The sequence below is a fragment of the Entelurus aequoreus genome, linkage group LG24 (genome assembly GCF_033978785.1).
Source record: "Entelurus aequoreus isolate RoL-2023_Sb linkage group LG24, RoL_Eaeq_v1.1, whole genome shotgun sequence".
Taxonomy (NCBI): Eukaryota; Metazoa; Chordata; class Actinopteri; order Syngnathiformes; family Syngnathidae; genus Entelurus; species Entelurus aequoreus.
Genome location: NC_084754.1, coordinates 17,458,537 through 17,530,625, shown reverse-complemented (window position 1 = coordinate 17,530,625; position 72,089 = coordinate 17,458,537). Strand labels below are relative to the sequence as shown.

General features: G+C 39.6%; 3 protein-coding genes across 8 annotated transcripts in view; 1 reads left to right on the top strand and 2 right to left on the bottom strand.

The window, feature by feature from the left end:
- The window catches only part of LOC133641477 (interferon regulatory factor 3-like), an 18,536-nt gene extending 6,921 nt beyond the window's left edge, over positions 1-11,615 (top strand). The window contains exons 3-9 of the mRNA XM_062035224.1: positions 1,230-1,395; positions 1,482-1,546; positions 1,633-1,684; positions 3,618-3,814; positions 10,873-11,074; positions 11,155-11,270; positions 11,365-11,615. Coding sequence (XP_061891208.1) covers positions 1,230-1,395; positions 1,482-1,546; positions 1,633-1,684; positions 3,618-3,814; positions 10,873-11,074; positions 11,155-11,270; positions 11,365-11,523 — 957 coding nt within the window. The 3' untranslated portion in view covers positions 11,524-11,615. The remainder of the gene's footprint in view (positions 1-1,229; positions 1,396-1,481; positions 1,547-1,632; positions 1,685-3,617; positions 3,815-10,872; positions 11,075-11,154; positions 11,271-11,364) is intronic.
- Positions 11,616-14,795: 3,180 nt separating this feature from the next.
- On the bottom strand, positions 14,796-46,716 carry LOC133641884 (PHD and RING finger domain-containing protein 1-like). Of its 4 annotated transcripts, none has more exons than XM_062035983.1 (20): positions 46,628-46,716; positions 46,008-46,082; positions 45,800-45,925; positions 45,594-45,704; positions 42,167-42,244; positions 41,534-41,730; positions 35,562-35,645; positions 35,345-35,478; positions 34,735-34,826; positions 32,273-32,439; positions 31,924-32,056; positions 26,795-26,898; positions 26,513-26,706; positions 26,294-26,416; positions 25,157-25,311; positions 22,270-24,019; positions 18,734-20,139; positions 18,581-18,657; positions 15,897-16,085; positions 14,796-15,819 (listed from the first exon to the last, which is right to left on the bottom strand). In XM_062035983.1, the coding sequence occupies exons 3-20, from the start codon at positions 45,879-45,881 to the stop codon at positions 15,688-15,690; spliced, it is 5,208 nt and encodes a 1,735-aa protein (XP_061891967.1). In that variant the 5' UTR covers positions 45,882-45,925; positions 46,008-46,082; positions 46,628-46,716; the 3' UTR covers positions 14,796-15,687. The 4 variants fall into 4 exon arrangements, 3 of the variants coding, with proteins under 3 accessions (XP_061891967.1, XP_061891968.1, XP_061891969.1); XM_062035984.1 differs by having other exon boundaries at positions 32,288-32,439; XR_009824347.1 differs by having other exon boundaries at positions 15,672-15,819; positions 15,897-16,123.
- Positions 46,717-66,624: 19,908 nt separating this feature from the next.
- LOC133641529 (ras association domain-containing protein 8-like) overlaps positions 66,625-72,089 on the bottom strand; it is a 72,432-nt gene continuing 66,967 nt past the window's right edge. For all 3 annotated transcript variants that reach the window (XM_062035325.1, XM_062035323.1, XM_062035324.1), the window contains 2 exons: positions 71,314-71,421; positions 66,625-66,887 (listed from right to left, as the gene is read on the bottom strand). In XM_062035325.1, the coding sequence (XP_061891309.1) occupies positions 66,856-66,887; positions 71,314-71,421 (140 nt within the window). In that variant the 3' untranslated portion in view covers positions 66,625-66,855. The remainder of the gene's footprint in view (positions 66,888-71,313; positions 71,422-72,089) is intronic.

Below are 72,089 nucleotides of genomic sequence, written 5' to 3'. Positions count from 1 at the left end.
AAACTTGGAGTACTGTAGCCTTTATTTGATTTAAGTGACAGTATTATTGTTGTGTTTTGATGGTGGGTTTTATACTTGAGTACTTGGTACTATAATTTTATTTTTCCCGGTAGGCTGCTTTATTTAAAAAGTTTATTTATTTTTAGTATTGGTATTTTATTTGACAATTGTTGCACTACTGCCTTGTTGAGGCCTTGTTGATCTCTTGTCTTTTGATAGCCTACCTCTTGTTGATCTCTTGTTTTTTTGTTTGTATGTAATAATAATAATAATAATACATTTTATTTTTAAAAAGCACTTTACGTTGAGCAAACAACCTCAAAGTGCCAGTTTTATATTTTGAATAAAATACAAAACCAGAAACAGCCCAACAGCTGGAACCAGCATGCATATCCATAAAAATCTATAAAAAGGCTTTTTTTAAAAGATGGGTTTTTAAGCCTTTTTTAAAAGCATCCACAGTCTGAGGTGCCCTCGGGTGGTCAGGGAGTTTACAATAGCTTTTACATTTAAAGTTTTTTGTACGAAAAAAAAATACTGGACATTAACCATTACCAAATAATGGCCTGGTGCAGGCTGGTGCAAAAATAAATAAAAGCCTTGTGCAAATAACCGCCTGCTTCTTTTAAACGCCTGTCTCCAAAATCGATTTTGTGAAATAAACGCCCGGGCTACTATTTGGTAATATACGGTTATTATAGTTGCGTGTTACTTACAGATACAAAGTATTAGTATTAGTATTAAAAGTCACCACCAACAAACATATCTGGGTCATTCAATTTACTGCGTCATGTGTTTAACTTAATGAATTATTTACATGCCTACCATTACTCAAGCTTCTCCAAAAATACACTACAAAGTGATAAAAGTATGGACTAGAATTTGTGCTGGTATTGTATTGGGTTAATATTGGTATAAGGCTCCAATATCGGTATTGTATCGGAAGTGACACCCCTACTAAAACAAAAGTCCACTGCAGCAGATGCTGGTTCTCATGTATTTTTAGTATTACTGTTTTTGCCAGCATTCTTATGTCATTTCCTGCTAAATCATAGCCATTCAACAAACACAAATCCAATGGAACTCAAAGTGTGAAAATGGGTTTGAATCATTTTGGGGGCGGTAACTGCATGCAATATTTTCACTTTATACAAGCAAAGCCGCACAGCACAAGAACTGTTCAAACAAGTGCATTTCACCCTGACGAGGTCTAATTGTATGATTGACAGGCCTGGGCAGTGGTCAGCGGTAAAATCTATGAGTTCCCTAACGATAAGGCCAGATGGAAAACCAACTTCCGCTGTAACCTCAACAACATTCCATGTTTCAAAATGATTGAAGATAACTCCAAGTCTACCAGTCCTCATAAAATCTATGAGATAATCAACACTAAAGGTAAGACACTTCTTACTACTTGATTCTGATATTCTGTCGTCAATGAAATTTGACAAGGTGGTTTTATTTATTTCCATGTGACCAAGAAAACACATTAACTCAAGACCCAAGTGAGGACCTTGACTGTGACCTGTACACGGCTGCCCCGCAGGTGCATTTCCACCTCTAATAAAAGTGTTTTTACTCTTTAATTTCATCAGAATAGAGTGCTAATGCTTGGATTCTCTCTCCAAACAGGAACACGTTGTCAATAATTCTATGGTTGTAGAATTTGGCAGCCATCTGACAGGTACAGCATATTTACATATAGTAGAGTATAAACAAAGAAACTCTTCTTCTTTAACTGTCTTTCATGCATTTATTTCTTTTTGATGGGTGTGCTAGAGAAGACAGTATGTCCAACACAAATCCAACTATAGAGGGAAACTATTCTGTTGCTGCAATAGTTAACATAAAAATTGGTGAAATTTGATATAGAATACTTTGAGTGAATTAGAGATGGGCGATATCGCATGAAATCTAAATTGTGATAATTGTTGCAGCCTCCTGCGATAACAATATGCACTATATTGCCAAAAGTATTTGGCCACCCGTCCAAATGATCATAATCAGGCCATACATCACCAAGCCCAATGCAAAGCGTCGGATGCAGTGGTTTAAAGCACATCGCCACTGGACTCTAGAGTGCGTTTTCTGGAGTGATGAATCACGCTTTTCCATCTGGCATTTTGATGGACGAGTCTGGGTTTGGAGGTTGCCAGGAGAACGGCACAGTTCGGACTGCATTGTGCCGAGTGTGAAATTTGGTGGAGGAGGAATTATGGTGTGGGATTGTTTTTCAGGAGTTGGGCTTGGTCCCTTAGTTCCAGTGAAAGGAACTTTGAATGCTCCAGGATACCGAAACATTTTGGACAATTCCATGCTCCCAACCTTGTGGGAACAGTTTGGAGCGGGCCCCTTCCTCTTCCAACATGACTGTACTCCAATGCACAAAAAAAGGTCCATAAAGACATGGATGACAGAGTCTGGTGTGGATGAACTTGACTAGCCTGCACAGAGTCCTGACCTGAACCCTCTAGAACATCTTTGGGATGAATTAGAACGAAGACTGAGAGCCAGGCCTTCTTGACCAACATCAGTGTGTAACCTCACCAATGCGCTTTTGGAAGAATGGTCGAAAATTCCTATAAACACACTCCGTAACTTTGTGGACAGCCTTCCCAGAAGAGTTGAAGCTGTAATAGCTGCCAAAGGTGGACCAACATCATATTGAACCCTATGGGTTAGGAATGGGATGGCACTTCAAGTTCATATGTGAGTCAAGGCAGGTGGCCAAATATTTTTGACAATATAGTGTATATAACAATATTTTATTTGGTATATACTGTAATCTATCATTATCAACACTGGTCACCAATGCTTCTAATTTGGCTGCTGATGCAGAAGGTAACATATTACGTCATTTCTGTTTGTATCTTATTGTTTAATTACAATGAATCTCTTGTTAAAGGGGCTGTTTGCAACATTTACAGATGCCTTTAGGGTGCTAACTTTCCAAAGTATTTTACACAGTATATCCCGCCCTCTTACGGGATCTGTACCGTAATGATGTACTGCAACTACGTATGTACCTAACATGCACGCACGCACATTAGCTTTGGGTGTTATTATATGGAAGTTTTATTGTAGTAAAATTATTTGCAAACGCGTGTCTCAATCTGTGCAAGTGTAATCCAATTTGCGGGTATGTGTACTAATTTGTATGTCTGTATATCAATCCGAGTGTGTGTTTTAGATCTGCGTACGTGTGTTCAAAGTTGTCTGTCCCTAGTCAAAGGAACCCTCGATAGGCTGTCTACTTACATGTGACTTTTGCGACACTTCTGCCGTGTACAATTTGAGCGAGCGCATCCAGATTTGTGAGCGTGTATTACAACGTGTACACATATATTCAGAAATGCGTGCGTCTAGTACAATGAGTAACTAAGGTTGGCCTCCATTTCACAAACCACAGAAGACACCACACAATTTAAACCAATCAGAAATAACGTACAGCTGAGGTGTGTGAAAGAGAGACGCCAAGACCCGCCTTACGTTGTTTTGATTGGTTTAAATTGCATAGTCTCTTCCATGGTTGGTTAATGTAGGTACAGTGGATTGATAGCTTGGTCTGAGATGCGACATAGTGCTTGATGTTTCCTTCTGTTTCTTTTTTCCCCAAGGATATCAAAATCCAGATTGGCCTCCATCTATTACTGAACTGGAAGTGTCCATCTACTACAGAAATAAACAAATGCTTAAGACCAAAGTGAACCAAACCTGTCTACAACTCCACTACCTCCACGAGGCCCCTGAAACTACTACACTAAACTATTCACTCCGTTTCCCCACTACTGAAGGCCTCCTTGACAAAAAACAGGTAACTTCACAATCGATTGGGAAACTAACAGTGTTGTGTTAGTTACTGAAAACCAGTAACTAGTTACTTTATTTCAAAAGTAACTCAGTTACTAACACCTAAAAGTAATGCGTTACTGTGAATAGTAACTATTTAGTTACTTTTTTTTTCTTTCTTTTTTTAAGTCTTCCATTAATGCCCTTTTAGCCTTCATTTCAGTACTGTTATTGCACTGGAGAATAATACAATCTGTTGATAAACTTGACATCATCACTGAACTCTGCTAAGCAATGTGGTCTAAATACAACACACACAGACAAAGATATGTTTCAAAGGACCAATTTATTTTGGGCCAGAACAAACTGACAAAACTATTTTAAAAAGCTGCAACATAAACATAAGTAACAAACCGCATAATAACAACATAGCTGTAAACCTGACTTCACCCAAGGAAGGCACACATGACATGATTATATGTCATGTCACTATAGACAGCACACATACTGCTATACACAAGCCTAACCAGGCGTTTTTTTCTCTCAAGGAATTGTGAAATAAAATCATGTCTTCAGTGAAGCCCAGAACACTACACATTTCCCAAGTTTTAGTTTAGAGAAAAGGAAAGATTGGCCTGGCCCACTAGGATCCCTCTTTATGTTTGTGAACTTTATAGTCTATACATTTAGAGTGATGTGATAATCAAACACTCTAGAAGTCTAGAATGAAATAATATATAAGATAATTGACAAAGAGTGTGTACCTTCAGTGCTGAAAGATGAGCAGAGGCAGAGTTTGGAGTGTCTTCATTAGCTCGCTTTCCATGTTTATGTCCTCACTGTCCACTGTGTCCAGTTACTTGGAAAATGTTTTTCCTGCCATTTGCCGTTTGACGCCCGGTATCATGCTAATTAGCTGCCTGAAAGCGGGTGACTCCACTGTAGAAATAGCCTGCATGTCATCTACCACATACGCTGCAATGGCTCTACCAATGTTGTCCTGGCTAGCAGTCCCTCCGTTAAAATCCTTAGGTGGAGGTGGAGGTGAAGTGTGTCTCTCTTTACTAGCTTCGTCCAAGCATGTTGCTTTTGTAGGTGTTTCAGCAGATTTTAATTGCTGTTTTGGGCAGTATATGGGATCTTTGATCCAAGACACAACTTACATTTAACTAAAATGTTCTTTTCTTTGTGCTCGACAAAAGAAAAGTAGTGAGAATATCTCCATGTTAAGAAACTCGACTGCGGCTCCGCCACGATGTCTTGTTAGTAAACACAGACGCCCCCCGCCCCACACACACACACACCCACACACACACACAGCGCGTCTCTTGTGACACAGGAAGAATCAGAAGGACGACACCGCAGCTCTCCAATAAAACACACTCAGATCTTCTCAGTTTCTAGCCGATACTATATAAAAAATAACGTAAAATAACGCAGTAACGCATCATGTAGTAACCGTAACTGAGTTACTGAATATAAAAAATAACGCGGTAGACTACTAGTTACCGCCGAAAATAACGGCGTTACAGTAACGCGTTAGTCCCAACACTGGAAACGAATGACAAAACATAAAGCCATGCCTTAAAAGGGACAGATGATGATTTTGTCTTATAAATGTTAAAAATAGGGTAGTGCCAATTGATCAGCCACCAATCAGTACCGGCCGATTTACGTAAAAAAGGAGATGATCGGCCGTTACCGATTAATGCCTTTTAATGCCGATCACAAACGCAGATCGTTTCTAGCTGACAAGCATTGAGCAGCTAATTGTGTGTCTCCATAGGCATGCTAATAGCAAAGCTAACCTCGCTTGAAACAACACCAAAAAATAAATGCTTAGTAAACTTTAAAGGGGCATTGCACTTTTTTGGGGAATTTTGCCTATCGTTTACAATCTTTACGTAAGACAAGAACACAGTTTTTTTTTGGTTTTTATCGCTTTCTAAATTGTAATAATCTGCTCATTTTAGCCCCTTCAGCTCATCAATCATTTGTATGCGTGTGGATTTATGATTACTTCTTCATCTAAACGGAGATATAAGAAGCCTATCAGTTGGGATGCCAGTGAGAGCAGACATTGTACAGTTAGTAATCGTTTTATTATGTTGGTACTTTGTATTTATTGTTTAGCACTTAGCAAAACTTCAGCTTGATGCTTGTTTCACTAAAGCTGGATCCGTTTAGCACACAGTTTCTAAAAGGTGTTGCTCTTCCTCCTAATATTTAGGCTAAAAAATACACGGTTCTGGATCATTGCTTGTCACAAAATACTCTTTGTTGTCTGCCATGATGAGCAGTAGTGTTGTTGAAGGGAAAAGCCAACATTGGAAGATACGGCTTCCATGTACAGCATCGCTTCCCACTTGTTCCATGGAGACTTTGTTTCTTAAGCAGTGCAGATGTAAGTGAATAACTGCCCTGCCCAAAAATGCTGGAAGGACAAAATAAAATATATATATATATATATTTATTAAATGCGTCATTAATTGATTATAACTGGAATCAAATCCATAAATTATTTTATTTGATGTAAATTGACATGTAATTATTTAATCATTTAATTATTGATTCCATTAGTTAATTAATAAATACACAATTAAATTAAATAATTATTTAATTTAATTTTTAAAAAATAATAATAATGATTTAATTATTTTAGGATTACATTTTGCAGATGATGTGGTCCTGGTGGCTTCATCTGGCCAGGGTCTTCAGCTCTCACTGGATCGGTTTGCAGCCGAGTGTGAAGCGACCGGGATGAGAATCAGCACCTTCAAGTCCGAGTCCGTGGTTCTCGCCCGGAAAAGGGTGGAGTGCCATCTCCGGGTTAGGGAGGAGACCCTGCCCCAAGTGGAGGAGTTCAAGTACCTAGCAGTCTTGTTCACGAGTGAAGGAAGAGTGGATCGTGAGATCGACAGGCGGATCGGTGCGGCGTCTTCAGTAATGCGGACGCTGTATCGATCCGTTGTGGTGAAGAAGGAGCTGAGCCGGAAGGCAAAGCTCTCAACTTACCGGTCGATCTACGTTCCCATCCTCACCTATGGTCATGAGCTTTGGGTTATGACCAAAAGGACAAGATCACGGGTACAAGCGGCCGAAATTAGTTTCCTCCGCCGGGTGGCGGGGCTCTCCCTTAGAGATAGGGTGAGAAGCTCTGCCATCCGGGAGGAGCTCAGAGTAAAGCCGCTGCTCCTCCACATCGAGAGGAGCCAGATGAGGTGGTTTGGGCATCTGGTCAGGATGCCACCCGAACGCCTCCCTAGGGAGGTGTTTAGGGCACGTCCAACCGGTAGGAGGCCACGGGGAAGACCCAGGACACGTTGGGAAGACTATGTCTCCCGGCTGGCCTGGGAACGCCTCGGAATCCCCCGGGAAGAGGTGGACGAAGTGGCTGGGGAGAGGAAAGTCTGGGCTTCCCGGCTTAGGCTGCTGGCCCCGCGACCCGACCTCGGATAAGCGGAAGAAGATGGATGGATGGATGGATTACATTAATGAGTTCATTTTTGCATTATTATTTCACAATTTGATTCAAATTGATTTCATTTCATGATTTAATCAATTCAAGAAATCAAGAAAACAAATGACCAAAATCTGTAAATATTACATGTTATTATGAATGTGCCTGTTACTACATTAAATATATACTTACAGCATGTACAGAACACCTTAATGGAGGTGTTTGAATGTTTTTTTAAGGGCTTAATAGGAATAATACAGAGACTCCGACTCTATTGTAAGAGGACTTTAGATCCCATTTATTTACTATTTAGAATGCATAAAAAAGACAATTATATTGATTCTTCTGTTAATAAGGTTTGTGAATGATAGGCAAAATACCAAAAAAGTGCAGTTCCCCTTTAAGAAATGTAGACAGAAGCATGTTACATCTGAAAGTAAGCTGTTATTCACAGGAAATTAACAAGTAGATTAACAATCTGTTATGAACCTGCTCAGTGGCCTTGTGGTTAGAATGTCCGCCCTGAGATTGGTAGGTCGTGAGTTAAAACCCCGGGCGAGTCATACCAAAGACTACAAAAATAGGACCGATCACCTTGGCACTCAGCATCAATGGTTGGAATTGGGGATTAAATCACCAAAAGGATTTCTGAGCGCGGCCACCGCCACTGCTCACTGCTCCCCTCACCTCCCAGGGGGTGGAACAAGGGGATGGGTCAAATGCAGAGGGGTCATTTCACCACACCTAGTGTGTGTGTGACTATCAGTGGTACTTTAACTTTAACAAGAGTCTACATCAGTCGTTAGTGGTTACCAACCTTTGAGGCCAAGGTCTCTGGTCTCAGCCAAAAACCAAAGCAAGATCTAAGCCTGTTGTCAACTATGTTTTATATATATATATATATATATATATATATATATATATATATATATATATATATATATATATATATATATATATATATATATATATACATACACATACAGGTAAAAGCCAGTAAATTAGAATATTTTGAAAAACTTGATTTATTTCAGTAATTGCATTCAAAAGGTGTAACTTGTACATTATATTTATTCATTGCACACAGACTGATGCATTCAAATGTGTATTTCATTTAATTTCGATGATTTGAAGTGGCAACAAATGAAAATCCAAAATTCCGTGTGTCACAAAATTAGAATATTGTGTAAGGGTTAAATTTTGAAGACACCTGGTGCCACAAACTAATCAGCTGATTAACTCAAAACACCTGCAAAGGGCTTTAAATGGTCTCTCAGTCCAGTTCTGAAGCCTACACAAACATGGGGAAGACTTCAGATTTGACAGCTGTCCAAAAGGCAACCATCGACACATTGCACAAGGAGGGAAAGACACAAAAGGTTATTGCTGAAGAGGCTGGCTGTTCTCAAAACTCTGTGTCCAAACACATTAATGGAGAGGCAAAGGGAAGGAAAAACTGTGGTCAGAAAAAGTGTACAAGCGATAGGGATCACCGCGCCCTGGTCAAGATTGTGAAAAAAAACCCATTCAAAAATGTGGGGGAGATTCAGAAGGAGTGGACAGCTGCTGTAGTCAGTGCTTCAAGATCCACCACCAAGAGACGCTTGAAAGACATGGGTTTCAACTGCCGCATACCTCGTGTCAAGCCACTGTTGACCAAGAAACAGCGCGAAAAGCGTCTCACCTGGGCTAAGGAAAAAAAGAGCTGGACTGCTGCTGAGTGGTCCAAAGTCATGTTTTCTGACGAAAGCAAATTTTGCATTTCCTTTGGAAATCGAGGTCCCAGAGTCTGGAGGGAGACAGGAGAGGCACAGGATCCACGTTGCCTGAAGTCTAGTGTAAAGTTTCCACCATCAGTGATGGTTTGGGGTGCCATGTCATCTGCTGGTGTCGGTCCACTCTGTTTCCTGAGATCCAGGGTCAACGCAGCCGTCTACCAGCAAGTTTTAGAGCACTTCATGCTTCCTGCTGCTGACCTGCTCTATGGAGATGGAGATTTCAAGTTCCAACAGGACTTGGCGCCTGCACACAACGCAAAATCTACCCGTGCCTGGTTTACGGACCATGGTATTTCTGTTCTAAATTGGCCCGCCAACTCCCCTGACCTTAGCCCCATAGAAAATCTGTGGGGTATTGTGAAAAGGAAGATGCAGAATGCCAGACCCAAAAACGCAGAAGAGTTGAAGGCCACTATCAGAGCAACCTGGGCTCTCATAACACCTGAGCATTGCCAGAAACTCATCGACTCCATGCCACGCCGCATTAACGCAGTAATTGAGGCAAAAGGAGCTCCAACCAAGTATTGAGTATTGTACATGCTCATATTTTTCATTTTCATACTTTTCAGTTGGCCAACATTTCTAAAAATCCCTTTTTTGTATTAGCCTTAAGTAATATTCTAATTTTGTGACACACGGAATTTTGGATTTTCATTTGTTGCCACTTTAAATCATCAAAATTAAATGAAATAAACATTTGAATGCATCAGTTTGTGTGCAATGAATAAATATAATGTACAAGTTACACCTTTTGAATGCAATTACTGAAATAAATCAAGTTTTTCAAAATATTCTAATTTACTGGCTTTTACCTGTATGTATGTATATATATATATATATATATATATCTTATTTTTATTTTTTTAAACAAAGCTATTATTATTGGTTGATGTCAACATTTTGGCTTTTTCTCTTTGGGCTACTTGCCGTTTTCCCAATTTTTGCCAGTGATTTCTTTTGTTTTACGTAATCTGCCCAGGGCCAATGACAAACGAGTTACGGGCCAACAATGGCCCCTGTGACGCACTTTAGGCACCCCTGCTGTAGAAGCTAACTTGGTATGGCCACCATAGTCTTAGTACTGTAGCAATTTGTTCATCCTATGGTCACATATGGAATGCAAGTCACATGGTTGTCTTATGCCAGCCTTGTTTTATCATATATTACTGCCTTTGCACATATCAAAGTTTATTTTTGTATGCACAAAAAAATCTACACAAAATGCGTACTTTGGAGCAATGTTCACGGACTTTCGTATTGGGCCTGTTAGCTTCCCGTCGCAGGCGAGCGATGAGGGCTGGTATGGTATGGTATGGTTGTGGTTGAGGGAAGAGTTGTTTGATGTTGGATGCTAGAAAACGTCCGATTTGTTGCAACAGTCAGCCTTGATGCATTGTTGCAGCTCGATGATTTTTGTGTAAGTCATGCAACGCGCGTTTGCGAGACGAGCAGGTGTCATGTGCGGCCGTGCTCGGGGTGTGTGGCCGCGGTGTCAAGAGCGGTGGGATGTGAGGCAGAAGAGAGAGCGGCAGAGGCGTGCGGGCGTATTCAGAAGTTGAAAAGCGTGCCTATCGGCGGGTCTGTTGGTCACTCTCCGGGTGGGGGTGTCACTGATCGCAAATTAAAACATTATTTTTTCTAATATTTTCACGATCGACCGGTAGGATCCCAAAGATCAACTGGTCGATTGCGATCGACAGGTTGGTGACTCTTGGTCTAGATGGTATGTGTGTATGTACATGCAAAATCCTGAAAAGTGTGATTGTCCCAATGCTTTTGAGTTATCTCGTTTTCCAGTTGATATTAATTTAGCAAAATACTGTACTTCTATTTTCTAACCACCAGATTAGGTACACTGAAAACATCTTGGAGAGCATCCAGAGAGGAATCTTCCTTGAGGTGTGCCAGTCTGGCATTTATGCAACCAGGCATGACAATTGTCGAGTCTTTGCCAGCACTGACAACCCCAGCATGGTTCCTGCACAGCCCAGAATTCTACCCCAAAATAATACCGTGGAACTCTTCAGCTTTGAAAAATTTGTAGCTGGTGGGTGTGGATCAGCCAGTGAAATATTTTCTTTCCAATGGGTTACACAATTCGGTCAAATTTATGTACATTTGTTCCAGAACTGGAACAATACCGTGAGAACAACGGAAGCTCTCCCAACTACACAATTACCATGTGTTTTGGGGAAAAGTTTCCTGATGGGAAACCACTGGAGAAGAAGCTTATTTCTGTCCAGGTAAAGACCGCTAATTTTTAATTTTTTTTTTACAAGACCCACAGTTCCTGTCTTTTAAAGTCGCACTAATATGTCTCCTTCTGCACAAACACAGGTGGTCCCGCTGATCCTCAAACATTACTACGAAATGGCCCAGAAAGAGGGAGCATCTTCTCTTAACAGCACCAATGTCAGCCTTCAATTCTCTCACCTTAGCTTGTTTGATTTTATTGCATCTAAACTCAGCCCGCCACCAACTGAGTTCCACCAATAACATTTTTTTTGTCATTTGAAAATGATATTAAAGTTAATAAATGTACTTGTATTGTGAATGACTTAATTCTTCAGTTACTCCTTATCCATAAATGTTGCACACTTAAAACCTGTTTCAGTCCATTATTTCTCTCCTTTGAAATGACCAGTTGGTGCATTGATATGTTTGGAAAGCCTGATGAGTCAACTTAACAAGTAACTGCTGCTAAGAATCATACATGTACACTGCTGTTCTCTAACAAGGAGCTAAACAGCAAAACAGGTTTGTGTAATATGAATCAATTAACATTTGGACATCATGAGACTAAGACAACACTTAACATTTGATCTAATGGGCACTAAACAGCCTGCCATAAACTCCTTGAGCTGATTGTCAACAAACATGGGGGTTTCTTTCATAGAGGACGCCTGCTGATAAAGAAGTTGGCCCAAAGCTAACTACAAAGAAAGGGAGGCGTTTGTACAGAGCAAAACATTTGCCAGCGATGACTAGGGTGCTAAAGCATTGTAATCTGTGATTTCATCATTGAAATTATTGAACTGGACAACCAGCCTTTTACCATAGTTGAAGATACCGGTTTTTGTCAGGACAAATCCACAGGCAGTTTGTGAAATCTACCTTTGAGTCTTGTTTACCTCCAGGTGTGCACAAACTACAGTTACCGTAATTTCCGGACTATAAGCCGCACCTGACTATAAGCCGCACCAGCTAAATTTAGGGGAAAATACAGATTGCTCCATATATAAGCCGCACCCGACTATAAGCCGCAGGGTTTTGATGTGTAATTACCGTAGTATATAGGGGTTCCTGTCAGAGATGACTGTTTGGGAACGCAAAGCGTCCCATTTATTAACAATAAATCTTTCAATTATTCAATCAAACATTCACATCTTTGACATGGCGAACAGCATTCGTGCAGAGTACAAATAATACAACGGTGCAAAGTAATACAAAGTGCTCGCCTGTACGTTATCAAAATAACCAGCCTACCGGTATTTGAAAAGTCAGTCTTTAATCATTGTGTCATCGTCTTCCTCCTGCGTACTAAAACCACCGAAATCCTCTTTGTCGGTGTCGGAGAAGAACAGGCCGTAAATAAGCCGCACCCTTGTATAAGCCGCAGGGACCAGAACGAGGGGAAAAAGTAGCGGCTTATAGTCCGGAAATTACGGTAAATCAAAATTTAATAGATATATGTAAGTTATTGGCCTTATAGCGGAACTGCACTTTTATTGGAATGTTTTCTATTGTTTACAATCGTTATAAAAGACATGACGATGGATTATTTTTTTATTGCATTCTGAATGTGATCAAAAGTCCGCTTACAATGGAGCCTATGGGAGACTCTTAATTCTGCCTAAAAAAAAACCTTAAAAAACATCCAAACACCTCCATTAGGGTTTTAAATACATGATGTAAGTATATATGTAATGTAGTAACAGGCACATTTATAATAACATTTATTATTTATGTTTTTGATCATTTTAGGCATAGGCAGCGCATTAATTTCAAATGCAAGTGCTTTTCGTGTCTTTCTCGTGGCTGTCAAAGTATCCCAATTTATCGGATTATATTCTCAGCAATCTACTTTTCAGGTGAGATGCATGATGATCTACAGTGAACTTCCAGGGAGCAAGGAACGAGGAAACAGCAGACCAAACGATGATGTAAACATAGGGACACACGGAAGTGATCACGTCGCCGCTATAAATAGTTTATCTGTGTTAGCGCTTATAATAACAATAGCACTAATACTTGGTTAATATTCAAGTCATGAAATGTAAATGAATATTGTTGCCGCTTTTTGAATGTGTTTTTGTCGCATTGTATGGGCAGAATAAAGGACCTACCATTGGCTCCGCTGTAAGCAGACTTTTATTTAGGTTTATTTAATATTTAGAATTTTATTTTTTTTAAATCCATTAGTCGTCATGTGTTTCATATTGATTGTGAACGATAGGCCAAAAAAAAAAAAATGCCGTTCCCCTCTAAGAAGCAGGAATTCATCGATATCGGCTTGAAAAAAACATATCGCGCATCCCTAATTGATTCCATATTTCTACCGGAAAATGCCACTCAGCCTGGTTGAGTTAAATATACCATATGCTGTCAAGGCCATTCTAATATTGACAATATTATCTTAAAGGGGACCTATTAGGCAACACCAACTTTTACTACATATTGGTACCTGTTTTTGTCGATCTGGGATCTGCATAAGTCCTGTAAATTTGAAATTGAGCCATAGAGGCATGGCGGGGATATTTATAAAACAATCTTGCCTTTCTTCATACTTTCTCTAAATGAGCTGTTTGGAATTTGCCCAGCTTGTGACATCAGCGGATATCTCTATATATGGAAAAGAACTTCACGCGAGTCCGCCATTGTGGTCCGAAGTCATAGTCACAAAGTTCCTTTTTTGTCTCTATCCTCTGGTTGTGGGGCAGACTGGCTCCTACATGCACATGCATATGCATTCTCTGCTGTTGCCATTTCTAATACACAATAGCGTACAGTTCTAACATATCTGTCAGTAGACTCAATATGCAAGTGCTAAAAACCCCAACATGGCTGACGGGGAGAAGATGCAGTCGAAGTGGAGGTACGACAATAAGAACGCCCACAAAACAAAGCATTCTGAAAAGACAGTAACAAAGCCGCTTGAATATGGTCTGTAAAACAATCTATACAAATTTTTTACCAAACAACAACCATTACATGTTAATGTTACGTAGACCACAAGAAAGTTAAAATGTAGAAAAAAATACACAATATGACCCCATTAAAAAGGACCTACGATGATTTTCCTATTTTCTGGTAAATGGGTTCTACTTGTATAGCGCTTTTCTACCTTCAAGGTACTCAAAGCTCTTTGACACTATTTCCACATTCACACACTGATGGCGGGAGCTGCCATGCAAAGCCCTAACCACTGCCAATCAGGAGCAAGGGTGAAGTGTCTTGCTCAAGAACGTGTGACCAGGATGGCGGAAGCCAAGAATCGAACCAGAAACCCCTAGGTTGCTGGCACGGCCACTCTACCAACCAAGCCATGCCGTCCTTTTTCTGACTCATAAATGTTGTTACAATTTTGGATACCCTTGTTAAACAATGCCAAAGTGTCAAATAATAAGGTTCATGCATTTGGGTGTGAGCTTGCAACCTTGTGAATGCAGTGTTTTACAGTCTCTTTTTAAAAGTGGGCCATTTGTGACGTCACAGATTGACAGATGTACTATAGTTTACCTAAAATACTTAGTAACTGGTTGTTTAAACCAAATGAAAGATGCTTTTGTGAAAAATGACTCAATAATTTATTTGAAAGCTCATGACTGAAGTCTACCAGCATTGTGTTAGATGTGGATGGTTACAAATTAGTGACGGAAGAAAACTGATTACACAGATTCATTTGTTACAAAACAATCATAACTTTACTAAATTCAAGTCATACCGCAGGCAGCATTTGCAGAGAGAAATATTCATGTAATTAAATCTAAATGATCTACAATCTATGTTGAACTGATTTGATTTTTTCAAATGTAGCATAATAAAGACTTTTCATAATTTAATTAGCTGCTTTAACTCTACCTGTGACATATTCGCAGTGCAGAGAATCAGACACCTAATCCTTAAAAAAAAAACACCATTATGTTGTGAAGTGCAAAAAGACTTGAATCCCAGTAAAAGACAGAAACAGATACGTGTGAATATTCCCATTGATACATGTCATTGTTCTCTCAGGGCAGTACATCGATCACAACTGGACTATTCAGTTTGTCTTAGAAGACAATTCATCTCTCATTTTAGCCTGCTTCATCCTCGTACGCTCACCTGGTGCCGGATCCAAAGTACAGTAATTATCCTCTCCAAGCATGGCGCTTCTTGTATTCAGAAAATTTACTTTCCACAAGAATATCCCCTTTTGTAGAGGACAGATAATTTGGATGCTTCACCAGGCTCACAGACTAGAGCTGTCCTATTTAAGTCTGTGAGCATGATCTGATGAAGCATGCTCAAAAAAGAGGTGAAATGTCTTCTAACACAATCTTAACAATCCAGTTGAGCACAAGTCAATGTCCTGAAAAGAAAAATAGAAACCTGTGTGATGAAGAAAATAAATCTTACTGCAAACTTCAGTCCAGTAAAAAAATGAGTGTTGATGCGTCGTCAATCATCAGTTTTCATTGGCTCAGCCTCTGATTTCTTGAGTTTCCTCGCCTGTTTGTACTTGTCCACATACGCCTTGACCAGAATGCCCACCTTCACCGGGTTAATTTCCCTGCTCTTGCTGTGGCACACCTAGCGGAACAGGCAATTACTTCAAATTTAAAGTCTTAGCTCTAGACACGATATTGACAATGCACCTTAGAACGCACCTTCTGCACAGCTTTGCGTAGAATCTCTTTGTATTCTTCCTTGTTGATATCCCTCTTCTGATAGAAAGGTTTGATTGCGAGTTTCACCTCTTCAACGGCTCTCTCCTGCATGTGAAGCTTCTTCAAATACTCCCCAGAGGCACCTTCGCTCTTGGAAGAATCACTGACCGAGCCAGGTTCACTTGTGTCCTACGACAGTCACGATAGTTCATGAAAAAAAGACCAACCTTGGGGGAGAGGGTGGGCTGTTACTGGCGATGGATCAAGTTTCGGCGGAAAGCTGTCCACAGATAAGTAGGCGTTCTTGGCAGTAGTCGCAAGAAGGATAAAACGTATTAATGCCATGAGCTGCATAATATGCTTTATGGTGACCAAACTCTGTTTTGTGTTTTAAACTGTCACAGTTATTACTTTTTAACATTGACTGGATATAACAGTTTAAAGTAAACAAATCATTGATTATGTTAATCCAGCTGTTACATTATGCATGTAATGATGTCAGTATCAGTTTCATTTCATCTGAAACGCCATCACTTTCAGGTTTCCCTTGTGGCCACAAGCTGTTGCTACATCAACGTTCTGTAACAACACTGCCACCTGCTGTTGGTTCAGTGACCCTACATGTTAAATTATTGACAGACAGGTTGAAATTTTGTTTACAAAATTTAGAAATATGAACAATAACAATCCTATTTTTTCATGAAACTCCTCAAAATGAACTTCACTTCAGTTACAGAGGTACCTCCAGTTACCACCCTAATTTTTTCAACAGCAAACATTGTAAACATGGATAATTGGTTCTAGACTCGACAATAGTACCTGTTGTAGTAAATGTTTGTAATCTGTGCACACTTAAAATACAATATAAAGTCATTTATAAAACAGAAAAATAATAATTAAGCATAAAATATGATCATAAAGTTTAAAGAAATACTAAAAATACAATGGAATCTCGATTTGCGATACTGCAGATCGAATAAAAATATGCTTCCGTGTACAAACGTTTTATCTACCCATTGTGTGCCTGGAAGCACAGCCATTGTAGGCAGGCTGATCGATCTACGGTGCTCACTGCTTATTTAGTCAGAACAATTTGCTACAATGCTACTTTGTGTGAGTTTTTAAGTGGTTTTTTTAGCCTTTTTACAAAAATGTTTCTAGTTTTTGCTAGCTCAATATGACTCCAAAGAAAGCAATGGCCAAGCAGTGTGTTATTTGAAACATTCAGGAAGTACTTACAGCGATGTTGAATAGGGATGTATATTGTCTTGTTTTTTTGCAGCGGTACCTGAATGAATGTGACAGCGTGCGCTTGTCATAATTAGAATGGTCAGCTGGATAAAACAAAAAGTATCGATAGCCGTCTTATTAGTCCAGAATTTTAACAGTCCTCTTGGACTGACTTAATTTGGAACCGATACCAAAAAATACCAGTACTTGGTATATACCCCTATTGTCGACACTGCCGTCCTACCTTACCGCCCCCAGCAGACAAAAAAAGTCAAACCAACAAGGTAAAATGGAGTTTCTTTTTTATTTCTAACATTTTAGCGACCTGGCTGTTAAAGTTCAGGGGTTTTGTGGTTTCAAACCGTGAGGGGACCACAAGGCTAGTGTGTGCGTGTGTGTGTGTGTGTGTGCGTGCATGCGTTCACGTAAGGAAAACAATTCAGCTAGTTGTTGTTGTTTTGGCTTTGTTAATAAAGAGATAGTTGATCCTTCACCGCCTTATGTTTTTTTGGTATACAGTACTCTGTATAGCACTTTATATTGTGTTCCAAGTGTTCAAACCTTTACTAAAATATGGCATTCTGTCGAGGCCGATACCCATTAATCATGTTTACATTGGTTCTTAAAGAGAAATTTCTAAATTAATTACTTACCGGTACTCATTGTCTATTTGTTTATTTTCTGATATACTGATTAAATTACTGAATTAATTATCTATTTAGAGTGAGTAGTAACAAATGTGTTAGTAATTGCTATAATACAAAAAGGGGTAATATTAAATAAGCTCTGCTTCTTCCTACTCTTTTTCGGACATGCTCTAATGAGAAACTGTAATTATGTGATGTATCAATTGTATGCTTGTTCGGAATAGACTAACACCATAACCATAACCACTGTAATGGTAAAAACCTACTGCTTTATCTAAAGAGGAACCTAGCACAAACAACTGTTCTCCCGTTAAGCACACATTTACTCCATCTTAAAAAAAAAGGATGAAAGAGCAGGTTTAGTGTTTGTGAGTTTGTGAAGGCACCTCGTTCGACAATAGGGAGGTTTGGTTGTTACTGGTGTGGAAAGTGACAGAGAAACGTGTGCGCTAGTTTACACATATGTTGTTAGAATGGAGCACTACTGCTTGCATGTTAATGTTGGTATTAAAGTTCAAAAGGAGTGTGACTCTATTGAGACGCTACAAAATCATACGCTGCCTACTGCACCCCGTCTGACGAGAGCTCCTGTATTGCCGCTGAGCAACACTGAGTCTGCACCAAATTAATGCCGGGCATACGACACAGGAATGTTTGGATCCGGGGACTAGCTTCGCATGAGGAAGCTTGTTTTTGTTTAGGTGTTGGTTCATAGTTGGGAAAGTTTAAAAACTTGGTAACTGGAGGTACCACAATTGTTTACTACAATTCCATTGTGGTGGTGTATATTAGCAAACAGGTCCCTACCTGAGTGGTGGTCTGTTTAGTGGACGAGGGTCTCCGAGCCGCTTCCTGCTTCAGCTTTAATTTATACCGTGCAAGCTCTGAAAGAAGGAATGGTAAACAAAATTGAACAGATGCATATGAAGCATAATGTAAAGATAAGAAATCAACACCTACTGCTTGCAGACTTGTCTGGTTGTGATCCATCAGGTTCTTGAATATTCCAGGTCACCCTCTTCCCTTGAATCTTAGCTTTGGCTCCTAATGGAGGCGGCACCTGCTCTGCCTCAATCCTCCCTTCTTGTCTGTTGTCTTCCTGTTTGACAATGGGACCAATGTCTTTGGTGTGCTCGGGCTTCACACCGTCCAGGTTGTGATGATCAACATCCATGGTGACGTCCTCATCCGGTTCAGGGGCCTGCTTGATGGGGACTTTAAATCCAACTGTGTTTGCCTTAACATCGAGATGAGAGTGGTTCGGTGAATCCTGGTGAGAGCCTGCTGTGTGATGTGAGGTGACAGGCAATTCGAACGACGTCGGCTCCACTTTTATTTTAGTAGATTCACAAATGTCTTCTGTTTTTACGGTTTGGCATAACTTAATGTCAACAGGCTTTTTTTTAATACTTTCTGTCTTATTCGTTTGGCATAACTTTATGTCAACAGGCTCTTTCTTGACGCTTTCTGTCTCAATCGTTTGGCATAACTTCATGTCAACAGGCTTATTTTTGATACTTTCTGTCTTAACCGTTTGACATAACTTTATATCAACAAGCTCTCTTTTGACGCTTTCTGTCTTAATCGTTTGGCATAACTTCATGTCAACAGGCTTATTTTTGATACTTTCTGTCTTAAGCGTTTGACACAACTTTACATCAACAGGCTCTCTTTTGACACTTTCTGTCTTAATCGTTTGACATAACTCTATGTCAACAGGCTCTTTTTTGAGGCTTTGGTTACAGATGTTCAAAGTTGTATCTTCTTTCTTGATGTGTTTAGTGATGGAAGAATGTTCAAACATATCGATGGATTGCTGCCCTTTTTTTTTTATTTCTGTCTTGACTTCTGTAAATGAGGATGTACTGTCTGCCCTGTCACTCTTCATTGCTGCAATGGTAGAATCCAACACATCTTTTTTGACATGTGCAATCTTATCCTCTTTTACAGAAGCGTGAAAATCATTGCTCTCCTTTTTCATGTCCCTTCGGAATTTCGAGGTGTTTATTTTGGACAAATCCTCTGCTTTCCTTCTCTCTCTTGAGTTTGATCTTGATCTGGGTCTCCGATTGTCTTTCGATCGAAACTCCAACTTACGATGTTGCGGTTGTGTGTGCTCTTTCCTCCTTTCCTTGGATCTGGAGTTGGATCGTGATGTTGACAGGGATCTGGAGCGTGAGCGCCAACGTCTCCGGTCCTTCGATCTACCTCTGGACCGTGATCTCGATCTAGATCGACCACGTCTGTTGTCTTTCGACACTCTTCTTCTCTCTCGGCCACTCTCGCTATTGTCCGTTCTTTTGTCGCTCCTTTGTTTAAGTTTCTTTCTTCTTGAGCGCTCTCTGCTGCTGGAGCTGGAACCAGACCTTCAGACAACGATAGAGGTAAAATGAGTACAGTGGTACCTCTGTTTTTGTTAGTCATCCGTTACAAAAGGTCAGACAAAAACAGACTAATAAAAAAACTGAAGTCATTTCTCCCTAAAAAAGAATGTACTATAATTTCTGGACTGTAAGACGCAAATTTTTTGCCCACGCTTTAATCCCTGCGCTTTATACAATGCTGCGGCTAATTTATGAATTTTTCTGGGTATACAATCTTCACATGCCACAAATAAAAGTTGCCTCGTCACACCAGACCAATGAAATTGCTTAACGGGTCATCGTGGACTAATGAATCGTTTTACATTCAATCCGTTTTACATTCAATCAAACGCTTTCACACAATCCATCAGTCAGCCATTTGGCGCGTAGTGCTAAATGCACTCGACGCAGCTCCAAAACCGATGAAGATTGACTCGACCATCGAAAAAGAAAAAACCTGCTGCACGGAACGAAAATTCACAACTATTAACGGGCCCCGAAAGACGACCGCCATTCACAGAAGAAGACGACCCAAGCAGACACAGCACAAGAAGGACTAAGCAATCGCTCAATGACCTCTACGGTAGACTAATGTATGCGGTGTTACAGGGGCTGTCTTATATTTATGAATGAACACAAGCACCTTTGTCCAGGTAGTGTTATTGTCGCTCATGTGCAAATGTGCAGTTGGTCCTATAGTGACAGGCTACAGACGCAAACGAGTCACACGGAAGACAAACAGCACGCTGGCCCTCTTGATGGGACATTTGAGTCCAAAAAACCATGGCAGGACAACAATCGACTTACATTAAGTATTATGCACACTGCAGGAAGGAGTTCTCTTTTCATTGAAGCACTTCTATTTTAAAATACTACATTAAAAACACAAAAGCAGTAACAAGTCCATATTGTTGTGATAGATATTTGTTCAGAAAAGTTCCATGTTATTGACAGCTACAAATCAAGCCAGAAATCTTGGTGTAATTATTGACTCAGACCTGAACTTCAACAAACATTTAAAGTTAATCAACAAATCTGGCTATTACAGTCTGAAAAATATAGCTAGAATTAAGGGGTTTCTGGCTAAACAAGACATGCAAAAACGTATTCATGCATTCATTTTTAGTAGGTTAGATTATTACAATGGCATTTTTACAGGTCTTAACAAAAAATCAATCAGCCATCTGCAGCTGAGCCAAAATGTTGCCGCCACAGTCCTTACAAACAATAGGAAACTGACAATATCACTACACTGGCTTCCTGTGAGTCAAATGATATATTTTAAAATGTTACTGCTAGTCTTTAAAGCACTGAATGGTCCAGGCCCAAAATACATGCTTGATCTATTAGTTCCCTATAAAGCATCCAGACCCCTGAAGTTGTCAAGAACTGGTTTGTTTTGTGTCCCAAGAACAAGAACCAAACAAGATCAGGGAGCATTCGGTTATTATGCTCCTAACCTATGGAACAAACTTCCCGCCGATCTGAGGGTCTGCTGAAACTGTCAGTACTAAATTAAATACCTACTTGCTATATTCTATTGCTCTTCATTTTAAACTACAAAATGCTGACAATTTGCTTTTTGATTATATATTTCCATTATCATTTTCTCTTTGCCTTTCTCTCCCCTTCACTATACTGTAACCCTTTATTTCATTGTAGTATATTATTGTTGTTTTTAATGTTTTTCCACTTTTTAATCGACTGTTTTCACTTTTTTTAGTAGTGTCATGTTGCTTTTAATGTTTATATAAGGCACTTTGAATTACTTACCTTGCCTAGAAAAACACACATGTTTCTGCTAACATGAAAATTATGTTAAAGGTATTTAGTAGACACGTTAAGTGCATATTTATTCTAGGGCTGCAACGATTAATCGATTAATTTGATTAATTCAATTAGAAAAAGGCTTGCTTTGTTCGAACATTATTGTGCAGAACAATATGCAGGCAAACAGACTAATTTGTAAGGCAAAGTGTTCGGCTGTACCATAACATCATACGAAAAACCGGGCATACATGTTTTGTTGAAAAACAGAATCAAACAAAATGTTAATTGCCTGAAAAGCAAATAGCAGTGTAGTTTGTGAAATGTTAAAAAGTTGCTGATGAAAGCTTATTATTGTCACTTTACCTGGACTTCTGTTTTCTCTTTCTGTGAATCCTCTCAGGAGAACTGGACGACGCACTTTCTGATAAAGAACGCGTCCTCCTCTCTTGGGACCTTGACCGCCTCGAAGCCCTGTCTCTGTCCATTTTCTTCTGCCTGTCACCCTTGCTGGATTCATGATGGTCTTTAGTCTTGCCTCCGTCTGACTCTGCAGTGCTTGAACTAAAGGACTGCTGTTTAGATGGAACTGGGGTGGAGGGGTTCTCTTCACTGGCCAAATCTCTTTGTGAACACCTGGAATCAGATTTAATTTCCTCCTTTGGTTTCCTTTTGACAGAATGTAAGCCCGAGCCTGAATAATCTGTCTTTTTGTCAGGGTTTGGACTAACAGCCTTCTGTCCACCTTCCTCCTCTGTCTTGATATTGTCCAGGCTGTGATGAACAGGCACAGAAATGTCTGGTGTCTCCGAACTGGAATCATTTCTCACACCGTGTCCAGAAATTGCGTCTTCACCTAAATTCACAAGCCCTTGCTCTATCTTTACCATGATGTCACTCAATGCTGCTCGATTGTCAGTTTTTGAATCGACCAACACATTGTTTTTTTCTACTTTAACAACTTCTGAAAAGCTGCTAGCCACTTCTGGTAAAGTCTGTAAATTAGCAATCCTTGTTTTTTCCTGTGAGATTACATTTTCCTGTGTTTGGATTTTAACTCCAACCAACTTCTGCTTACTTTGCGCTACATCTCGATTGAACACTGAGCTGGGAAGTGTGTTTAATTGGTGGAAGCTGCTGCCCAAGCGCTCACCTTCATTGTCCGAGCTGCTTGAGTCTGACGCAGTGGGATTAAAGGGGTCATAAATATCATTTGACTCCTCATTGTTACTTGCAGCTGTGCGTGATGCCAACAGCTTCTCTTTATCTCTGTGAAGCTGTCTTTTTCTTGTCTCATCACTCTTTTTTCTCATGTCATTCTTAACGCTGCTTCCACTTGTGGATGATGATGGGAGGCTGAGTCGTCTTGAATGCCACGAATTCCCGCTGGAGTTGATGCGGAAGCTTACTGATGATGAAGATGGGGAGGATACTGATGAATTACACAATTGGGATCCAGTGGAGGAGGAAAAAGAGAATGAATTGGAGAAGGCTTGCGAAGTTCCTTGTCTTTGCGCCTGAGAACCAGTGCTGCTTTGCTGTGGGACAACATGATGCTTCCTGTTCTCGTCCCCTGCAAAGCTAATCAAAGCAGTCTCAGGCATGCCAGAAGTATTATTCCTGGTGGGAGATTTATCGTTGTGTTCAATATTACTACTGTGATGCTTTGCTACATCGCTGCTTTCCCGCTTGATTTTTGGTATCCTTGGTAGGATGGACACATCAACCCACATGGGCTTTGTAGGAGCTTTTGTAGGTTGGGATTGTGGGAGAAGTGTTTTGTTCTTGGAGTCTTGGTTAGGGTGCCTGGATGAGGATGCAGCTTCCCTGGAGCCCTCACCGACTCTCTGAACACCAAAAGAGGGAGAAGGTCTGTTTGTACGTGGCTGCTGAATATGCAAATGACCTCTAGGGGGCAAATCACGATGTTGAGAAGGCTCTGTATGGTTGACAGATGAGGGTCCTCGAGAAGAACTCTGGTAGAATGGTCCAAGTGGATCACTGCTGTGGTGATTGGACAAAGGTTCTTCAAGGAAGGGTGTAATGTCAGCCTGAGCAATGGATTCTTCTGCGCTACTGCTCCTTCTTAAACCTGTTTTCAGAGCAGACATCCTTGCTGTAAGAGAAGTTGAATCACAAACAAACGTGGAATAATTAAACACAAAATATGGTTGCGGGATGTAGATGATACAATATATAAATTATATACATTTGGCGGACTATAGAGCTTTTAATACTATCGTTTTATTGTAATAATGCATATTGATGACAGATTCCAGCTGTGTCCTGGAAATTTGACAGCGACAAACGCATCCTCATCACACTGTAGCATTCTCGCTAGCCCCGCCACAGTGAAAAAGTCGCTTCTAAGTCAGCGATATTCACCTCCATGGTGCAATGGAAGCGAGGCACACACGCTAGTGATCACGTCGCCGCTATAAATAGTTAGTCTGCGTTACCCTTACAATTACAATTTCACTAATACTTGGTTAATATTCAAGACACAAAATGTAAATGGAGTATAGTCGGCGCATTTTGGATGTTTTTTATTGGGTTTTATGGGCAGAATAGAAGACCTCCCATTGGCTCCGCTGTGAGCAGACTAGAATGTGTAAAAAATAATACATTAGTTGTCATGTCTTTCATAATGATTGTGAATGACAGGCAAAATTCTATGTCTTTATGCATAAAGTGCAGTTCCCCTTTAACAAGTAGATTAATAAAAGTTTTGACAAAATACAACCGTAAATGACGCAATATGTTATTGCCAGTTAAGAGCCTTTGTAACCCGTTTTGAAATGGTTCTATTATCATTTATAAACCAAATAATATGAATTTTACTATTTTAGGCCATATCACCCATTCCTAATACACAATGGAAGTGGGAAATAAGTGGGAAAAGTGGGAAATAAGTCGAAATATTTTTAATCTAATAATTTGTCACACAGTTGCGTGTATTAATTAGAAGTTTGAATAGTCTGTGCGCTGCACCAATGCCCACTTTAGATGGGCCTATTAAATAAGTGGTAAAGGCAGAACACCTACTTGGAAAGCGGTTTTCCATTTCAATAAAATATCTGACCGATCTAAATTTAGGACTAGATCTGACCAATCTAAGTCTATGAGCATGAACTGATGAAGGCAAAACGTCTTCTGAGACAAACCAAACCAAACAGTCCAGTTGCGATCGATTGAATGCACTAAGAATAGTAAGACAAGTTCTGACTTTTGGCTCTTTGATTAAAACTCTTACTTGATTCAGAGGCTTTCAGAGAACCATCACGATTGATGACAACATTAGAGCTGTCCATCAAGAGCAAGCTTTGCCCAGACAGGATGCTGCCCAACAGGTCAGGCACTGGCGCTGCCTCCACAACACCGCCAGTTTGGGTAACGTCCACACCGCGTCTGGGGTAACACACATAGTATTTTAGCACTTGTATCTCGGCCTGGGAGGATAGTCAAAAAATCAATGAATCGAATTATAAATGGAAGTGAACTTGATAACTTTGCCTGCGTCAATAAATTGCAATGTTTGTGTTTGTTTTCTTTGTCTCTCGCTTTCCAACAGGGTGCAAGAGAGTTCACTCTTTGCATCGCTTTCAGCATCTGAACCCAATTGGTTAACAGCAGAAATAAATCAACACAGTGAATCCTCTTGTCAGTCATCCATAATCTTTGTCTCGTGGGCTGAGGCAGGACCACTAGTTTACACACACAAGATGCACACACAGAGGCTCTAGGTCGCTAGTAGCTAATCACTAGGGAAAAGCACAGTAAAGTAACAACTTTTAGGGGGAACAAAGATGATTGTAAAGCTTCATGTCCTGAGTGGGAATATTTCGGCTTAAAAAACTGAATGAGCAAGATGAGCCTATCAACACGTACGAATGAACCAGTATGCAGAAAATGTTGGAAAGTGATTGCAACAAAAAAACAACAAAAAGATCCGACCCAGTTTTTCCAACTGGGGAAAAACATTCAAGATGTTCAATATTTATTGAAATTAAATTTTTCCTCAGAGATTGAGAGTCCATTTCAAGACCTTCTGATTACATTGTAAAACATACCAAGTAGAAATAAGAGTTTATTGCGTTTGAAAGGGTAACTTACCATTATTATGATTATTATCAATATTTAATAGTAATTTGGTCTCCAAATAATGCTGACAAATAATGGTTATCAGCAAAATTTGTTATCGGCCTATTGTTATCAATGTTCTATTTGGTTATATGCCATTCCATAGTTTTACTACATGTATTAAAAAAAATACATCAAAGAATTACAATAATTAACAAAAAATCATTTTCCGAGACAATTCATGTGTATCACATCATAAGGATGTACAGTCTGAAAAGCTTAATAAGCCAAAGTCAGTATGAAATTTCACCTTGAAAGGCTTGCACCCACAGGTCGGGCAACAGGCTGGTGAGAGCGAAAAGCAGAATGAGAGATCCCTCGTCTCTTGGCCTCCAACAATGACGTGACACTTTCTTGGTGCTCATTTTCATCTCTGCCACAAATGAATTATTATTAAATATTATATTATATCGTATTATATAAACATTATTATGGTGTGTGACACACTATGAAGAACCAGCTATCATACAAATCTACAAAGGGGTCCAGGTCAAAAGGATCCCCGTGGATCGAAAGCGATGCAGCTCCGATGTCAGCTCGCATGCTGCTTAGCGTGTGCTCTGACGGCCGACATACTGTAGGAAGTGAACAGTTCTTCTTGTCCTTCGACAGACCGAGACTGCTGGCAATGCGGCTATGGGCGGTGGCTACCTTTTTCCCCACCTTGTGACAAAGCATAACAACAAAACGAGACAGTCATTTCATATTGCACTGAAGTGGAAGGCTCAAAATTGACGCTAAAGAGACTCACCAGAGTTTTTCTGGATTTAGTCCTCCTCCTAACTTTACGTCTCCGCTTAACTCGTGAATTACCTTTTTTCCCCTTAGCAGAGGATGCCTTCTTTCTGCGTGTTCCTGTACAGTAAATCATCAATGTCTTTGCTTGTCACAAACACTCTTAACCCTAGTGCAACCCTTGGGCCTAAAACGGGCATTACATGCAGTGTTTCCCACACATTCATTTATTTGTGGCGGCCCGCCACGAAAGAATTACGTCCGCCACAAATACTTTTTTTTTTTTTGTTTGTTTTTTGTCCTGTCCAGCTTCTCAGGCAAATCTTATAGTTGATGTAGATGCCCATATAGCCGTCTACCAGCAAGTTTTAGAGCACTTCATGCTTCCTGCTGCTGACCTGCTCTATGGAGATGGAGATTTCAAGTTCCAACAGGACTTGGCGCCTGCACACAGCACAAAATCTACCCGTGCCTGGTTTACGGACCATGGTATTTCTGTTCTAAATTGGCCCGCCAACTCCCCTGACCTTAGCCCCATAGAAAATCTGTGGGGTATTGTGAAAAGGAAGATGCAGAATGCCAGACCCAAAAACGCAGAAGAGTTGAAGGCCACTATCAGAGCAACCTGGGCTCTCATAACACCTGAGCAGTGCCAGAAACTCGTCGACTCCATGCCACGCCGCATTAACGCAGTAATTGAGGCAAAAGGAGCTCCAACCAAGTATTGAGTATTGTACATGCTCATATTTTTCATTTTCATACTTTTCAGTTGGCCAACATTTCTAAAAATCCCTTTTTTGTATTAGCCTTAAGTAATATTCTAATTTTGTGACACACGGAATTTTGGATTTTCATTTGTTGCCACTTCAAATCATCAAAATTAAATGAAATAAACATTTGAATGCATCAGTCTGTGTGCAATGAATAAATATAATGTACAAGTTACACCTTTTGAATGCAATTACTGAAATAAATCAAGTTTTTCAAAATATTCTAATTTACTGGCTTTTACCTGTATATATATAAACATATATATATATATAAATATATATATATATATAATACATGTGTGAACTCAAACTAAAACAAGTCCTGCATGCGTTGTCGCTCATTCTAGTTCAAAATTATGTCTACTTGTCTACTCTTATTGTTTGAGTTTATTTCAAACATTAATCTATCAAAATCAATGTTCTCATGAATTATTGACCTATTCAAAGCTGTAATTACCCATCCTCAAATTTTACACTCTGCAGCTTATTATGTTTTAGAAATATTGCATATTTAGCATTTCTGCATTAAAAAAAGTTATTTAAAAAAAAAAAAGGCCATAAACAACAATACAACTTTAGTGAGTGAATTATATTTGTAAAGCACTCTTCCTCTAGAGCAGGGGTCACCAACCTTTTTGAAACCAAGGGCTACTTCTTGGGTACTGATTACTGCGAAGGGCTACCAGTTAGATACACACTTAAATAAATTGCCAGAAGTAGCCAATTTGCTCAATTTACCTTTAACTCTGTTATTATTAATAATTAATGATATTTATCTTTGTGGAAACACTGATCATCTTAATGATTTCTCACAATAAATATATATAGAAACAGATAAATATCAATATGCAACACTTTATTTTTATATTTTCTCTAAGTGCACATTTTTCAAATTGAACATTTTCAAATGATCACTTCTAAGACAGTCTTGTGAAATCACAATATCCCATTTTAACTAGCTAGCCACTAACATTTTTTTCACAAATCATGAATTACTTTGCACCATGTTTGTACAAATAATAACTCATGTAAAATACAAAAGTAAACTCTCACATTTTTAAATCATGTCACACTTTGAACTGGACACCAAATCTGTTATCTGTTTCTTTGTCAGTTAGTGGGAAGCCTGGCATTGCATGCTGTTAACTAGTGTGTTGTACTCTGGTGTGTAACTTGACACTGCAACTCTGAGTGAGTCTTGCAGATGTGCAACTCTGAGTGAGTCTTGCAGATGTGCATCAGTGAGGCGTGTTCTGTGTTTGTTCTTGATGAAGTTCATGTCAGAAAAGGCCGATTCACAAAGATAAGATTTTTCCTCATTGTTTGCGGAACCTTCTTAATCTTTTGGACATATTTTCACAGCAATCTGGCCTTAAGCTTAATTATGATAAATGTAAAATGTTAAGGATCGGAAATCTAAAGGGAACGTCCTTTCGAATGGAATGCAAAGTGCCTGTTTTGTGGACAGATGGACCAGTTAACATACTTGGTGTTGTTGTCCCAGAAAATCTGGAAGATCTAGGCTCAGTAAATTATGATAATCGACTAAGAAAGCTGGACAAAATTATGCAATTATGGAAAGGGAAATCCCTAACCTTGTATGGTAAAATGTCTATTGCCAACTCGTTAATTATTCCTCAATTTATTTATTTGTTTTTGTCATTACCAGCTCCATCACAAAACTTTTTTAAGATTTATGAGCGGAGGGTCTTCGATTTTGTCTGGAACGGCAAACCAGAAAAGATTAAAAGAAAGGTTTTGTACAAAGAGTATGAATATGGGGGCCTGAAACTTCTCAACCTTGAAGCTATGTGTCTGTCTTTAAAAGCATCAATTGTTCCAAAGATGTATTTAAACATTGGGTGGTACACAAATGTCCTGTTGGACAAAGAATATGTACTGTATCAAAAGAAATTGTATCCTTTTTTACAAGTGATCCCCTCCCAGAGAGTCTGCTGGGAAACATGGCGGGGCTCATAAAGGAAACAATCCACTCATAGTGGTGTTTTCAATGTTATGTGCCAGAAAAAAGAGACGATATTTTGCAGCAGTTAATATGGATGAACTCTAATATTGTAAAGCCTTTCTTTTGGAAAAATATGTTTGAAAGAGGAAACATTTTTGTCAATGATATTATCAATGAGAATGGTAAAATTATGAAGTATGATGAATTTAGAGCTATGTATGGTGATGCTTGCTCAAGCTTTTCATTTTATCAACTAACTGGAGTAATTGGGAAAAGATGGAAACAAATAATTAATTATGGAACTACTAAATTATTAGTTTGTAAACCTCTAATAATAAATTCTAGTTGGAAAAAAGGAACTAAAATAAATAGAAAAATATATAATTTTTATTTAATAAAGAAATCTTTGAAGGCTGCCTCATACAACACAAATGTAAAATGGGAGGACTTTTTTGACTGCCCGTTGCCATGGGATGCCATATTCAAACTAATCTATAAAACCACTATCGATGTGCAAAATCGTTATTTTCAAATTAAAATTATTTATAACTTCTTACCCACAGGGAAAATGTTAAAATTATGGAATATGACAGAGTCAGATGATTGCCGATTTTGTTGTCAGGAGCCTGAATCCACCCTGCATTTGTTTTGGTATTGTCATATTGTGTCTTTGTTTTGGGTGGAAGTTGAAAAAATGTGTTAAAGGATTGGTTTGTTTATGAAGCTTAATGTGGTTTCTGTTATTTTAGGAGAGTTCATTGACAATCATGATTTAGTCAATTTAATTATAGTACTCTGTAAAATGTTTATTTTTAAGGCCAAAAACAGATATTCACTTAGTATTACTTTCTTTAAAACATTTATTCAGTATTTTCTAACTTTAGAAAGTTACATGGGTGAAAACGATAATGATGCCAAAAAACATTAAAAAAAAGATGAGAAGTCCTCAAAGGCTTATTTTGAAAGTATAATTATGTTTATAGATTATATGATATCTGTTGTGGTGTTCCCTAATTTGAGTGACCTGGACATAATCTGGACTGTACATAAATGCTTATTTTGAAAATGTAATTTTGTTTATAAATTATATGCAATCTGTTGTGTTCCCTAATTTTTTTCTGTGTACATGAATGAAGGTGTGTGTTGCTGAGTCCGACTTGGACATTATCTGGACTGGGCCTTGTTTAAAAAACCCTTTAAACAAATCTAATTTCATTGACAACCTGGTCTGTTGAAGATAAGGCCCTTTTTAAAAAAAAAATAAAATAAAATAAGATAAATAAATAAAAAACATTTTCTTGGATAAAAAAGAAAGTAAAACAATATAAAAATAATTACATAAAAAATAGTAATTAATGAAAATGTTAGTGGACCAGCAGCCTATACAATCATGTGTGCTTCAGGGACTGTGTCCCTTGCAGATGTGTTGTCTATGTTGTGGGAACCAGAATATTGGTAGCAGAAAGAAATAACCCCTTTTGTGTGAGTGGGTGTGGATGAGTGTGCATGGGGGAGGTTGTTTGGGTTGATGCACTGATTGAAAGTTTATCTTGTGTTTTTTTCTATGTAGATTTAATTTTTAAAAAAATTAAAAAATTAAAAAAAATACAAAAAAATTTTTTTAATTTTTTTTTTTTTTACAACAGGCCCGCGGGCGACTCATCTGGTCCTTACGGGCGACCTGGTGCCCGCGGGCACCGCGTTGGTGACCCCTGCTCTAGAGACTCAAAGCGCTTTACCAGTGAAACCCATTATAAAAATCTTTAAGCTACATTTAAACGAGTGTGGGTGGCACTGGGAGCAATGAGGGTGAAGTGTTTTGCCCAAGGACACAATGGCTATTACTAGGATGGCGGAAGCTTGAATCAAACTTGGAACCCTCAAGTTGCTGACACGGCTTTCTACCAACTGAGCCATGCCGCCCTTTTACATCTACAGATAGATCTGAAGTTGGTAAAGGTTTCAAGCATTGAAAGTAAAACACAAAATGTATTGTTGACTTATAAGTTACAACACTTACTATATAAGAGTGGGTCTCTTTTGGACCCTAAGAGTAAGAGTGTATAGTCAATCTTAAGGTTGCACAAGGCTTAAATACTTCAGTTAAAGCCAATCAATCAATCAATTTGCTAAATCATGAGTTGCCCTCAATTTGAAATCACTTTTAATTATGTTTTTTAAATGTTTTCTGTTCTAGTATAACAAAGATATGTCAAACATGAGCATGGTTAGATGAGATTAGTGTCGGTGAACTAAACTCTATTGTAAGGAACTAGAACACATCATTGACCTGCCCAGCAATTCGCACTCCTAAATAGTAGATAATAATCCCTAAAAGTTGAAGCCACTGCAAAGGGTGTGCTCTCATATACATTTGCCCATATTGTGTATATGCTACTGTTTCCTTACCAGTCTTGCGCTTGCGCCTGGGTGGAGCACGAGGGGTGAGGTCCCTTACATATACAGCTGTGTTCAACCCCGCCACCACTGCATTGATAGTATCATCCAGCCAAGTAGACTGTATTAGGTCCCTGGGAGCAAGCTATTAGGAAAACATATAAAGCGCTGTCAGTTTACTTTAATACTCCATTACAGTACAAGGACCAAACACATGCATAGTTACTTAGCCAGAGTAGTATTTGTTTTAGGGAGATACACATTAAAATCAACAATACACACACTGATCCGGCCACTGAGTTAGCCACGTACAGACGGACTAATGCAAGTCAGAAAGAAAGATCATGCCATCATGCCAAACCTGTGGTGTGCGTGCCTGTGTGATACGATGCCGATTCACGTTGGCCCGAACACGTTCACTGTGCCGAGTGCGGGCGATTGCTCTTGTAGGACCGGCAGCTCGGGGCTGGGTGCGACTGGTGGTTGGATGGGCAGTGGAAGCGAGGCTATGGGTTCCATTTTCTTGTTCTAAATATGCCCCGATAAAAAATGCTTAGCAGTGCAAACATGTAAGCCAAGGCACATTTCACCTTTTAAAGCTGCTGTATGTCACCAATAGGTAGCTGCCTAGAGCAGCGGTCCCCAACCTTTTTGAGCCCAAGGACAGGCTCGCGGCCCTACACACTAGGGATGGGCGATACCACACTTTTAGGATTCGATACGATACCGATACTTTTTCTTGCATTTTCATCAATACCGATACCATTTATTTCTTATTGGCAATTTTTGTCAGTCAAAAATATTATTACTATTGTAATTATTTAAGACAAATCACAAGACAAATAAAGACCATTTATACCACATTTATTATGGTCAATATATAATAAAAGTAAAATTAAAATAAATAACATAAATATGAAAAATAAATTAAATATAAACAAAAATATACACATTTTCACTTTTCTTATTTCTCAAAAAAAAAGTATTGGTAGAAAAAGCTTTAAAAAAACAATTATTCATAACAATGTTATGTTTCAAACCTCTTTGTGGAAGTAAACTTATAACACTTCTCTGAAGCAAAGTCAATAATTTCCTTATCACAATAAACTAGGATTTCCTTGTCCTATAAACCTGCATACGAAAGACAGTTCCCTGAGAAAATGAACTTGGAAAAATTATCTACAAAAATGTCTGACACCATCACACCTTTAGTGTACTCGAGATATGTCGTCACACGTCACACTTTACTGAAGTCTCAGATTGCTGTTCAGGAAAAGTAACATGTTCACATTTTCTGCTTTGATACGATTACGCCTCTGGCTGATTATTTCTCCGGCCTTAGAGAAGAGTCTCTCTGCTGGAACAGACGTTGCAATAGTTCCAACTGGTATTTTTTCGCAACTTTGTTCAGCATTGGGAATGTGGTTTGACATTAATACTGTTATATGAATAAGAGGGAAATGCTGTAACAGTTTCACACTATTTACTACAGGCATTCCATCAATCTCGCCTCTCATCTGAGCAGGCTTCTTCAGTTTATGCTCATAGAGTTAGATTGGTAAGATCTAGTGGAAATACTTTGGCACTAGCATTTAGAAGTTGCAATGTTTTGAGGGCGCCTTATTTTTTGTGATTTTATTCATTTTTTGTCAATGTTTTAAGTGTTCCTTATGACCTTAAAACCAAAATGCACAGGATTTCAACAAGATTTAGGACACAAATACTGTATCCAGTCTAAATGCATTGGCACCAGCCTTTAGACTAGACCTGACCAATATAGACATAGGCTCAATTTCGATTACACCTCCTCCCCCCCTTGTTTTTGCCCTCCGCCTTGGTTTTGCATGTTCACGTCAATCAAGAGGCGTTAAAATTACCTGTAAGGTAGGGGCGAAGTACTTCCCTCAACGTTTTTGCCGAAATATGCAAGTGCTGGCAAATCAGCTTGCGGTATGTAAAATGTACTTCATTGTGTATTTGTGTTTGACGCCAATATTTACATGCAGTAGCAAAGGTTTGAAGTCTGACTAAAACCACAAGTGTCATTCTTATGAAAGTCATTAATTACACTTTTTACTTGCATTTGTACGTTTTTCTGGGTTCCTGGTCTGCCATCTTTCTTTTCGTACTCGTTACTGTAGTGAGGTCTGCGAGCTCACTTCACTTTATAGGGGGGTCCTTTGCCAATCCCCCCTACCTGACGGATAATTCGAATGCCTCTTGATTGACGTGAACGTGCAAAACTAAAGAGGGATGCAAGGGAGGCGGAGGGGTACCGTATTCGAATTGAGCCTTAGATTAGACTAAATGCTGGCGCCAATGCATTTAGACTAGATGCAGTATTTGTTTTCCAATTCTTATTGAAATTCAGTGTTTTTTGAGGTTCAGGGCACAAGGTAAACCTAAAATATTGATAACAAATTCATAAAATCGCAAGTTTTTTCTATGTTATTGCAAAACTAAGCTGCACCTAAAACGTTGCATGTTTTGTCGTAACTTTCAGAAAAAGCTACTGCAAATTCAGACATTTTAGGCCGCAACAATATAAAAAAAATAAATAAATAAAAAATCCTGAAAGGATTGACTTCTAAAAACACACACAGCAAAATTATTATGTTATGATACACAAGCAAGATTGCAACCATATCAACCATTTTTTTGTGCAGGTGTTACAGACATGTTGCTATCTTATCCAGCCCGAATGTCAATTTTCACAAGTTTTAAACCACTATTGGGGACAAGCAGCAGCTTTACGTATGACAAAAGAGGTCAAAAACACAATCAAGCCGAAAATGTCCCAGAAATCAAATAATTCTAATTTACCCGAATTATTGTTGTTGGCAACACATTCAGGACAGAACCATTCCTCAACAGGAACAGTGTCCAGAGGTGGTGTGAGACATTCCATGTGGTAGCTGTACAAAAAGAGGGAAGGAAATGTTTTCAAATAAATCAACTGCTTTGTTAAAGAGCTCAAATATTTTGCGGGGAAACAATTGTTTGTAAAGAAAGTTATAATCATTCATTCAACGATTTCCTACCGCTTATCCTGATCAGGGTCACAAAGCCAAAGAGGGGGACACCCTGGACTGGTGGCCAGTCAATCACAGGGAACATATATGAAAACAAGCATTCACACTACTGGACAATTTAGTCTTAATTAACCTCACATGCATGTTTAGGTCTGTGGGACGAAACAGGATTAAACTCACTCAAGCACAACATGCAAACTCTAAAGCTGAAAACACAACCTGACATACTTCTCATTAGCTGAAAAATCATTCTCAGCTCTTTTCTCAAACAGGCAATTCATGTTTTTACAATATACGAACAATATATTAATCTAAAGCAGAGACAGTATTTTTTCCGAGACAAAGGAACGCAAATAATTTACAGAACACAGTTTAAAGGATAAATGGACGGTTTGTCTCACCCAGCGTCGCAGCCATCACAGAGCAGAAGACGGTCCTCTCGATCACTGCCCTGACACACCTCACAGTTGGTCTGATCCAAGTCCAAATCCACTATTACCTCCTCATCTTCCTTCTCAGGTTTTTGTACTGTAATCTGTAAGGAGCAGTGAGTGACCAAACAGTCCTTATCAATACATCCAGATATACACTCTCAAAATAAAAGATGAACCCACTTACCATTTTCTGCACTTTTCCTCCATAACATTTCCTCAGGTATATGCTATTAAACGCAATACGGTCCACGGGGCAGGAGTTTGCATTCTAAATAGAAGAAGGAACATATTACAATTGAGTTGCAACCCCAGTGGGACACAAGCGGTAGAAAATGGATGGATGGAGTTGCTCTTCTTCATCAACTTCTAAACACTTCGAATGTAATGTCTGGATAAAGACATGTTTAAATTTAAATATATCTTTATCATCTGTCTTTAGATGTTAACTATAAGAAATGTCAAAGTTCACCGTGTTATTTTCCATTCGCTATGCTCCAGTAGAAATAAAAAATAATTGACACAACTCACGTTATCCAAGTATCATCAATCATCAATCAAAGTTTACTTATGTAGCCCTAAATCACGAGTGTCTCGTGTCTCGTTAACAAATGTTATTTTTGTGTACTTTCCACATATGGTTTATTTTTTTATATTTCTTTTATTTAATTTTCATCTATCCATCTATTCAAAAAAGTTATTTATTTATGCTACTTATGGGCCTCTTAAGACTTCACTGACTATGTTTCCATGCACTAAATTAGTCTGATTTTGTCAAATAGTTAATTTTTTTGTATTTTCACACGCACGCTCTCAGAATCAGAATCAGAATCAGAATAGTTTTATTGCCATTGTTTGAGAACGGGTTCACAAACTAGGAATTTTTCTTGGTGCAAACGTGCGACATAAAACACATATAACACATATTTGGTATAAAAAGAGCTGTGACTAAGCTATCAGATAGACTTAGAAAGGATTCAAGGAATTCAAGGAGCTGCTGTTAGGAGTTATTGTTCATTTGCCTGATGGCCAAGGGGAAAAAACTGTTCAGGTGGCGGGAGGTGTGGGTCTGGATGGAGCGTAGTCTCCTGCCTGAGGGGAGAGGGGAGAATAGTGTGTGTCCAGGGTGAGAAGAGTCAGCTGTGATCCGACCCACACGCCTCCTGGTCCTGGAGGAGAACAAGTCCTGGAGGGATGGGAGCTTGCAGCCAATCACCTTCTCAGCAGCACGTACGATGCGCTGCAGTCTATTCTTATCCTGGACTGTGGCGCCGGGGAACCACACTGTGATGGAGGAGGTCAGGATGGACTCTACGATGGCTGAGTAAAACTGCGCCAGCATCTCGGTCGGCACCGTAAGTTTCCTCAGCTGCCGCAGGAAGTACATCCTCTGCTGGGCCTTCTTGATGAGGGAGCTGATGGTCAGCTCCCACTTGAGGTCCTGGGTGATGGTGGTGCCCAAGAAACGGAAGGAGTCCACAATGGGGACGGGGGTGGGAGAGTCAATCAGGGTGAGGGGGGATGGTGGGGCTGTGACTTTTCTGAAGTCCATGATCATCTCCACTGTTTTCTGGGCGTTCAGCTCCAGGTTGTTGAGGCTGCACCAGGACGTCAGCCGGTCCACCTCTCTCCTGTAGGCGGACTCATCGCCATTCGAGATGAGCCCGATGAGGGTGGTGTCATCCGCAAACTTGAGCAGTTTTACGGATTGGTGACTGGACGTGCAGCAGTTTGTATACAAGGAGAAGAGCCAGGGGGAGAGTACACAGCCCTGAGGAGTACCAGTGTTTGTGGTTCGACTGTCCGAGACAATCTTCCCTAGCCGTATGTGCTGTCTTCGGTCTGTCAGGAAGTCATTAATCCAACTGCAGATGGAGTCGGGCACGCTGAGCTGGTAGAGCTTGTCTCGTAGCAGTCCAGGGAGGATGGTGTTGAAGGCAGAGCTGAAGTCCACAAACAGGATCCTAGCGTAGGTTCCTGGGGAGTCCAGATGCTCCAGGATGAAGTGGAGGGCCAGGTTCACTGCATCATCCACAGACCTGTTGGCTCTGTAGGCGAACTGCAGTGGGTCCAGGAGGGGGGCGGTGATGTCCTTGAGGTGGGGCAGGACCAAGCGCTCAAAGGACTCCATGACCACAGACGTCAGCGCGACCGGCCTGTAGTCATTTAGTCCTGTGATCCGTGCTTTCTTGGGGACAGGGACAATGGTAGAGGTCTTAAAGCAGGACGGCACGCGGCATAGCTCCAGAGAGGTGTTAAAAATGTCAGTGAAGACAGGAGCCAGCTGGTCCGCACAGTGTCTGAGAGTGGAGGGGGAGACACCATCCGGCCCGGGGGCCTTCCGCGTATTCAGCTTCAAGAACTGCCGGCGTACATCCTCTTCTTTAATGGAGAGGGTCTTTACAGTCTTATGATGTTTTTGGAGTCCTGTGATGTCATTGGAGTCCTTTGAGTCCTTTAACTCCTTTAATGATGTGCTGGCATTGGTGGGGAGGGTGATGGTGGGGGGAGCATGGCTTTGATGAGCTGAAGGCCGTTCATGACGACAGTAATGTGTGTTGAGGCCCTGAGCGAGAGTCCGGTCATTCAGGGCCTGGGGGGTTTTGGGCTTATAGTTCGTAAGGGCCCTTAGACCTCTCCAAACTGCCGCAGAATCATTGGAGCGGAACTGTTCCTGTAGACGGTTAGAGTACACAGATTTAGCTTTCTCCACTTCCCTGGTGAAGTGGTACTTCGCTTCTCTGTATGTACTTCGGTCCCCGCTTCTCCACGCAGCCTCCTTCTTCTTGCGCAGCTGTCGGAGCTTGGGTGTGAACCAGGGCTTGTCGTTGTTATAACAAACCCTGGTGCGCGTTGGAATGATGCGCCTCATTGAACTGTTGTTATAACAAACCCTGGTGCGCGTTGGAATGATGCGCGCCTCATTGAACTGTATATATGAGGTCTCAGTGTCCGTATACTCGTCCAGATTGTTCGTGGCCGCTCCAAATGCCTCCCAGTCTGTCGTTTCCCAACAAGCACGCAACTCGTCCACAGACTCGGCGGTGAAACACTTAATGTTCCTCATAACATGTTTAGCCAGTTTCAGTCTCTGTCTGTATGAAGGGATTAAGTGCACCATCACGTGATCTGATAGTCCAAGAGCAGCGTGCGGGACTGCATGAAAAGCCTTGCTCAATGTAGTGTAGCAGTGATCCAGCGTGTTCTCCTCTCTGGTCGGGCATTTGATAAACTGTCTATACTTTGGTAATTCCTGGCTCAAATTTCCCTTGTTAATGTCACCAAGCACGATAACAAGAGAGTCAGGAAAAGACCGTTCCACTTGTAAGATCTGTCCTGCGAGCGCGCGCTGAGCGTCACGCACGTCTGCGCCGGGCGGGATGTAAACAGCCACTAGAATGAATGAAACAATCTCACGCGGTGAGTAAAAGGGCTTACAGTGGATAAAGAAATATTCCAGAGAAGAAGAACAGTGTCTGGAAATCGCTGTCACGTCTGTGCACCAGCTATTGTTGATAAAGAAGCATAGTCCACCGCCTCTTTTTTTGCCAGAGAGCGCCGCGTCTCGGTCCGCGCGGAGGAGATGAAAGCCCTCCAGTTGAAGCGCGCTGTCCGGGACACTTGCGCTAAGCCAAGTCTCCGTGAAACACAACACACAGGATGAGGAGAAGTCCTTGTTCCTTCTCGTCAGCAACGCTAGCTCGTCCATCTTGTTGGCAAGTGAGCGGACGTTGGAGAGGAAGATGCCTGGTAGAGGCGTGCATAATCCCCGTCCGCGAAGACGGACAAGTGCGCCCGCTCTCTTTCCTCTTCGATGCGATTTCCTTCTTTTGAGCACAGAATGGACCAAATCCGCAGCTGACGCTAAGATGACCGGTAACAAGTCCATAGGGATGGTGGATCTGATGTTCAGTAGCTCTTCGCGGGTGTAAGAGCACCCGGAAACACAATTTATGTACAAAAACAAACAAAACAGAGTGCACGAGAGCACCGAGGCAGCCTTCATCGGCGCCATGATGATGACGTATAAACTCTCAAACATGACTATTGGTCGTAATTAATGTGCCTCTCGTACACTTGGGGGCACTTATTTCATTTTAGCGCGGATAACTGAATTACTTTTCCGGTTGACCTATGAGGTCACACTAGGATTTGCGGGTCCTTACAACTTGTTTTAACTGATGTCCGCTGTAATATTGGCACAGATTACAAATATTACGTCTCTAATGACAATGCTGATGTTACACAGACAGCATCAAGAAATGAACCTGCACTGCGCTACAGACATGACGCTACTACCAAGAATGTATCGGGTCGGATTGCAAAAAAAGGCGGCGTAAGAGTTTTTTCAAAGGCATTTTCGGACAAAAATCCTGGAAACAAACCTTTTGCATGTCTCGAAGTTAATTTCAAAGGCTCTGTTCATTGATGGACGAAGTGTTAAATTCGAAGCAAAAGACCATTCGTGCCCCGACTGATATCTACAGGAACAGGAAGGTTGCTATTGTTCTGGTTTATCTTGACCGTTGTGCGGAAAGTGAATCAGTTGGCGTGCACAAATGCAGCGTGAGGAGGTTTGTATGCGCTTTATTTTTTGCCTTTAATATACCTGCTTCATTATCTTTCGTCTTATTCGTATTTTGTCCGGGAGTCGGAATTAAGATATCTTTTTACATTTCCTTTGCTACTTCCTTAAATAAATCTGTTTCTTTTTTTCTACCACTGTTGCACTTCAAAATGATCTGTTCTTTTAATGTGTGAAGCAAATAAACAGTGCCCTCTTCATTACAACTGTTGCTGTTTTTATCGAATGGCATCTGCTTCCGAGTTGTATCCTGCGCGTTGAGAGAAAGGTCCCCTCCGTCGTTCAAGACATCTGGTTTCCAACAGCATAATGCAGGTGTGTTAGTCCGACATTTCAAAAACTAAACACAATTGGATTAAGGTGTTTCCATGGGTTGCAGAAGTCTTATTTAGAGCCTAACTATTTGAGAAAACGGACTAATTTAGTGCATGGACACGTACTGGACTGTAGGCTTTGTAAGGTCACGTTACCTGTAAATTAAACAAAATTGAAGCTAATCCACCTTTTTGTTTTATTTTTTTTTTCAAATAAGAATCGATAAGATAAAAACCGGGGGGAAAAAAATGTTAAACAGAATCAAAGGTGGAATCGGAACCGGAAAAATCTCACAAATCACCATACCTAATGATCAAACTATTTAAAAGTAATAATTAACTTGTTTTTTTGAGGGAAACCTGCTAAGGAAATGAGGTTGGGCATCCTCACTCCATCTCGGAAACATAAGAGATTAAAGCCGCAGATTAAGCACGATTTGAACGGGCAACAATGAGCTTTAACAGACTATGCATTGTGAAATTCTTCACCTGTATAAAAACTGACTCTCTTGACGAGATATAAACAAGTTTGACTTTGACAACAGCTTGCTCAAATCTCTTGTCCATTTTGATGTGTTCAATTGCAATCAATTCCAACAATTGTACTTATTTTTTTCAGCTAGCAAGCCTTTGAAAAAGGGTACAGTTTGTCTCGGTGCGGTCCCTTGATCTTTTTTATTTTGTACTATCCATTTTATTCCAGTTTCATGCTCTCTCGCATTACCGCAGGTACAGTACAACCATGACAAACAGAAACTTTGGCCAGAAAAATAGCTACCGCCGCCCCACAATGCATTGCAAGATCATGTGCCTTTTCGAGCCCTATGCCTTCTGCCTGGAGCCCGTGTGTTACACATTCTTGTCTAATGTTCTCCCACTTGCTCTGATGTCTACAAAATAAATACTTGTTTGATAAGAGTTTATTTGTCTTTACGTCACAGGACCAGCCGCTAAACTCAAGTAGGATAAAGTATTTATAAAGTCGTTTCTTAACATGCAAAACTGATTTTATAATGTGTTGAATTACTGTGAAACGCATAATACTTAGGCATGATTAGTATGCATTATTTATTATAGGTGTGTCCATTATTACTCATTGCTGTTTTTCAACATTTACTGGGGGTCTTGGCACAGGGAGACTCAGATATTTACTGTATTGTACACCCCATGACTATACTGATAAGTTTGATAATATTCAGATGCAACCTGACACATGATAGTTATGGTATAAGCTCCACAGATATATCCAACCTGTCCTACCTTGGCCCACGCGAGGATGCAGTCGAGACAGAAGTAGTGCTGACAGTTCTCTGGTGTTGCCACCGGCTGGCTGCTGAAGGAGTTCAAGCAGATGGGACATTTATCAGCGTCCTCGTCTGAGCTCATGGCTGCAATGGCTGCTGAGGTTTCGCCGAAAACGCCATCGTCAATGTCAGCATCTTCTTCCTCGTCCTCATCTGAGGAAAGTGGAGACAAATACACAACATAGGTATTTCATCTTGGATATATAGACAACATTGCATCTATTCAGTTATCCTCGTTGAACTATTAATTGTGATGATCCTGCAATACTTTGATAACAATTAGATATTTCAGAAAACAAGTTGTTTTATATTTCTATGTAACCTTACAAGCTTGAGATGCACATAACCAGGATGTGTGTGGCTCATAAGGGCCATTCAACATAGAAAAAAAATATTACATTGAAAACATGTCATTGTTCACACACAAAAGATTCCATCCATCCATTTTCTACCGCTTGTCCCTTTTGGGGTCGCGGAAGGTGCTGCAGCCTATCTCAGCTTCATTCGGGCGGAAGGTGAGGTACACCCTGGACAAGTCGCCGCCTCATCACAGGGCTAACACAGATAGACAGACAACATTCACACTCACACACTAGGGCCAATTCAGTGTTGCCAATCAACCTATCCCCAGGTGCATGTCTTAGGAGGTGGGAGGAAGCCAGAGTACCTGGAGGGAACCCACGCAGTCACAGGGAGAACATGCAAATTCCACACGAGCCCAGGATCGAACCCAGGACCTTTGTATTGTGAGGCACATGCACTAACCCCTGTACCACCGTGCTGCCACAAACAAATGTACAAACCCCGTTTCCATATGAGTTGGGAAATTGTGTTAGATGTAAATATAAACGGAATACAATGATTTGCAAATCATTTTCAACCCATATTCAGTTGAATATGCTACAAAGACAACATATTTGATGTTCAAACTGATAAAAAAAAATTATTTTTGTAAATAATCATTAACTTTACAATTTGATGCCAGCAACACATGACAAAGAAGTTGGGAAAGGTGGCAATAAATACTGATAAAGTTGAGGAATGCTCATCAAACTCTTATTTTGAACATCCCACAGGTGTGCAGGCTAATTGGGAACAGGTGGGTGCCATGATTGGGTATAAAAACAGCTTCCCAAAAAATGCTCAGTCTTTCACAAGAAAGGATGGGGCGAGGTAAACCTCTTGTCCACAACTGCGTGAGCAAATAGTCAAATGGTTTAAGAACAAAGTTTCTCAAAGTGCAATAACAAGAAATTTTGGGATTTCAACATCGATGGTCCATAATATCATCAAAATGTTCAGAGAATCTGGAGAAATCACTCCACGTAAGCGGCATGGCCGGAAACCAACATTGAATGACCGTGACCTTCGATCCCTCAGACGGCACTGTATCAAAAACCGACATCAATCTCTAAAGAATATCACCACATGGGCTCAGGAACACTTCAGAAAACCACTGTCACTAAATACAGTTTGTCGCTACATCTGTAAGTGCAAGTTAAAGCTCTACTATGCAAAGCGAAAGCCATTTATCAACATCCAGAAACGCCGCCGGCTTCTCTGGGCCCGAGTGGACTCATGCAAAGTGGAAAAGTGTTCTGTGGTCTGACGAGTCCACATTTCAAATTGCTTTTGGAAATAATCGACATCGTGTCATCCGGACCAAAGGGGAAGCGAAACATCCAGACTGTTATCTAAGGCTGCAGCTAACGATTATTTTTCTATCGATTAATCTATAGATTATTTTTTCGATTAATCGGTTAATCTATAGATTATTTTTTCGATTCGTCTATGGATTATTTTTCCTTTTACCGATTATTTTTTATTTTATTTTATTTAAAATGAAGATGAAAAAATAAAAGTAGGCCAGTTTTTTCAAAAGGCATGGCTTTTATTTACAAAAAAAAAAAGTATGGCCACTCAGTCAACATTGACAACAACATGACAACATATTCTGTAACAATGTAAACATTTAAAACTTTTAACATTTAACAAAATTAAAAGTAGCTTATTTGCTTTTTAATGTGCAAATATAAAAGTAAACATCCAGTGCAAATCTTAATATTCTGCAATAGTATAAGCATTTCAAAAGTAAAAGTATTGCTTATTTTGCTTTAAAATGTGCAAAAATAAAGATAAACATCCAATACAAAAAAGTGCAAAACGAAATATTTCTGTAACAGTGTAAACATTTCAACAAAAGTGAAAGTATTGCTTATTTGCTAAAATGTGCAAAAATAAAGATAAACATCAATACAAAAAAGTGCCGATCTAAATATTCTGGAGCACTGTAAACATTAAGTATTGCTTTTAAAATGTGCAAAATAAACATCCAGTCCAACACAGTACACAATAACCAATTCTACTCATTCCAGTGAGTGACTAACAGTTGTAATGAAGAAAGGTTAGCATGTCTACTTGCTTTGCTTCTTTTCTTGTTTACAATATTCCCAGCAGCTGAAAATAGGCGCTCAGAAGGGGTCGATGTGGCTGGAACTGAGAGCTAATTAGCCTTCACCTCAAGCCAGGACTGCGAGTGAGCTGAGCTGCAGTTTAAGTTTCTAGTAGGTCAACGGGCTCATAGTGATGTTACTAGTAGTTGACTGGGAGGTGTTTATTATCATTTGGGGAGAGTCCGCTGCCTGATGCTCACCTGCTAAACACCTATCTGCTCCACGCTGAAGCGCTGACTACATGCGCTCTGAATACGCACTGCTGATTGGCTGATAATGCTTCGTGTGTACCAATCAGATGGTTGTGTGGGTGGGACAATGCTGCGTGTGTACCAATCAGATGGTTGTATGGGTGGGACAATGCTGCGTGTGTACCAATCAGATGGTTGTATGGGTGGGACAATGCTGCGTGTGTACCAATCAGATGGTTGTATGGGTGGGACAATGCTGCGTGTGTACCAATCAGATGGTTGTATGGGTGGGACAATGCTGCGTGTGTACCAATCAGATGGTTGTATGGGTGGGACAATGCTGCGTGCTGAGACAGAGGCAGCCGCAGAAGGAGCAAAGCAACTTGTTAAGACTTTAGCAGCTAAAGTTAGCTTTAGCTTAGAAACTCGTTCGGTACACCCCCGTACCGAACCGAAAGCCCCGTACCGAAACGGTTCAATACAAAACACATAACGTTACGTAATTATGCGACGCGTCGACGCACAAAAACGGCGTCGACGTATTTACATAACCGATGACGTCGACTACGTCGACGCGTCGTTTCAGCCTTACTGTTATCGATGCAAAGTACAAACGCCAGCATCTGTGATGGTATGGGGGTGCATTAGTGCCCAAGACATGGGTAACTTACACATCTGTGAAGGCACCATTAATGCTGAAAGGTACATACAGGTTTTGGAACAACATATGCTGCCATCTAAGCGCCGTCTTTTTCATGGACGCCCCTGCTTATTTCAGCAAGACAATGCCAAGCCACATTCAGCACGTGTTACAACAGCGTGGCTTCGTAAAAAAACAGTGCGGGTACTTTCCTGGCCCGCCTGCAGTCCAGACCTGTCTCCCATCGAAAATGTGTGGCGCATTATGAAGCGTAAAATACGACAGTGGAGACCCCGGACTGTTGAACGACTGAAGCTCTACATAAAACAAGAATGGGAAAGAATTCCACTTTCAAAGCTTCAACAATTAGTTTCCTCAGTTCCCAATCATTTATTGAGTGTTGTTAAAAGAAAAAATGATGTAACACAGTGGTGAACATGCTCTTTCCCAACTACTTTGGCATGTGTGGCAGCCATGAAATTCTAAGTTAATTAATATTTACAAAAAAAAAAAAAGTTTATGAGTTTGAACATCAAATATCTTGTCTTTGTAGTGCATTCAATTGAATATGGGTTGAAAAAGATTTGCAAATCATTGTATTCCGTTTATATTTACATCTAACACAATTTCCAAACTCATATGGAAACAGGGTTTGTATACATGTAAAATATATGTAATCATGACACCTCACAAAACGGTCAAATATGTTGTATACAATGACATTGACATTACCATCTTCCTCTTCATTGCATTCCCCTCCACCTTCCCCATCATTTTCTTCTTCCTCTTCATCACCACTGTCAGATTCTCCTTCGTCAGACCCGTCAACGTCATCCGAGTCATCTAAAAACAAGTGTGTGCATTTGCAGATTAAAGGGTGCGTTTACTCATTCATATAGCATTTCAGGGATTTTTGCAAAACAAACATCACACACTACCTGAAATGTCCCACGGTGCAACAGTTTTTTTGCTGTTGTTCCTGCGATTTATCAGCTCATCTGGGCTGTCATCGTCATCCATGACTGGCCATTAAAAGAAACCTTGTATTCTAAATGTCCTAATTGCTGTAAATCAAAATTGTTTCAAACTGATTGTTGTTGTTTTTAAATATGAATCTTTTTGAGTGCTAAAAAGGTGATTACTCACTGTTTGAAAGACGGGGTAAGTTGAAGTGTTCAATCAAATCTCATATGAGGGAGAAGTTGATTTCCATACTTATGCCTGAGTCAATAAACAGAGTTACTGTAAGACGGTCGGATATACTGTAAATGCAATGATCGATATTATTACAACGATACTTTATGACATCATGGGGTTAAAATTAAATTGTGAACCTTTGCAGGCCCAGAAATGAGTAACTATGTTTGCTAACACTAGAAATTATGTAATCATGCATGCTGTAATAAACCGATTGAAGAGAGCTACATAACGTAAACAAAGAAGCAACATCTGCATCAAACACTGCTTTTATATTGTGAAATACACTCAGTGGGTTGCCTCTACATTCACGCACTGACATAATTGCAACACCTAACACACAGCGTGGTTTTGTTTTAAAAAACGATCTGGCGAGTAACAATTGCAGCAGTGTGGAGCCATGTTGTTAGCCACCTACGGACTAGCATTAGCTAAATATAGCATTGAACGTTAACTAGATGTTCGGTTGGAGTTGGCTCGTCTACGTTCTGAGCAGTAATTACTTGCTGGTACATTACTTAATCAGTACAATGTCCCACTAGAGTATTTAAAGGCTAGTTCAAACCTACCCTAAACGGGCAATGAAGTGGATACTATGCTAAGAGTGAATTGTGCCTCCATTGGTGTTGAGTGACACGCCGACTGGTTTCGACGGAAATTACCGAGTGGACTTCTTCTTCTTCTTGTGATTTTTATGGCGGTTGGCAAGCAACCTTGTGGTGAGCATTACCGCCACCTACTGTAATGGAGTGTGGATCGAGGTGGATTCCTACTCTAAATTATTTTATTTAACCCAGTGTTTTTAAAAAATGTGTGTATTGCTTTATAACCTGTGTGTTCTGAGTGCAATCCTAATATATCTTCCACTGCTAACCTAATATTCTCTTTCGCTAACTTATTTCCCAGTATTTCCCTTTCTCTATTATATTTTCTACAATGTATTAAAACATGTCTTACATTTTCTATCTGTTGGCAAGAATCACACAGTCCTGTAGCATGTTTCCCCATCAATGTCAATGAACTATTTATATATGTATGTCCTAATCTCATTCTAGTAATAATGTCTTCTTCCTTCCTATTTCTACTGCCTCCTCTCATTACACCTACTCTCCTCTGGACTTTGTAATACTCTCTACCTTTTGTTTCCTTATTCCAATTATCCTGCCACTTTTTTATTGTGTTCTATCTTAATGATGTTCTTCACTTCTTCTTTACTGTGCTTAATCTCCGTGTTTACTTCTGTTTTAGTGGTTGCTTGTTTTGCGTACTTATCAGCTAATTCGTTCCCCTCAACTCCTACATGAGCAGGAACCCAAAGAAATGTTACCACACCTCCCGCTTTATTTATTCTGTAGACTGCCTGAACTATTTCATAAACTAAATCTTGTCTTGTTTCTGACGCTACGTTTTTTATGCTAGTCAATGCACTGCTGGAGTCCGAGCACACGACTGCTTTTCTTGCTTTATTTTCTTCTATCCAATGAATTGCCATATAAATTGCTACCAATTCTCCCGTAAAAACAGATAATTTATCACTAATTATTTTATTTAAAACTATGTTTCCTTGTGGAATAACAGCTGCTGATCCTACCTTATTATTTATAGTTTTTGATGCATCTGTGTACACCATGATGTTGTCTAAAAACGTTTCCTCAATCCATTGTTCTATCTGGTAACTATTTAAATTTCTATTCTTTAGTAATTGCATGTTCACATTTGGGTTTTCATACATCCACGGTGGTATTGCGGGGATTGGTACTGTAGGGCTAACTTTAATATTATCAATTTGAACTTTATTACATCTGTCTCCTATTATCCACCCAAAAGTATTCATTTTTTTCTTCTCTTTTTCTTGGCAGTTTAATAGTACTTGATGGGTTGGATGTCCTTGCTTGGACCCTTTTAAGTTTGCCCAATAAACTACTGACAGTTGATCTCTCCTCATATCTAAAGGTTTTTCATTCATCTCTACTTGTAATGCTGCAACTGGGGTTGATTTAGTAGCTCCACAACATAATCTTAAAGCCTGTGATTGGATCCTGTCTATTTTCCCAAGTAATGTTTTTGAAGCAGATTGATAAATAATGCATCCATAATCAATAACAGATCGAATTAAACTGATGTATATTGCTTTCAATGTCTGCCTATCAGCCCCCCAGTCTTTACCCCTCAAAGCCCTCATTATATTTACCGGTAACACCTTTTTACTTTTCTCCACTATTTTGCTGATGTGGGTTGACCAGTTAATATTTTCATCAAACCATATACCCAAATATTTAAATACTTGTACCTCTTCTATATTTTCTCCATAGAGTTTAATTTGGATCTTGTTTTGTACTTTCCTCTTTGTAAAATTTATGACTTTTGTCTTTCCAACAGAGAATCTTAAACCCCACGCCGTTCCCCATTCTTGAACATTATTTACCGCTTTTTGAATCTTCTTTACTATATGATTAGTATTTCTACCTCTCTTCCACATCACTCCATCGTCAGCAAACAGTGCCACATCCACTAACCCTTCCACTTCACTAAAAACTTCATTTATCATTATTGAAAATAATACTGGACTTATTATACTCCCTTGTGGGGTCCCATTTTCCACTTCATACACTCTGCTGTATTCATTCTCTATTTGTACTAATATTTTTCTACTTGTTAAGAAGTCTTTTATCCATCTATACATTTTCCCTCTAATCCCAATTATATTTAGTTTTATCAGCAACCCCTGTTTCCACAACATATCATAAGCTTTCTCTATATCAAAAAATACTGCAATATTTATTTGTCCCTTTCTAATTTCCTCTTCCAGCTGCACTGCTGGGTCGTTTGTATTTCTTGCTTTGCGAAATCCACTTTGGTAGTTTTTTATTATTTCTTTTGACTCTAAATAATATACTAGTCTTTCATTAATCATTTTTTCCATTACTTTACCCAAACTTGAGGTCAATGCTATCGGCCTATAATTACCTGCCTCTCCCGGGTCTTTCCCTGGTTTGCATATCGGAATTATTACAGCTTCTTTCCACTCTGCTGGTAATTTCCTTTCTTCATATATCCTATTATATAATTTCAAGACCACTTCTTTGCCAATGCTGCTTAAGTTTTTGATCATCTGATAACTCACCTGGTCTTTTCCTGGTGTTGTATTCTTAACCTTTTTCAATATTCGAACCATTTCATTCAAAGAAAATTTCATATCTATAGTGTTGGTTAAACTATTATCATTGTCTTCCACCATTTCCCCAATATTTAAACTAATTGTTTCTTCTCTCTTTTGTTTTTCTACATTTCTCAAATTATCATTACTGTGCCCTTTAACAAATGTCTTTGCTAAAAGTTCTGCTTTTTCTTTATTTTCTACCACACACCGTGTCCCATCTTTCATCACATGATTTTTATGTTCACTTCTGATCCCTGACATTTTCTTGATCATTCCCCACACTTGGCCTAAAGGAGTAGTTCTATTTAATGATTCACAAAACGTTCTCCAATAGTGTTTTTTTGTCTTTTTAATAACGTACCTTACTTTAGCTTGATGCCTTTTATATTGGATCATATCTTGGAAATTATGTGTTCTTCTCAATATTCTAAATGCTCTATTCCGTTCTTTTATTGCGTCTGTGCATGCTTGTGTCCACCACGGCACTATCTTCCTTCTTTTCCCTATACTACTCCTTGGTATGCTCTTTTTGGCTGCTTCTATTATGCACTTTGTAATATCTGTATTCAGTTGTTCAATATCTTGATTTATATCCACTTCCTTTAATGTCATGTCGGTACTTTCCCTAAATTGTCCCCAATCACCGTGATTATACTTCCATCTTCCTTCTTTTTTAGTGCTTTCTGTCCTTTGGTTTATGTTTATGTGAATGAAGATTGGCTAGTGATCACTTCCTATAGTGCTGTCTTTATTTACTTCCCACTCTACCTTTCCTGCTAACCCTTGTGACACCAGTGTTAAATCTATTGCTGTTTCTTTACCCGTAACTACATCTAATCTTATTCCCGACCCATCATTCACACACACACCAGTTCTTTTTCCTCCAAAAATGCTTCCAATGTTTCCCCATTCCAGTCATCCCTTTCACCCCACATTGTGCTATGTGCATTAAAGTCACCACACCAAATGATATTGCCACTCCAGTGCTCGACTATTTTTTCTAGTTGATGAATTTGTAATTTCTTGCACGGATTATAGAAGTTTAGCACTTTGTATCTTTCTGTATTATTCCATACTTCTACCCCTACTATTTCTATTTCTTGTTTTTCTTTTAATATTGTATAATGCATGTCTTATTTAATAAATATGGCACATCCTCCTCCTTGCCCATCATTCCTATCTTTACGTATTGTTACGTATCCTTTTATTATAAAGCTCAATCTTGGCTTCAGCCAGGTTTCTTGAATACATATTATATGTGGTTTATTTTTCATATTATTAATATATCCCTTTAGTTCCTGTCCGTTTGCTACTAAACTTCTGGCATGCCACTGAACAATTAACATGGCGTTGGATTGTGGTAACATGACTCTGTCTCGTCTACTCTCTGTAGTTCACCTTGTACCTGTTCCCAAGATAGTTCTTTTAAATTTAAGAACTTTGCTGCTGCTTTGACAATTATTTTGATCTTCTCAGTTTTATTTCTTGCCTGTTCTGTACAGTTTATGACATATGCCAGGAACACTAGCTTGTCCATAGAAAGTCCTGTATTTGCTGCCTCTTGTTTTTTATTACTTGAACTATTGCCACTTCTGTCTCGTTCTGTCTCGTTCAGCAAAGATAATCCTTTTCAATTGCGAAGAGCCGCCCACCACCAGGCAGAACGACTCCAAAACCGACAAAAGCTGTAACTGCCGCAAGAAACCTGATTGCCCTCTCAACGGGGGGTGCTTACAATCATCAGTTGTTTACCAAGCAAAGGTAATACGCAAGGACATTAACACATCCGACACATACGTAGGATTAACTGAGGGAGAATTCAAAACCAGATGGAACAATCACAAGGCTTCTTTCAGATGCAAAAGACTCCGGAACACTACAGAACTCAGCAAACACATTTGGAATCTCAAAGACAATAATGTTGAATACTCAATAACATGGAGAATTCTTGCATCCAGCACACCTTACAACAGTGGTAACAAAAGATGCAACCTATGCTTAAAAGAGAAACTGTTTATCATATACCGTCCAGAGTTGTCATCCCTCAACAAACGCAGCGAAATTGTATCAGCATGCCGTCACAGAAGGAAACACCTCCTAGGTAACACATGAGTCAATCACCACGCCCCCACGCCTGCCTGTACCCACCCGCTCTGTGCCCTATATAAACCATGGTATGTGAATGCTTCCATTAAAATCTCCTGAGGATTGAGGAAACCCCTCATGAAACAGGCCTGTAGAGATGAAATAGTCTTGTGATTTTTTTCCCACACATACATATTACGCTCTACCACGGTATCGAGCACTATTTTTTGGATAATCTAATTAAGACATATATATATATATATATATATATATATATATATATATATATATATATATATATATATATATATATATATATATATATATATATATATATATATATATACATTTATTTGCTCCGGAGTCCGACAGCATTAGCATGGATATCTCCTGCTGTTTATTTATTTTATTTTTTTGGCGGTAGTCCAGCAGCATACCTTTCTGTCGGGTCCTCTTTCCGCCTCCCGAACCGCTTATACCACCACAAAGATCGGATATTCGGGTCCAGCCCTAGTAGACTCATGTTTATAATATATAATATGATCTGTGGCAAATATCAGTAATATCTGCTCATAAACAGTTGTTGACATGCTGTTTTAAATTCAGAAAGTATGCTATTGGTTTCAGTTTTGTGGTTACTGTGGGGGAGCTGGATTTTTTTTTTTTTAAACAAGTATTTTTTTAAACAAGTATTCCAATGAGAAAAAATTGCAATTTGCAATTCGGTTTCAAAAAAATTTGAAACCGAATTGCAAAATTGCAGCAACAAGCACACCCTCTTCAGGACCTGAAAATATATCAATTGTAACTTAAACCTGTCTGGTGGGATTCATAATTTTGGAGCAAAGTTAATTTACTTTACACCATCCGTGGTCATTTTAATGTCAAAAATATTTTAGGGGAACTTTCTGTGTCATCAGATGATGGGAATCTTCCGGTCTGGTAGAGTTCCTCTGAGCACCGTGAATGTTCCTCATTTGTCGCGTCTTGAGCCTTCATACGCTTCAGAAAGCCATTGCTGTAAGTAAATAAGTTGTTATGTTACAAGAAAGTGTAACCTTTAAGTGCATTGTGTGCATTGGAATACATTTAGGAGATGGACTTCCTGTTCCGGTAGCTGGACCGGCGCTCGCAAATTTTACTCCAAACATTTAAGTTTAATAATGTAAGGAGAAAGTTTGCAATTAATTTAACAAGTGAATGTCTGGAGTGAATAGCCGGTGCGCTGTTACAAAGACGAGATGGCGCCCAAGGCTGATTATAGCGAACTTAAAAAGTCAATCGACACTCTGATCGAGGAAGTTGCTACGATCAAGGAGCAGCAGAAAACCATCATTGTCCCTTGTTGTGCAGCTGGATCAGATGAGGGCTGACAATTTGGAGAAAGACAAGAAAATCGCAATTCTGGAGAACAGAGTTGCTGACATTGAGCAGTACACAAGGATCAATGATGTGATCATCACCGGACTTAGCATCAAACCCCGGTCTTACGCACGAGCAGTAGCCCCAGCGAATGGAGGGGAGCCGGCGGAGTTGGATGTTATTTCGATGGAGCGACAGGTAGTGGTCTTCATGCAGTCCAAGGACATACAACTGGACTGTAACAGCATCAAAGCATGTCACCTTTTGCCCAGGAGAGGAACAAACGACAAGCCGAGCATAGTTCTGAGATTTGTCAACAGAAAGCACAAGATCGCGTTGCTAAAACAGGGAAGGAAGCTAAAAGGAACAAACGTATACATGAACGACCATTTGACCAAACGAAATGCTGATATAGCCCGAAAAGCACGCCAAATGAGGAGAGAGAAGAACATTCTACAAACTTGGACTGCGAACTGTAAAGTATTCATCAAACTCAACGGCACTCCGGAGAACGCCAAAGTGCTGCTGATTAGAAACATCAAAGATCTGAACGAATATGACGTATGAACTGGAATGTAAGGTAAAAGCGATTAAACACAACCATGACACACATTGACAATACGCAAGATGACACTAGCCACATAATTCAGTTGGTAAGTGAACATGACAATGTACAGTTGAAAGCATCTCAATACACTGAGCACCACCTACAAGACTTGGAACATGATATAGACCCGGACAATAATTTCCTCCTCAATATCAATGAGAACTGCTGCTACTACACCAATGAACAGTACAACCAGAATATTATTACTAAAGGCAAATTGTCCATTATCCATTTCAATAGTAGAAGCCTAAACAGGAATTTCAAGGACATCAAGGACTATTTACACACCTTTTCACAACCATTTAGCATAATTGCAGTATCTGAAACTTGGATTAACAGTGAAAAAGTGACATATTTTGAACTGGATGGTTATGATTTTATTAATATGAATAGACAAAACAAGGGGGGTAGAGGGGTGGCAATCTATGTGGATAACACCTTGAGATTCAAACGTCTGGATGATATGACAACTGTGGTTGATAACCTACTTGAATGTCTAACAGTTGAAATTTGTATGGAAAAAAGTAGAAATGTCATTATTAGTTGTATATACAGATCGCCAGGTACAAGCATTGAACGTTTTACAGATTGGATGGAATGCCTGTTTTCAAAGGAGAGTAACGTTAGTAGAGCTGTCTTCATTTGTGGAGACTTTAATATTGACATGTTAAATCCCAGTAAAAATAAAGATATAGATAATTTCATTGACACAATGTACAGTATGAGTCTATTTCCCAAAATCACAAGACCCAGTCGAATTACGTCTCACTCTGCCACTCTAATCGACAACATATTCACTAATGATATTGAGAATAAGACCGTAAGTGGGCTATTGATCAAAGATATCACTGACCACCTCCCAGTTTTTCTGATATTTAATGGAAACTACAGGACAAAAAAAATAGAAAAGCCAACCCAATACAGAAGAACGAGATCAGAGGAATCCATTAGTTCATTTAAACATGATTTACTGGAGCAGAATTGGGATGTAATTAATGAAAATGGTGATGTTAATAGTGCTTACAATATATTCTTGAGAATATTTAGGTCATTATATGATAAAAATTGCCCAATAAAAGAATGCACCAGTAGAAGAAAATATACCAATTGTCCTTGGATAACAAAGGGATTGCAAAATGCTTGCAAAAAGAAAAACACTCTTTACAGGGAATTTATAAGATTGAAAACAAAAGAAGCAGAAAATAAATATAAAAAATATAAAAACAAATTAACTCATACTATAATGTCAAATAAGAGAGATTATTATAAGAAATTACTAGATGATAATAAAAACAATATCAAAGGAATATGGAATTTATTAAACAGTATTATAAGAAACAGTACCTCTTCAAATAACTATCAAACGTATTTCACAAATGATGGTAAAGAAAATGATAATATTGAAGATGTGGCTAATGCCTTCAATAAATTCTTTGTAAGTATTGGACCTGAACTTGCAGAAAAAATCCCAGATCCACGGAAAACTGGTAAAAAATATGGAGGGATTGTTGGAGAGAAATCCCAATTCTATGTTTTTAAATGCAGTGGGTGAAGAAGTGGTGTTGGATATTGTAAACAAATGTAAGAACAAAATGTCCACTGACTCCAATGACATTAGTATGGCATTGGTGAAAAAGGTCATTACAGGGATATCAAAACCATTAACATATATCTGTAATTTGTCATTTCAAACCGGCGCATTTCCAAATGACATGAAAATAGCTAAAGTTATACCTCTGTTTAAAACTGGGAGCAAACACCACTTCACAAACTATAGACCCGTCTCTTTACTTCCACAATTCTCTAAAATATTAGAAAAACTATTCAATAACAGGTTAGATGCATTTATAGAAAAGCATAAATTACTCTCTGACTGTCAATATGGGTTTAGATCAAACAGATCTACATCAATGGCAATAGTTGAAACAATAGAGGAAATCACAAATGCCATAGAAAAGAAACAATGGGAATATTTATTGATCTAAAAAAAGCATTTGACACAATTAACCATGATATATTAATCAATAAAATGGAAAAGTATGGAATCGGGGGAGTTGTATTAGATTGGCTTAAAAGTTACTTAAATAAGAGACAACAGTTTGTGAAGTTGAGGGATTGCTGTTCATCATGTTTGGATATTGCTTGTGGTGTCCCCCAGGGGTCAGTGTTGGGGCCAAAACTGTTCATCCTGTATATCAATGATATATGTAAAGTGTCTACATTATTGAAATTAGTGTTATTTGCTGATGACACTGATATTTTTTGTTCAGGGGATGACTTAAATCAATTGCAGGAAGTCATTATGGAAGAAATTAGTAAACTAAAAACTTGGTTTGACTATAATAAATTGTCATTAAACCTGACTAAGACTAAGTTAATGCTGTTTGGAAAGAGGACACGTGAAACAAGGGTGCAGATACAAATAGATGGGGTGGATATTGAAAGGGTTTTTGAAATAAAATTCCTTGGAGTTACAATTGACGATCAAATTAACTGGAAATCACATATAAAACATGTGCAATATAAGCTGTCAAGAAGCATCTCAGTAATAAATAAAGCAAAGCAGGTTCTGGATCACAAATCACTCCACATTCTTTACTGTTCATTAGTTTTACCATATTTAACCTACTGTGTGGAAGTCTGGGGGAATAATTATAAAAGCTCATTAAATTCAATAACTATACTTCAGAAAAGAGCTGTACGGATCATCAACAAGGTTGGATATCTGGACCATACTCACTCACTATTCTTACAGTCAAAAATATTGAAATTTAATGATATTATTTTGTATCAAACTGCACAAATAATGTATAAAGCCAAAATAAATAAACTCCCAGGAAGCATTCAAAAATTGTTCAGCACACGAGAGGGCGGTTATAATTTAAGGGGGAATTTAAATTTCAAAATGCTTAGTTATAGAACGACCATTAAAAGTTTTTGTATTTCAATTTGTGGAGTGAAATTATGGAATAGTTTGAATGATGAGTTAAAGCAATGTCCAAACATAAACCAGTTTAAAAATAAGTATAAGTACATGGTATTCCAGAGGCACAGAGATGAAGAAGGGCTTTGATATTGGGTTGTTTGTGTTACAGAAGAGTGTGGGGCTGCCCATTGAGGCAGTGGTGTTGTGGTGGCATGATACCATTTCCATGATCACTAGTGGTAATGATGTGGCTATGTATGTGTGTGGTGTGCATATGTATGTATATATCTATGATGTATGTACAATATATACAAGTTCATTAAGTTTGTACATTGAGTGAATAGGTAGTTCTAGCTCAGAGTAATTTATGATTTAAAGAAAAGGGGTGGGATTAAATAAGTGTAAACTTCTTCTCACTCCTTTTCAAATATGTAAAAAAAAAGAAAGTCCAATGCTCATTTGTTTTTGTTTTTTATTCTCCATTGTTTTCATTTTGTTATAATGGCTGTTAAGGCTATAGCACTGTATTGGATCAGGCTTACTCTTGTTTTTATGCATATTTGAAATAAAAATGTATCAATCAATAAATCAGTGTTCTTCAAATAAACATTTGCTTTAATTTGTCATATTGCAACACATGGTATTTTAATGACATGTTATAATATAATTTCTCAATATATTTCACAGAATATTGAAGGACGTTGACTCTCAGGAATTTGGTCTCAACAGCTTACGCAAGGTAAGATCAAATTAGTGCTGTTGAAGGTTTAAATTGAATTTTTTAATGACACCAATATGGTTTAGTTATGAGATGTTTAATTTATTTTACAGGTTCCTCAACATGAGATGGAGGTGTAAGATGTGTAGTTTTGAATCAGACAAGCGAATAGGATTGTTAAAACACTATAGGTATGTATGCTAATTTTGATGGCAGACGTTTGTGTTGATGCTCAATAGTATTATATTATACTGGGGAGACTACAGTATTAATTGTTCTAGCAAGGTGCGTGTCTTGTTCAAGTTGTGTTTTTATCTTCTGTTTCACATCAAAGAGGAGTTCAGAAGGATAACAACAGTTCATCTGGAGCGAACCTTTTTGTCAAAACTGGACACACACATTCCCAAACTCCTGGAGATATTTAGGACAAAGGGCGGGGTTGCAGACACGAAAATCAGACCGATGCTGGATTCACTTGGCCAGGTAAAGTTACTGGGACATTAATGTAATTTGTGTCAGTCATCTTGTGTTGGGCTCATACACACTGAGCTGGCTATTACCATCTCTCTCTATCTATCGCGCTCTCTCTATCTCTCTACCTCTCTATATCTCTCGTTGGGATGTCCCCAACCGATGCACAGGCTAGTGGTCCACCCGGGGTCCCGACTCTGGACAGCAAGCACTTCATCTATGGCCACCGGACCTGTGCAACCCCCCCTCCAAGGAAGAGGGGAGCAGAGGAGAGAAGAAAAGAAACGGCAGATCAACTGGTCTAAAAAGGGGGTCTATTTAAAGGCTAGAGTATACAAATGAGTTTTAAGATGGGACTTAAATGCTTCTACTGAGGTAGCATCTCTAACTTTTACCGGGAGGGCATTCCATAGTACTGGAGCCCGAACAGCAAACGCTCTAGCCCGCATACTTTTTTTTGGCTCTGGGAATCACTAATAAACCGGAGTTCTTTGAACGCAGATTTCTTGTCGGGACATATGGTACAATACAATCGGCGAGATAGGCTGGAGCTAAACCGTGTAATATTTTATACGTAAGTAGTAAAACCTTAAAGTCGCATCTTAAGTGCACAGGAAGCCAGTGCAAGTGAGCCAGTATAGGCGTAATATGATCAAACTTTCTTGTTTTTGTCAAAAGTCTAGCAGCCGCATTTTGTACCAACTGTAATCTTTTAATGCTAGACATAGGGAGACCCGAAAATAATACGTTACAGTAATCGAGACGAGACGTAACGAACGCATGAATAATGATCTCAGCGTCGCTAGTGGACAAGATGGACCGAATTTTAGCAATATTACGGAGATGAAAGAAGGCCGTTTTAGTAACACTCTTAATGTGTGACTCAAACGAGAGAGTTGGGTCGAAGATAATACCCAAATTCTTTACCGAGTCGCCTTGTGTAATTGTTTGGTTGTCAAATGTTAAGGTGGTATTATTAAATAGATGTTGGTGTCTAGCAGGACCGATGATCAGCATTTCCGTTTTCTTAGCGTTGAGTTAAATGTTGTTATAGATACAGTATATTCATTCATATAAATCATGTTACACTATACTGTACGAAATACTCTATCTCGCATCCATCCATCCATGTTCTACTGTTTGTCCCTTTCGGGTCGCTGGGGTGCTGGAGCCTACCACCATTAACATTAACACACCAATTGTTAATCATGCTGGAGCCTATCTCAGCTGCACACGGGCGGAAGACGGGGTACACCCTGGACAAGTCGCCACCTCATCGCAGGGCCAGCACAGATAGACAGACAACATTCACACTCACATTCACACACTAGGGCCAATTTAGTGTTGCCAATCAACCTATCCCCAGGTGCATGTCTTTGGAGGTGGGAGGAAGCCGGAGTACCCGGAGGGAACCCACGCAGTCACGGGGAGAACATGCAAACTCCACACAGAACTATACATACTATATAAATAGTATGTATTGTAAATGCAATACTGCTGCGTTTAGTATTGGCTAAATTTGAGTATTTGATGTTATAAAATAAAAAATACAAATATTCATTGCCTGCGATTATAATTGTGATACTAAATGTTTAACATTTATTATTTTTATCCATTGATTATGAAGAGCACATTGTTGTTTTGTCGATTAGAATTTAAATTATTGTAAAGGAATTTCCTTGCTTTCTGAAACAGGAAAAAGGTGTTTGGAGTTGGAAAAAGGTGAATTGTTTGTTTACTTTTTTTGCACCAACAACTGTACTCTTTTTTTTATATAAATCAAGTGTACTTGTATTTTGTTGTTGTTACAATATTGTTTCACTACAATATTGTTATAGTTAACGAACGAGCTCATCCCTACGGTGGTAACCATGTCACGTGGTTTAAAAAACACCGAGGAAAGTGTCGTCTCTGTCGCCATCTAGTGGTGATGAACCAGACTTATACCACACTCTGTTACATAACAATGTGCAAATCCCGATTTATAAAGCATGGGGTTATGTGTATCCTGGACGCAAATAATCCCACAAAGTATAGCCAAAAATCTGTTCCGAGGCAGTAGTTCAAATAAAGGTCTCAAAACCGGATGTTGTCAACAAGAACACATTTTTGACAGCAGAAAACAGGTTAATTTGCATAAGTATTTTATTGTATTGTTTTTAACAACTAATTGAATACCACCTCGCATAATACGATTCACTGCTTATGTTTTGTTATTTTTCTTTCAGGCTAAGCAAACACATAAAAAATGGCGTCGGTCAGTATTTAATGAAGGGGTCTTCTTCCATGCAGCATCCTTGTACGTGCACAGCCTGCCTCTGCTCATGGCAACACTGTACACCGGCGAGGCGGGTCCGACCACCTCACATTGGAAGTGTAGGGGTGGCATTCTTCAAAAACATCTCAAATATATACCTATTACGCTCGCAATGGCGCCTACATATTCAATTGGCGTCCATTTAAATGTCAAAATGTTAGAATGCGTTGTCTTTAACGAGAATAGTCATCTTAATGGGAAAGTGGCTAAAAGAGTAATGGTTTCGTCCTAATGTAAGACGTGCGAAAATGAACGCGCCGCACCCTAGCTAGAACTCAAATGTGAATTAACTTGCTAGTTGCGTAAAGACAACCTATTCGAAGATCCTATTGGTTAATATCGCAAAAGGGGCGGGGATTGCTTGGTTCACGGACGAGTTCATTGGCTGAGTACAGTGCCGGTTCTCTGCCTTCTTTGCATAACCAGGTGCGGTTGTCGACGCACGGGAGCGGGCTGGGCGGAGAGGTGGTGCAAGTGAACTTCGGCGCTGTTGGATCCACTGTACTAGACTCCGTAAATGCGCGTAAGTTGTTTGGTTTTTTAACGCGCCGTGATTTCGTTTTTTATTGGAGGAAAACGAGCAGCGTGTCTGGACACAGACTCGGACGTGTACGCATTGAGGAAACGAGCGCGTTTAGATATTCCATATAGGAAAACTTGAAAGTGCATGGTAAGTACAGTACGGAGCGCACCAGTCTTAATTAATAAAGGCTATATCTTTATTTTCAATAAATACATGTTTTAAACTGCCTACATTTCTGATTAGATGTTTTTGAAAAATATATGTTTTACTGTTGCATCACTACACCATTTTAACTACTTTATTATTCTACTGTTTTATTTTGTGAGTAGATGGCAGATAAACATACTAGTATGACCCTGTCTGCAGATTGCATATGAATTCATGATACTGTGTGTTATTGTTCCCAGGACAGTGGTTGGGTATCTAAACGCAGGTGAGCCACTGACTAACGCACATTGTGCCCAATGCCAGTTCCACTGTGCGTGTGACAGCGGCTAACCTGCTTTTGGGAATACTTCTCGCACGGATCATTCTGCAAGAAGTCCAAAATCGTGTCCCGGCATTGCTGAGGGGCGTCCTGCCCCTCCCTTTTCACACAGACTTACTGTACTTTATTTAGGGCCCCATTCAACATGCCTGCGCACAGACGACTTTAGATCTGACCTCAGGGCACCGACTCTATACTGTCTTAGGATATTTCACTTTTCTATACCAGCGGATTTGTTGTGATCATCTGGTGGCATAAAGTTATTTATTCCCCTTAATGGTAGGGTCTGTCCGAACTCTGTGCAGGAAGTGTACTTAGATAGGATGCATAAGTGGTGGAAGTCCAAACATAATTCCATCCACATCATGTCCTGTGTAATGAAGTGTTTTTTTTAAGATGCTGTTGTTTTCACCAAATAAAACATGCAATATGAAGCGGCGTGGTCACTTTTGGTTTAAAACAGACACACAGGCATGTAACGTTTTGTGCAAGTTTAAGATTGACTTTACACACTTACTCTTAGGATTCAAAAGGTCCACAAGTATTTGCACACCCTGCAATTTTGCAAGTTCTCCCAAAATTAGGGAGAACTATTCATCAATATTCATCACAAATGTATTTCCACTCTTAGACTTAGACGTCCTTTTTATTGTCATTCAAATTTGAACTTTACAGTACAGATAAGAACGAAATTTCGTTGCATTAGCTCATGTTAGTGCAGGATAAAAAAAAAAGCAATAAGGTGCAGATATAGAGACATAATCTAAAAAGACAAATCCGGAAATCACATTGTATGATTTTTTAAATTATTTATTTGTAGGATAGGTTGATTGGCAACACTAAATTGGCCCTAGTGTGTGAATGTGAGTGTGAATGTTGTCTGTCTATCTGTGTTGGCCCTGTGACTTGTCCAGGGTGTACCCCGCCTTCCGTGCTCCCGCCACCCCGAAAGGGACAAGCGGTAGAAAATGTGTGGATGTTACTGGGGTTCGTAAGTATTTGCACACATGATAATCATCAAGAATTATGACTCCCAAAGAGCTGTCAGTCTACCTTAAAAAACGTCCACCTTTACCCCACAACTAATCACCCACCCACCACCCCTCTGAGCTCATTAAAGTCACCTGTGCAGCCCACAGTCAGTCAAGGTCCAACTGCTACCATGGGCAAGACCAAAGAGCTGTCAAAAGAAACCAGAGACAAAATTGTGGAGCTCCACAAAGCTGGAAAAGGCTCTGGGACAATTGGGAAGCAGCTTGGTAAGAATAGAATAGATCAACTGTTGCAGCAATTGTTAGAACATGGAAAAGGCTAAACATGACTGCTAATCTACCTCGGACTGGGGCTCCATGTAAGATCTCTCCTCGTGGGGCATCACTCATGATAAGAAAAGTGAGGAATCAGCCCAGAACTACACGACAGGAGCTGGTGAATGACCAGTTGTTTATTCCCCTTATGGTGGAGCGGCGGTATGGTCAGCCCGAAATCTGTTCAGGAAGTGTACTTAGATAGGATGCATAGGTGGTGGAAGTCCAAAAATCATTCCATCCACATCATGTCCTGTGTAGTGAAGTGTTTTTTTTAAGTTGCTGTTGTTTTTACCAAATAAAACATGCAATATGATGCAGTGTAGTCACTTTTGGTAAAAAAACGGACACACAAGCATGTGACGTTTTGTGCAAGTTTAAGATTGACTATACACACTTACTCTTAGGATTCAAAGGGACCTGCTCATACAGTAAGTATAGGCGCCGATCCCGTGGCCACAATGAGAAACCTCGGAGGGAACTGCAGATGTGGGAACCGAGTCGAGTGGATCTAGCATAAAACTGTGAGAGTCCAGTCCTTAGTGAGGCCAGCAGGGGATCATTTTGAGTGGAGACAAGTCAGCAGCGCAGAGACGTCACCGACTGATGCAGAGGAGTGGTCCACCCCGGGTCCAGACTTTGAACAGCTAGCGCATCATCTGTGGTCACCTGATAACCTCTCCATGCAGGGGTTGGGGGCAGAGCAGAAAAGAGACGGCAGATCAACTGGTCTAAAGGGGAGGTCTATTTAAAGGCTAAAGTATACGGATTAGTTTTAAGATGGGACTTAAATGCTGTCATTTATTTGTATTAATGCAGATTTCTAGTCACTGTCATCCAAAACTTTACCAAATTCTGCTTCCCAGTCTTTTCTAATTTTACCAAGAGATGTCTCTTTAAGATGAGAGATTAGGATGTACATTTGAGAAATGATGATTTTATGATTCAAGGGGATTTGCAAAATTGAGTCTATTACAGATTGAGGTGGACTACTGGGAAAATAACTGCTATTTGATTTAGCAAAGTTGCGGACTTGAAAGTAGTGAGATTTAGGGAGAATAAACTTTCCAAATAGTTCACTGAAGCTAGCGAAGACATTGTTAATATAAAGGTCCCTTAGTCTGACCAGGCCTGAGCTCTACCTTCGAGAAAACGCTTTATCTGTGCTTGGAGGGAGAAAGAGGTATTATGAATGGGGCTGTAGGTAATCCTTGGAGTCCAAAAGTGCATCTAAGTTAAGACCAGATTCTAAGAGTGGAGAACATGTAAACCGGGATGATCGACAGGGCTTTTTGATGTGATGATAGGAGCGAGGTAGAACATTTAGCTTCCAGTCTGTATCAGTTCAATTCAGGTTTGCGGATCTAGAAAATCAATTTGTGTATGTTGGCTGCCCAATAGTAACATCTTGGTGTCCACCCAAGTACTTAAAGCTGTTTTTAGACATTTTAAATGGGAGATAAACATTGGGAATCTCAAAAGCTAAGTCATTTACAGAGAAACACTCACTCTTTGAAAAGTACAATTTATAACCTGAGAAAGTTCCAAGAGTTTTTAGCAGTTCAACTATCGATATTGGACCAGGAATTATCAGTAAGAAATCGTCTGAAAGCTCATTTGTATACGCTAGCCTTTAAATAGACCCCCCTTTTAGACCAGTTGATCTGCCGTCTCTTTTCTGCTCTGCCCCCGTCTCCTGTGTGGAGAGGTTATTAGGTGAGCACAGATGAGGCACTAGCTGTTTAAAGTTGGGACCCGGGGTGGACCACTCATCTGTGCATCAGTTGCGGACGTCTCTGCGCTGCTGACCTGTTTCCACTCAAGATGATCTCCTGCTGGCCCCACTGTGGACTGGACTTTCACACTATTAACTAGATCCACTCGACGTCCACTGCACCGGTCACCCAGGGGTGGGGGTTCCCACATCTGCTGTCCCCTCCAAGGTTTCTCATTGTATCCCATTGGGTTGAGTTTTTTCTTGCCCTGATGTGGGATCTGAGCCGAGGATGTTGTTGTGGCTTGTGCAGCCCTTTGAGACACTTGTGATTTAGGGCTATATAAATAAACTTTGATAGATGATTGATATTGGGAAAGTGTGTGTTCCAGACCACATCTGTGGAATCCTTTGCTAAAACTAGCCGGTTTAAGTGCAATAGATAGAGGTTCAATCGCCACGGCGAACAAACAATGGGCTCAGAGGGCACTTCAGTGGCTTAATAGCAGTTAAACTCATTTATGCTCCTCAAAGCTCTGAGAATTATCCTGATTGTTTTCTGACGCTGTCTGGTGGTTGAGGGTTGCAAGTACACTAAAACAATATTTTCTTGTTTTTTTGAATCGGCAAGAATGAGATCAAGTCGGTTTTCGTGGAGAACGCACAGTAATGTTGGGGCGGCATGGCGTGGTGGGTATGGCGGCCGTGCCAGGAATGTGAGGGTTGCAGATTCGCTCCACGCCTCTTCCCATCCAAATAATTGCCGTTGTGTCCTTGGGCAGGACACCTCACCCTTGCCCCTAGTGTCACTCATGAATGAATGATAGGTGGTGGTCGGAGGGGCCATAGGTGCAAACTGGAAGCCACACTTCCGTCAGTCTACCCCAGGGAAGCCGTGGCTACAAATGTAGCTCACCACCACCAGGTGTGAATGAATGATGGGTTCCCACTTCTCTGTGAAGTGCTTTGACTGTCTAGAAAAGCACTATATAAATCTAATCTATTATTATTATTAATGTACCAGGATTACAGTATGTTACAACACAGCAGTTATAGTGGTAGTCAATGGGGCCATAACAGGTCGTAAGAGCAAGTGTGTATACTTTTATGTCCATCCATCCATTTTCTACCGCTTGTCCCTTTCGGGGTCGCGGGGGGTGCTGGACCTTTTTCAGCTGCCTTACATCATATTTCTAAAAATGTTGCATTCAAAAACACAATTTTCATAAAAGAATCCCTGGCTAAATGTCAGACCCCTAACCTTCAAACTGAACAATCCTATCACTCAGAGAACACATGTGATGCCCGTTTTGGGCCCAAGGGGTGCACAGGGACTTGCAGGGGTGCTCAAAGTGCGGCAACCTGGGCCATTTGTGGCCCGCCGTACTTTGTAGAAACACAATTTATTCAATATTAATGAGATATATTATGAGATATATTATGGTATAGGGGAAAGCACGGTTGCACAGGGGTTAGTGCGTGTGCCTCACAATATGAACGTCCTGTGGAGTTTGCATGTTCTCCCCGTGACTGCGTGGGTTCCCTCCGGGTACTTCGGCTTCCTCACACCTCTAAAGACATGCACCTGGGGATAGGGTTGATTGGCAACACTAAATTGGCCCTAGTGTGTGAATGTGAGTGGGAGTGCTGGCCCATGCCTTCCACCCGAATGCAGCTGAGATAGGCTCCAGCAACCCCCCGCCACCCTGAAAGGGACAAGCGGTAGAAAATGGATGGATGGATGGATTATGGTATAAGGAAGTCAGTGTCTGTTGGGGAATACGACTCCCGGTATGGGAACTCCTTCTTAAGACCTGCTCAGTGGCCTTGTGGTTAGAGTGTCCGCCCTGAGATTGGTAGGTCGTGAGTTCAAACCCTGGCCGAGTAATACCAACGACTATAAAAATGGAACCAATTACCTCCCTGCTTGACACTCAGCATCAAGGGTTGGAATTGGGGGTTAAATCACCAAAAATTATTCCCGGGCGCGGCCACCGCTGTTGCTCACTGCTCCCCTCACATCCCAGTGGTTGATCAAGGGTGATGGGTCAAATGCAGAGGATCATTTTACCGCACCTAGTGTGTGTGTGTGACTATCAGTGGTACTTTTAACTTTTTTAATATGGCAGCAGGAGGAACTTTTGGAATTGATGGGCTTCTACTACTTTTGTCCACAAGAGGGCGTCAGAGATGCAACAGTCCAGTCTAGACAGTGGCACCAGCACAATGATTTGGAGATTATGTAACCTCAGACAAAGTCAGACAGCTCTACATTCTCCCTATAATGTATACAATCCAATATGACATCCAAACTGGTCATCTCATGCCCATTGTAAATATAGACATGACACTTAGGAAGTATTACAAAATAAGCCCATAAGGCAGAATTGCTCAAATATGCATGTGGATGCACACTGTAGGAAAAGTGAAGATCAAGGATTTTGTTTCCTTCTATCCAAAAATATAAGTTTCCTCATACGCTAGTCCTTGCTAGTTGCATCCCGAAAGGCCCAATTGATGTCCTATCTTGTTCATTTATTCAGTCCCATCAGCCGGAAGAGCAGCAGACGTGAGGCCATGATGTTTGCCACATTTCCTTCTGCATGCAAGGGTGCACTTTTCCATCAGTCACCTGTAAATGTTCCCCAAAAAATAAAAAAACAAGCAACAAATAATCTCAACAGTTCATCAGAGCCATTGTGTAACGAGCAGCAGGAGGGAGTCTGAATAATTCAGAGCGTATAATATATTCATAATACATTTCACAAAGAAAATTAAGTTTTTGATTATTTACTGCCGGAGGAAGAACGCCAAGCGGGAAGGGAAATAATTAGGAATACAAAAACAGCACAAATGATTCTTTAAACACATGAACATTTTTATTACCGGTAAATTTAAATACATAATAATAATAGGTCTATGTAAAAGTTTCCTAAATTATCTTACATTTTACACAGATAGCTTGTCGTGTTTACAGTAGCAAAACTCTGTCAATAATTTGTCTTATGTATATACAGTATATATATATATATATATATATATATGAGAATTACACAGGGGTTAAATAGACGGTGATTATATTTAACAAGTGACCAAGTTTCTGCCCTTGTGGTCCATGTTTTATCGCCATGACGACTCTTGGGATGTCAAGACTGCAAGACAGAAAAAAACAATTGGGGATGACGATCCCTTTGTTCACAAGTAAGAGCTTCAGGAGAAACCTGGCTGGTCAGGGTTAAGGACAGACAACAGAAAGTCACATTTGGATTCAACCGGCAGATTAGAGAACCTCACAAAGTCAGGAACACAAAAGGTCATTCTTGATACGTCATCACTAAATGAAACACTAAGGACCTGATCTACTACCACGCGCTAAACAGCATGTGCAAACAACAAAATTGCGTGTACTATTAGTGTGATCGACTAAGACTGCATGTGCAATTGAAAAGAGGTGCAGACCACCTTCTTTAAATGAGGTTTAAGCGTGTACTATACGGGGCTTTCACCATGGAGACAATCATTTACTGAACATTCATGTTATCATGCTCCTACCTCTAGCATTTTTCTCTGTTTTGAAACAAGCAGCAGACATGTACCACTTTTTATGGGCAACCCTGCAGTGCATCTACAATGGAAACCAAGTTGTGCTCATGGGAGAAGCTGGCACTAACTGGGCGAGGGGCTCCAGAATCCAGACGCAAAAAAATGCACATTGCAGTACGTTTTTTCATATAAGATATATGTTAATAGTATATCTTTTGTATGAAAAAACAGACTTCATTGAACACCAGCCAATAGAGTAACGCATCAATTAAATGAGTTTTAATCAGCCCTTTAAGTCAGACGGAAGCTATGAAATGATTTTGGTGATTTGACAATATGTCTGAAATGTTCATTTTTGACAGGCCATATATGTTGACAAGCATGTGTAACTGTCAGTTTGCATGTACTTTTGCAGACGTGCTAAATAAAGAGGCACACAGTTGAGTTTTAGTCATGATAATCACACTGTGTTTGCAGAATAATTGTGTTTGCATTTTTTCCATCCAGTACTGTGGGGGTTCTGATGATCAGCATATATTCTGTATATTCATGAAGACAGATACTCTGAATGGATTGTGCTCCTTATTCTGCTCACTAAAGAGACACAATCCTCCGTGCACACGTTTAGTAGATCAGCGTTTGCTATCAAGTTTGCACGTGTTTGATGGCACGCAAACTTTTAGTAGATCAGGTCCTGAGTGTACATTCCATACTTGCTTGGGCTGTGAATGTCTCCTTCACTTCAAATTTGCGATCAGCATCTTAAATGTGAAAGTTCTGACAAGTCAAAACTTAATCAGTCCGTCCAGGATTTTGCATTGTGGCGATAGCGCTAATTCACACACATTTTCGCCAATCAAATTTGTCTCTGAGTGGCGCTCAAACGCGCACGTCAACTGTCTAATCAGATCTACTTCCTGTTACGCAACGATGACAAAAAAAAAGACAGTGAAATCCTGGAGGGTCTGACTAAAGTTGTGATGACAGCAAAGCACGAAACACTTCCCAAAAAACAAAGTACACCCATTTCTGTTTAGTGGCAAAGGGGCCGAGGTGTCAGACAAGAAGAGGAGGGGAAGGTGCAAAACATCTTGCAGAGCCCTGAGTAAAAGGCTCTTGCTCTTTGGAAGTCACCAAAGTACAAGGAATGGTGGAGCTATACCCCATTGTACATAAATAGTACACATACAGTACATCAACTTACATCATTTGTTGTAAGAAAAAAAAACAACCCACAATAAGTGCTGTCAGTGTGACAGAGTGAAAAAAAGGCCACTATTGTCAGGAAATGACAATATTGACATGACGGTTGATGTGTAGTTTGCACCAAAGTTATTCATACGCTGGCGAAACTTTTTCATTTCAGTGGAATTACTTTGTTAAATGAGTGGTTTCTGGCTGAAAATGACACAATAAGCCGAAAATTAGACACGTAGCAAAAGTTATGGGTTTCTCGATACAACTTTTTACTTCCTATCAATTCCGACAGTGGAGCCTTGAGTATCGGCTGATACCTGTATTAACCCGCTACGATATCAGCATGAATCATAGAACATTATTTTATTATTTTGTAGTGTGGAATGTTAGAAGAGGTTAGATCAAGTGAAGTTACTCAAACAGAGTACAATGCAAAACACTAACGTATTCATTAAATGGAATAGACTTATGCGGTCTTTAAATAAATTAGTGTGGAAATGTGTTTCATTTAGTTAAGATCATGACACAGTAAGTTGAATGATCCAGATCCGCTTGTTAGTGGATACTTACGCTTCTGCCTTGGAGTCTTTGCATCTGTAATAATATGCAACTTTAATTATTTGATACTTGTTTACATTGACAAATGTTGTTTTAGACTGCAATATTGTGAAATTAAGGGCACTTTTTTACGTATGTCTAGCTTGTGTGCTACTTTGGGCTGAGCAGTTGGGTAGCTGCTAGCTCCTACTAGCTTAGAGCCTACCTTATTTACCTTTGGTAAATGATTTTATTAAAATACAAGAAAAGACCAACCTTGTGTGTTTATTGGACATTTAGTTGTTAACTGGCTGTCCAGCTTTGCACAAGTAAACACGGTGCAGAACTGCTTGTATAGGATATATCTGAGATTTTAGATGAAAGCCGATGATAGTCCATACTTGCTTGTTTTTTTTTTTTGCTGATATTAGACCGATAAAATATTAATTGTATTTTTATATATTAATTCACTTTCTACCGCTGCCTTTTTCAGATGAGTTTGGAAGACTTGGGTCACCAGAAGTCATCCTGTTCCAGTTACGGCCTAATCTAGAGCAGTGATTTTCCACTGGTGGGTCAGAAGCCCAACCCATTTCCAATAGGTCTTTGTCTGGGGGAAAAAAACACTCACTTTTATTTTGAATGGGATTCCTCATGCAGTTGTCGATCGCTTCTTAATATTCATGCAGTTGGCAACTACTCAGTCTTCGATAATCTGTTCATAGTCTACTGCCATTAAAATGTTGAATGTGCCTAATGTCTCGCTAATGCTAATGGGTGGCGCGTATATAGGATTGTAAATGTAAATTAGAAAAGCGCTAGCACATTTGTTTAAAGACATTTTGTTTCTGATGAAGGTCACAGAGAAATTATTGCACCTTATAACTGACATACTTTATTTCTGTTTATTCTGTTCTGTTCTACAGTGGTTTAGAGTACCTTTGTCATATTGGGTGTATATATATATATATATATATATATATACACACAGTACAGGCCAAAAGTTTGGACAGACCTTCTCATTCAATGGTTTTCTTTATTTTCATGACATTTTAGATTGTCACTGAAGGCATCACAACTATGAATGAACCCATGTGGAGTTATGTATTTAACAAAAAAAGGTGAAATAACTGAAAACATGATTTATATTCTAGTTTCTTCAAAATAGCCACCCTTTGCTCTGATTACTGTTTTGCACACTATTGGCATTCTCTCGATGAGCTTCAAGAGGTAGTTACCTGAAAGGGTTTTCACTTTACTCAGGGTGTACACCACCTTCCGCCCGATTGTAGCTGAGATAGGCTCCAGCGCCCCCCGCGACCCCGAAGGGAATAAGCGGTAGAAAATGGATGGAAGGTGTCATATTTTTGAAGCCTTCAGTGACAATCTACAATAACATAGTAAATAGTCATGAAAATAAAGAAAACGCATTGAAATGAGGTGTGTCCAAACTTTTGGCCTGTACTGTGTACACACACACACACGTATATACATACAATAAAAAATATAAAAATAAATGTTGAATATCGGATGTATTAAAAAAGAGGACAAATTATTTAGGATATGTATTTTCTGGTGTAAATGTAAGAACACTAAAACTACAAGGAAAAGCTCCTCCACCGTCTTTCTGGCTATGAATTTAATTTACCAGATATAAATCCACTTCAACTCTTAATTTTGCCAGGGTATGAATGATTTTAAATTTAAGTATCCAGGCCATTGGTGTCCCGTGTCACAATTACTAAAATATTAAAAAGGAGTAATGTCAGGAAAAAAAGTTGTAATGTTGACGTTAATAAAACAAATCTTACATGCAAGCTGTGTTTTTTCTTAAAATGTAACTTTGATATTTTAGTATGCAACCCTGTGTGTAAAAAGTTTGGACACCCCAGTCCCAGACACACCAAAGTCAAACCAAGCCATAAAACAGTTATTCCAGAAGAATTAGGAAAACAGACCCATAGATTAAATAACAAAATATGGGTTAGGTCAGTGGAAGAAGGGATGCAGAATCACATTAGACTGAAAGTGTTTCAACAAAATAAAAATAAAAAGTTAAGATGCAGGGATTCAGAGAGGTCTGTTATGAAAGGAAGAGCACAAAGAAAGCCGTGAAGAAGTTGCAAGGACCTCCACCTTACAGACGCTTCCATAACCCAACACCAAAAACAGCAGCTTCAAACCCAAAACAAGCCAGGATGGAAAAAAGTATGGGATCAACAGTTCCGGTAACCAAGGAGGGAGGTGAGAGGAGCAGAGCAGGATGGACGTGGGAGGCGGCAGGGTCTCACACATACACACCCTCGGGGTTGAGACTGGACACCAGGGGATTCTGCAAGTTACGCGGATGACCCAGGAACTGTTTGGCAGTGGGACGAGGCGGTGATTCCGCTGCAGTCATACCACTACCTGAGGCAGAATATAAATAAAAAGGCTATTAGCAGAGTCCAAAGTATATACCTTATTATTACCCTGTCATATCGGATTGCTTTTAGCGTGTTTAACTCGCGCTCTCAGGTAATTAAAAAAAAAAAATCATTAATTAGGATATGTAATTAATTTAATGTATTTTTAATTTCACCTTTCATTGAAATTCATTACATTATTAAAGAGGTACCGGTAGATATATAAACAAAACGATAGTGTTACAAAGTAATTTATTGTTTTAAACAGATGGAGTCTGTTTTATTTACTAAAATAAAACATCAGGTACATATAAAGTGTTGACGTTAACACAACAAAAACATTTTTCTGAGCAGTATGTATTGAATGTTGAACTTGCTGCTGTTCCTCTGCTTCAGAGAGTATACAATAAATAAAACAGACCCACCAACAACAGTGCTAACATATGTTAATATTGGTTGAAGAAAAACATTTAACAAATAAATGTTTACATTTGTCACAATTGATGTTAACTTTCTTAAAACGGATCAAAGGAAATGTGAGTTTTGATTGGCTTTCCTGACTGTCAATCACATATGTCTCGTACATGTACAGTAATGTGCAACATATCTCATATTTAAAATATGTTTAATATAAAGTACACATTACTGTACATGTAATATCACTACATTGAT

Excerpts from the sequence above, each read along its gene's own strand:
- LOC133641884 (XM_062035983.1), bottom strand. The coding sequence starts at position 45,881 with ATGGATGACGATGACAGCCCAGATGAGCTGATAAATCGCAGGAACAAC. Across the intron at positions 32,440-34,734 it reads TGCCAACAACAATAATTCGG|AACAAGAAAATGGAACCCAT; the intron begins GTAAATTAGAAT and ends GGGCATATTTAG. Across the intron at positions 15,820-15,896 it reads TACGCAAAGCTGTGCAGAAG|GTGTGCCACAGCAAGAGCAG; the intron begins GTGCGTTCTAAG and ends CTGTTCCGCTAG.